The sequence below is a fragment of the Astatotilapia calliptera genome, chromosome 3, assembly GCF_964374335.1.
Source record: "Astatotilapia calliptera chromosome 3, fAstCal68.1, whole genome shotgun sequence".
Taxonomy (NCBI): Eukaryota; Metazoa; Chordata; class Actinopteri; order Cichliformes; family Cichlidae; genus Astatotilapia; species Astatotilapia calliptera.
The window spans coordinates 64,343,232-64,415,320 of NC_137424.1; the positions used below are offsets into that span (position 1 = coordinate 64,343,232).

The 72,089-nt window shown below is 38.7% G+C and overlaps 3 protein-coding genes and 1 long non-coding RNA gene across 5 annotated transcripts; 3 read left to right on the forward strand and 1 right to left on the reverse strand.

The window, feature by feature from the left end:
- Window positions 1-3,305: 3,305 nt before the first annotated feature.
- Window positions 3,306-37,704, reverse strand: LOC113019446 (uncharacterized). 2 transcript variants are annotated; one of them, XM_026163176.2, is made up of 20 exons: window positions 37,350-37,704; window positions 36,655-36,755; window positions 35,030-35,099; window positions 34,818-34,948; window positions 34,644-34,732; window positions 34,461-34,560; window positions 34,117-34,160; window positions 33,037-33,114; window positions 30,419-30,615; window positions 26,396-26,460; window positions 26,141-26,247; window positions 25,941-26,043; window positions 24,669-24,768; window positions 20,712-20,751; window positions 20,508-20,559; window positions 19,246-19,357; window positions 14,767-14,850; window positions 14,109-14,226; window positions 9,589-9,679; window positions 3,306-7,307 (listed from the first exon to the last, which is right to left on the reverse strand). In XM_026163176.2, the coding sequence occupies exons 1-20, from the start codon at window positions 37,600-37,602 to the stop codon at window positions 7,233-7,235; spliced, it is 2,010 nt and encodes a 669-aa protein (XP_026018961.2). In that variant the 5' UTR covers window positions 37,603-37,704; the 3' UTR covers window positions 3,306-7,232. The 2 variants fall into 2 exon arrangements, with proteins under 2 accessions (XP_026018961.2, XP_026018960.2); XM_026163175.2 differs by lacking the exon at window positions 3,306-7,307 and adding an exon at window positions 7,324-9,481.
- LOC145422441 (uncharacterized) lies at window positions 36,437-37,897 on the forward strand. The gene is made up of 2 exons (XR_013903728.1): window positions 36,437-37,088; window positions 37,302-37,897. It is a non-coding gene; the product is annotated as an uncharacterized LOC145422441 (long non-coding RNA).
- A 2,333-nt stretch (window positions 37,898-40,230) lies between these two features.
- Window positions 40,231-45,914, forward strand: LOC145421017 (RING finger protein 175-like). The gene is made up of 3 exons (XM_080290730.1): window positions 40,231-40,379; window positions 41,722-41,829; window positions 45,794-45,914. Exons 1-3 carry the CDS (start codon window positions 40,243-40,245, stop codon window positions 45,912-45,914), a joined length of 366 nt encoding a protein of 121 aa, XP_080146856.1. The 5' UTR covers window positions 40,231-40,242.
- Window positions 45,915-61,918: 16,004 nt separating this feature from the next.
- On the forward strand, window positions 61,919-65,365 carry LOC145426095 (serine protease FAM111A-like). Its single transcript, XM_080299637.1, has one exon. It carries the CDS (start codon window positions 62,634-62,636, stop codon window positions 64,293-64,295), a length of 1,662 nt encoding a protein of 553 aa, XP_080155763.1. The 5' UTR covers window positions 61,919-62,633; the 3' UTR covers window positions 64,296-65,365.
- Window positions 65,366-72,089: the final 6,724 nt, after the last annotated feature.

A 72,089-nucleotide genomic window follows, 5' to 3' on the forward strand; every position in this document is an offset into this window, starting at 1 on the left:
GTTTTTGAAGAAAACTGTTTTTTGAGGCTAATTTGAATGTAATTTAATGTGTCTGTAGGGATGGACTAGATTTTTGCATACTAATCTAATTATGGGGCAATCCTTTTGTGGAGTCGTACTCTGGGAGGTCACAGCTCCAAAATAAGACGTGAGAAAAGTGGGAAAGCAAAGTGAGAAAAGCCCAATAGACACAAAGAGGGAAGAAAAATGACCGATGGGGAGTAATTCATCTCCTTTTATCAATCTTGACAGCACAACAGAGCGACTTTTACCCTACTGAAACAATACGACTAGTTAGAGCACTGCAGGACATGCCATTAATTAAAAGAAGAGAAAGCTATCCAACTATAACGTCAATACGCTTTATAAATGAAAGGTTATTCATCTAGTTTGAGTTTTAGACTAGCTCAGAATTGATAAATTAAGAAATTGTGGAGGCAAAGTATTATTAGCATTCGTATGTGAGAAGCCTTGCGATATAAAAACCATCAAAAAATGACAGTGCAGTCTAGTACCTTTTTAGTGTTAGCTTAAAAACTAAAGCTAAGCTAAAACTTATACAACTATAAAATAATCAAGCCTCAAAGCCAGTGATAACCAAATAGGATATGTATCATGAATAAAGTTTAAGTTCATATTTAAAGAGTATAAGCAAAATAAAAAGCTTGAGCTGTGCTTAGAGTATCACACAAATATTGGTCTCAGAAAAAAAAGATTTGCTAACCTAGCTTCCTACTTTAATAAAAATTTGTCTTTATTTCTCCTTCTTTATCCCACATAAATTAAGTATCACGTATAATAACAGACATATTTTATACATATTCACCACATACAGATAGAAATCGAGCAGATTCACCAACTAAAGTTAGGAATCATCTTCACTGTTATGTAGCATTACGATGTTTACCAGTTAGCTACATTTTGATTACTTTAAATGTTTATGTAGCTTATTTAACTGTTATAGTGTATTCAGGTGGCTCAGAATAATCTTTTTAGCTAAAATAATTCACAAATTTACTACGTTTTTTTGAAGTGCCTTAACCTAACCAAGTAGTTTTTATAATATAAACATGAGGCCTTGATTATACTGTACAGGACATGGACAGTTAGAGACGCAGTAGCCCTTCTTGTCAATTTATGTTGTAAATTTATGTTGCATGTAGCACCTTGGTCCTGGAGGAACGTTGTTTCGCTTCACTGTGTACTAACTGTATATAGTTGAAGTGACAATAAAGCCAACTTGACTTGACTTAAGGGCAGGTTTGCCTCAAGTATGCCTCCTGGGGCACATGGGCAGCTGACACATTGTAATATGAAGTCTGCATGGTCACAGAAAATTGGCAGTCCTGCTTGTGTCCTTCTTGGGCCCAAGCAGACACTAGTGGACTTGTAGATTCAAAGTATAATCAAGGCTTAAACAGGTTTTTAAAAAATAAAAATAAAAACACTAATAACATTAGTGTTTTTATGTTACCATACTAGGACCTCAGTTTATGCTCACATAACCACAGACTGAAATGAAAGTAAAAGCGAGGTGGAAATTAACTAACTTGAAAACACAAAGGTCTCATAATGCATTTCTTTTTCTCCCGGTTCTCACCAGCCACCACAGTCCCAAGCTAGCGTGTCAGAGCATGATGCTAAAGGACATCGCACACATAACTGGGAGACACAGGAGAAATTTGATGAAGCTGCATTATAAAACGTGTTGGGATAAACACACATAGTTTTTGCAGCACCACCAAACTTCTTTTATGCTCCAGTAGCTACCTGGTGGTCTGGTGAGCAGATTTCAACAAGAACTTGTTTGTGAGAAACATCTCCCATCCTCCCAGACAGATTTGGAGGCCCTCAATGTGTTGCTATACCTCGCTGTGCATCAGTCCGAGCAGGACAAAAGCATTGGCGCCGTGACAAACGATTCAACAAACTGGTGACCTGCTGCTTTCACATTGATTAATGCACACACACACTTGTTCCCATGCTGTCTGCATGTTCTGAATGTTAATCACCATCCTTCATCCTCTGTTTGTCAGTCTGATGTTCACCGTACTCTGTAGAACTGGAAAGGAATTTAAAAGACTTCCAAAATCCAACAAAATTGTTCTCTGATGTTCCACAAGGCTCCATTTCTGGACCTCTGCTTCTTCTTTCAAAGGAATACAAGTATTTTTTTCTAGACTGAAGTAGTTAGGCACTGTATGGGTACATATCACCAAATATGAATTGTATTTATCAAAAACTATTTACCAATGTTCCCTTGCTTATCATTAAAATTTTAATGTTTATTTTTGATTGCAAGTCTTTACTTATGGTCTATTCTCTTTGTTATGCTAACTGTTATTATTACACATATGTATGTTTATATACATACATACATGCATATATGTATGTGTGTGTTCTTTAAATGGTAAATGGCCTGTATTTATATAGCGCTTTACTAGTCCCTAAGGACCCCAAAGCGCTTTACATATCCAGTCATCCACCCATTCACGCACACATTCACACACTGGTGATGGCAAGCTACATTGTAGCCACAGCCACCCTGGGGCGCACTTTAATTGTAGAGAAGAAATCTGCTGTTCTTTAACAAAACGTAAAACTCAAATTACAGGAAAAATAAACAGCAAAACAGAAAAATTAAGTAAAATTAACTTAAAAAAGCTTTTTTTTTTTAACTTTTATTAGTAACTCTGAGTATAAATGAAGGGAACAGTTAATGTAGCTTTCATATAAATTCTTATAATCCTATCCACTTTTACTGAAACATGTTTATTTGCTTATAATCTTTTGTCACTTTAAAAAAAATGCTTTGTTAAACTATCTGAGGCTGAAAAAGTTAATTGGCTATTTACTTGGAGCATTTAATTGCATTTTTATTGTGCTCTCTTTTATAGTGTGGTAAAGTATTCTGTTGTTATTGTGCTGCTACTTTATCGGCACACGTTCTTTGGCGGTTTCACTCCCTGCTGGTCTGGTTTTATTTTCATTCATCGCCACAGCAGAACAGTAAAGTCTCAGAAACATACGGTACCCAATAGCTTAAATTAAACCAAATTTGGGGGTCGTTTGTTTTTTGCCTGCATCTTAAACTGTATGACATATGCATAATATACTCTACATGCAAAATGACTGGAATCTGCTCTGGAGTCCTAGAACGCCTGCTTTTAGGAACGAAGAAACACATGTTAGAGATTTCTGTCTTGTTGCTGTTGACACCTTTTGCTGCTCAGCTTCCTGTCACAAAGACAAGCTTGTTAACAAAAAGGGCACACACACAAACAGCGCAAACTGTAAGCAGAAGGTTTGATAATAAAAATATCTTTAATCTCTTTAGTATCTACAAAAATCACTTTCTATACAGAATATTTTAAATAGAAAGCAGAAAGCCAAAGAGTTAAACGTCTTCATCAAAAAATAGTAAATAAGTCTTAACATATTACTTATAATCTTAATTTTCAGCCTATTTCAGACCTTTAATTACAAGAGTTTCGTCATTTCAAAGTACTGGTAAGTTTCAAGTAAATAATTCTAAAATGGACAAAAAACAACAATGTGCCCTTTAAGTTGGATATTTAATGAAAAAGTTACGTGATTTTGATAAAATCTATGTAGTTGTACAACAGCACACATGGTTCCTCAGTAAGGCTTCATGATACCAGTTTGACTAAAGTGCATTGATTACGAATAAGGCAATGCTGGCAATTCGTACCAGTAAGAGAGAAAGCAAGAAAAAAAAATCAGTGGTGAGAGGCAGTGGTTCAAATATAATAACACAGAGAAAAGCTGTTAATAAGAAAAAAGCTACCATCAGAGTTTATGTTAAAAAGCTAATGCATTAAACAAAAACATCAAATCACAAAGATCACCCACTAACTTCAAACTGATTTTTTTCCAGACTTTAAAAAGTCGGCGGCTGCTTCTGTTTCTTTTGGTTGATGTAAACCTGCTGAAATAAAAAAAAAAGGCCTCTGGTGTTCCACAAGGCTCAATTATTGGATGTATGTGTTTGGACTGGCACTCTAAAACAACTGGATAGCTAAATATGAAATATGGCACAGATAACAGCAGGGAGCTTTTCTGTCCAGAGACCGTTGTTATTTAATATTGTTATTTATTACATTTTGGTTTTCTTAAGTCATGCTACAATCCCTTGATTAGCAAAGAAATGTCAAATATGTGGGGGAAAAGACTTCATAATTAAACTTAAAGATGTTTCTGTAGATAACCAAATTAAACCTTGAAGCAAAAATGTAGCACTTATTTTACAGGACACCATCACAGAACCTTCCTTTTTGATAAATGAACAAGCAGTGATATAGTTAAATTATTAAAATAATCTCGACTCAAAACAGTCTTGGTTAGGATGGCCCGTACCACTACTGAAAACGACCAGGTGAAGTCAGGAGGTTGAACAGGCTTTGCATCAGTCGCTCCAGGTATGACTCAAAACTAGCTGAGGAAGTCTATATTGACATAAAAGCGTGCAAATTGAGTAAACATGCCAGAAAATGAGCATCGATTGTTTGGAAATCTTTTCTGTACACGCTCATAAATCTTAGAGTCCATGTGTTTTGGGGAGGTGGTGTTGTTCTACAATGATGAAGGGTTTCTCCACACGATTACGACAAATGTTTCATGGGAAGAAATGTGGAGGGCAGATGTGAATCTAGAGTTTTGCTCCCTTCATCATTGAGATGTGAGCACATTTCCAGATTTACATGCAAAGTGGCGACACTTGCGGCTTGTAACTTCTTTTGGTTTGGGGGTTTTATGGGAAGCGCCATTTCAAGCTCTGACTTTGACACGATGCTCAGTCGTCCCTTAAATTCGAAAGACCAGCCGATTGATTTGAACTTTTCCCGTGTGACTTTGGCACAATTTATCCTCGTGCTGCTCTGCTCTCAATTCATGTCTGGAAGGATTTGTCTTGCTGTCATTTCTTATGGTTTTATTGTGCACCAAGCTCTTTGAATGCCCATTTACAGGACAACTGTTTATTTATTGTTTTAGGCAGGCTCTCTAATGTGGCTCCTTCTCTGTGTTTGCGATCATTCGGTCATGAACATACTTTGATCTGTTTTACATTTCTGACTGTAAACTCAAACTCTCAAAGTTTGAGTCAAAGTTTGGGGAAAAAACAGAAGTCACTTAACAAAGAAATTTGAGTATGAAGATTTTGTGGAAAGGGGGATATGATTCAGAGGTGGAGGATTTTATGAGATTCGAGCCTCGACGGAAGCTGCTGAGTGACTCCGACTCCAAATTCAGTCTGTTTGCAATTATGACTAAACCGGCTGGAAGGCAGAGAGTCAGTTTGGTTGAAGGAGACGTGCATTCCTGCGGGGCGGCGAACATCGGAGGAGCCGGGTCACGCCAAGGTGAACGAGACGGGGAGAACCAGGCGTCGTGCCCGTCGAGTGTCTCCTCTGATAGCTCACAGAAAACACTTTGTTTACCCCGTGAGGGAAACCCAAACCAGCTCTCCTTGTTCCCTGGGAGGTCAGAGGTCAGGGCAAGTCAAGATTATGAGGCTGATGCGAACAATCGGCCTCCAAACATTTTCCTGTATTGCCAACATCTGTGGCTCTGGGGTGAGGAAACTCTATTGATTCATTCAATCAGTCACTGAGTTCAAATCAAATCCAATACAGCGTGATGACGCTTTCACAACTTTTAACCCAATTGCATGAAAGTAAAATGCAAGAAAAAAAAAGTAGTTTGGAGAGTTGTTGGCAGTTTGGCTGCCTTTCAGGTGATTCCACTCTGTTTTGCTAGGTTTCCTCTTTGAACTTGAGATTCAAAATTAGTGCTGTCAGCGTTAATCGCAGCAAATCTCCGTTAGCGAGTTAGCGCGGATCACCCCGTGCATGGGGCTGCACAGCGGCAACGCATTAGCGCGGTTAGCTCATTAACGCGTTAGCAAATTGTAGATCTAATGCTCTCGATTTAACAGGTCAGTATTATCAGTCATTACGACTCAAAAATGTAGTTCCTCTAATGTCCACTAGAGGCTGGCTCCAAAAATAAGTCAGTAACTGAAACCCTGGTTTAGTTAATAGCAACTGAGCAGGGGTGACTTTTTTTTATTAAATTAAATAAATATTTAAATGAGCTGTGTTGACTCCGGACTGTGTTGACTGTATATGGCTGCTGTGCAGTTAAATGTCCATATCGGCTAACAAGTCTGTGGTCTAGTTGTGGTGAATAAAATTTGAATATTTCATTAGCCTTTTAGCATTAATTAGCAGGTTGTGTTCTCTGTACAGCCTACGGATGAAGAGTGCTCGGTAAACTTGCTTGTGATAACGCTTCACTACAAATATGGAACACCAAAAAAAACAACATGGCAGTCTTTAAATGTTAGCATTTAGTAACTGTTAGCTACCAGTTAATCTGCGTGAGGCGTAAACACTTTTTCAAGACACGAGGGAAAAATGTCCATGTCCTTGAATTTGAATTTCAGCATTATTCATTCTGACTGCAAAGGGTTACACTCATCAGCAATGATAACTTGGATTTCAGAGGATTAAGGCCCCCGTGTAAACTTGTTTGTCTTAAATTTTATCGAGGTGTATCCAGCTGAGTCCAGCTGTTTTTATGTGGATGCTCCTTTAGATGATCTAAATCTGTGGCAGATCTTGGGTTGCCGAGTCTTAGAGTCTTAGTCTACATGCCCCGCTCAGCCATATCGGAGGTACCTGAATATTTTGTGGTTTAAAGTTTGCGCATGTATATAAAATACAGATCCTGATTGTTTTTTATGATAAGAAAGACTTTTACATTTCATGGTTTTTGAGTCATTCACATTCACACATTGCCTCAGATTTCAAAGTGTGAGAAAAACATGCTGGAAGTTGATTAGTGGACTATTTAAAAAAAAATATAGAGGTCTTGAAGAGTACTTGGTATATGAAACTACAACTCTCACAGCAATCATTTTATATCCCCAGACTTGGAACTGTAACATTTTTAGGCCAATTGGAGACGGCTGAGCAGACGGCCCATGATGATTTGAGTTGTGGTGACCCACATGTTGTAAACATCGTGAAGCTCTAATCTAATTTATGTATAAAATGATCTTGTGCTCTTCAGGTTTCAGATGTGGACGTGATCTGGATCTATAAATGCTCCCTTTGTGTTTCTCTTGAGGTAAAAAGTCTCACTTTTCGCAAACTCTCTTTTACATCTCCGTTTGCCTCCAGCTCTTTTTCTCTCCCTCTGTTCGACTCTCAGTCCACCAGAGACTTGAGGTCAGGCAGTCCTCTCAGCTTCAAGTCCAGCAGCATCTGACCGTAGGCTTTGCCCTGAGGAGAGACAGGAAATGTGAAAGTGTGCATGCTTCCACCTTGGAGTCGTTGAGCTTTACGGCTGTGCGAGGTGTTAAAAGAGTTTCTTTGATGTGCAGCAGAGAGAAAAAGAAACTTTACCAATGCCTCTGATAAACAATGAGGGGGAAAGAAAAAGCAGAAACAAGGGAGGAGAAAAGCTTTGATGATAAAGGACACGACCTTAAGTATGACGAGAGGTTTTCCCACCTTTTAGAGGGCCTGGAGCTGCTCTGCTGTCTCTACCTTACACCAGGGTTGTCAGACTCATCTTAAGCCATCGTTTACACGTACATTTTGATTTTAAGTGAGCCGGACCAGTGAAAATACGCTTTCTGTCATAACTGCATATTTAATCCCTGAGATATCCCAATATTAAAAAAGAGCCGGAATTTCAACCGCATGCATCAACCGATTTCTATATGATGAAGAAACACTGCTGTAGAAAAGAAATCTGTGTTCTAGAAGACATTAAAGTGTTAAAAGTGCAAGGTTTGGTTTTTAATTGATTGGGTTTACATCAGTGGGCGATGGAGGTCTTTGAACACAGTGATCAGAGCTTGGTGGAGACACGAAGTCACACAGAGTGTTGTTGTTAATTTGATATAAAGTCAGAAGATATTGCAGTAAATTTACTGGGTCTGTGTCATGATAGCAGCAGAAATATGTTGTCATACACAGTCATTTCAAACACTGGATCTGTTTTCCATCTTCTATTCTGAATAAACACGAGTTTATGACATTAGTAAATCATTGCATTCTGTTTTGAATTTACATTTTACACAGACTCAACCTTCTCTTTTGCCATAGACATACTCTTATAATTGTGAATGCTCATATTATATACTTGCAAATGGTCCCCAACCCCCGGGCCACGAACTGGCACTGGTCCATGAGTCGTTTGGTGCCAGGCCGTGAGAGGTGAAGCTCGGGCTGAAATGTATGGTTTTCAGGGTTTTTAATCATTTTTAATCATTAACTCGGTTTCCCGTGTTGTAGTTGTGTGTCTTATTTTGAAAGAAATATTTATGCGTTACCATAGTGACCAGAGAGAATTGAAGGGCAGAGGGGAGGATGTTGCAGGAACTTAAATATTGGTTTTTGATCACAATTTCATGTACCCACCATGAGAACGTCCCTGTACTGACTCGGGATATGTGCGCCTGATCGGCCCTAAAATCCTCTGGGTGCTGATTGGTTAAATTCAGAGGAGGCTACCCTTCCCCGAGCTTGGTTCTGTTGGTGGTCATTTCCTTTTAAAAGGGGGTTCCTTCTCCCCACTGCTATCAAGTGTTGCTCAAAGAGGATCTCCTGATTGACGAGGTTCTCTCTAATCAATGAATCTTGTGGACTGCTGCTGCGAAACAATATAATATGAATGATATTTAAAACACTGATCAAAAATAGGAGCTAGAAATGGATCAGTGGGGTGGTGCAGATATTTTGAGGGGAATATTACATCTCTGATGAAGTGCAGAGACAAAGAGAGAGCTAAAGCAGGATGAAGAAGGAAAAGCATTTGTTTTTAAAGTTTGATACTGCAGTTGAAACACAAACAGCAGACTAAAGGAACACCTCAGGCCATGGATTTGCTCTTGTATATTTACATTACACCATAGTTTGGAGATGTTCTTATATGAATGAGGGGCAGCCAATCCAAACTGAGTTGGCCTAAAGAGGGAGGAGCATAAAATGGATTCAGACAGAGGATGAACTGAAGGGTTCAAAACAATCCTTGTCTCTCACCCTGGACATGTGAGTCATACAAACATACCCTGAGATTGAGCTTTTTAATAATTGGTGTAAATCTCATGAGTGTGTTTTTATTTTTATTTTGTTAGTAATAAAAAAACAATACAGGTTCCTTCACAGCCAACTGAATGACGATGCAGAAGAAAAGAGATTTCATGTTGTTCTGGTGAAGAAACGTGAGAACTGCGATGGTTTTCAGGTGCATACAGACTGAAATTAAGCTGTAGACCCACTTTGAACCAGCTGCCCCCTTCCTCGCCCATTACATGAGATCTGGAGAGACTGAACTTTCTCATTAAACTTTTACAGGCAGTGAATGGCTGAAGAGGGAGAGGAGAGGTGGTGGAAGGTGGGGATATTTCTTTCTTTAAACCAACTGCTTCAGGGGTTCGGCCGAGGATCTGATTCAGGTTAAAGTAGAAGGTTTAATGTCATTAAGTGCCCTCACAGATCCAGGAAGGGTCTGTATGTATAGATGTGTGTGTGTGTGTGTGTGGCCATGTGATACCTGGGGGTCACTGCGCAGAGAGGCCACTCCTCCACCTCCCAGTGAGCTCTGCAGGACAAAGTTAAGGCCGTGGATTCCTGGCAGAGTGTATCTGTGAATGACAAGGAAGAAAAAACTAAAAAAACCACACTCATAACCATGGTAACCAACACTTTAAAACCACACACACGGTCAACCATATGTCTTAAAAACACACACACACACACACACACACACACACACACACACACCATGTGCTGGTTTGGCAGTTTATTGCACACGTTAATGTACCAAGCGGGCTTTTGATGTGTGAGCAGTTAAACGTGTGGTTTACTAGTAAAGTGTGTGTGTGTGCGTGCCTCTGTCTGTAAGCAGTTAACTGTGTGTGTGCATGTGTGTGTGAGTGTGTGTGTGTGCATGGCCTCCCACTGGGTTGACGAGTGCCGGAGGTGCACTAATGAAGCGTCTGCGGCGGCAGGGAGGCGTTTCAGGGTGCGAGAGGAGACGCAGGTCAGCGAGCTTTATGGCCTCCATCTCTTCATTACGTTAATCGCTAACACACCGCGCGCTGAGTCACCGCTCAAACATGTCCGCCGTGGCCCTATACATGCTCAGGTACAGCCACGCCCACTAAGCTAGTGCTGCTCGTCTCGTCAAGGAAATTCAACAACCTCCAGCCAATCCAATGATAATAATTACAAAATATACAATAAATATAATAAATACCAAAAACCTGCAGTTCCTCTAACTGTCACTCTGGGCTCGCTCCTAAATTGAGTCAATCCATAGAGCCATATTAAAAATGTCCAGATTTTAACACGGGAGTAGTGAATCAGGTTCATAACATCAGAGGTCAAATGGTGGCAACCGCAGCGTTAGCTTGATACCTTAGTTTAACTTCTGGTGAATAGCACCCTCTCTGGCCACAAGTGGTAATGACAGTAGATCAGAATAGCTACTTTCAGCTGTTCCTTTATTAACGACTTAATAGAAGAGCCAGAGTAGGCGTATCCACATGTTTGAGCTGGCAGATGTTTATTTGAGGCAGGATTTTGTTTTATTTGAGGTTTGAGGTTAACCCCAGGTTTTTTTTTTCTACAAAGGTGGTGTTGCTTCTTACTGGATTACATCACCATGGCAACTTATGCTGCTAATTGAATGGGCTAACAAACAATTTTACAATAACTTTGCTGTTCTGTAAGTATTATTATATAAATTGGGACACCTATTTGTGCTTGTGGAGGTTGCAGGTAGACTGAGCATACATTAGAATTAGGGCTGTGCAATATGACCAAAATCTTATATCCCGATATAAGAATTCTATCGTCCGATAACGATATAAATCACAAAAATTTTACATTTTCTGAAAATTCTGTGAATCTCGGGCAGCTCGACCTGCGTGAAGTGTTTCCAGCTGCGCATAGTGTACCTGGAGTCGAGTGTTTTAACCGATGCATGAAACTATACATTTTTAGACATAAGTTGTAACGGCCGCCGTTTTCATTGTCAGTATTTATTACACGGCGTGCTGCGGGGAAAAGCCTGTTCTAACGTTTGAGTCTAAGCACCTGGCGGCTCTTTTTTACTTCTCATCCGTAAATAATCTGCATCTTTCACGTGATTCAGTTTAGTTTGGAAAGTCTCAACAGGATCTTGAGCTTTATTGTGAAAGGTTTATGTGGAAAATAAACAAGTGGACGTGCGATGGTTTTACCGTCGTTGTTGCTAACGACAACGCATAAAAAACAGGCGCTTGTCTGTCTGTAGTGTGGTTATATTAAATATAAGAGAAAGAGAGAACTTCAAGAAATTAATAGAGCCACTACAGTGACCATCAGTGCCTTCAAATTGCATAAACTTTATTAATATAACAGCTCTTTTTTTCAGCCATACGGCACCTTTAACACTAAACTACTGTACAGAGCTTTTCCTCCAAGGTCTTCAAGGTCAACTTCATGATTTATTGGAGGAAAAGTGACAAAAAAAAGATTGTCTATATCTCATCACATTTGACCTCTAACCTCTCTTTGAAGGTCAATAGGTTGATCTGAAGGTTAGAGTGATAATAATGTTATATAAAGCTATTTAGATCTATGTTCCTTACTGTCATTGTAGGCATATAAAGAATGTGTAATAAAGAATAAACATGTGGATTCTAAATATCATGTCACTTTTGACCTCCGACCTCTTTTTCAAGGTCAAATAAGTTCAAACTTTTACATCTTTTATCTTTAAAACTATGCTAAATATCTACGTTGTTTTTTTTTCCAAAATTGACAACCTTTAGGAAATGATGCTGGTATTGGGCATTGTAAATTTCACATCACAGTTTGCATCCAAATATGACATCACATTTGACCTCTGACCTCATTTTTACATTTCACATCTGCCTTTTTTTCAAGTTGACCCCAAAAACAGCTGTCATTCATTACCTACTGTTTAGAAAGTTGAATATATACAACGTATATCGATATACTACAAAATCTATATTTGAATTCATGATTTCAGGTTTTTACCCTGGTAAATAGATACATGTCTTCCTGCTTATTTGAGCTGCTTGCGTTTAACTTGACTTTTATCTGCTTTAACAAAGGAATTTCTCAGCTTTGGGGTAAACAGAGTGTATCTTATCTTACACAAATTGTGTCTGCTACTAATCTAACAGGCAGCGGATAAACTGTTTATAATCTTGCAGAAAACTCGTCTCTTTGTGAGGAGTAAATAAAAACACTGAACCTTGAGATTCTTCTGTTTGGAGACAACCTGGTCATCCACCGCCTCCGGCTATCAAACACCAAAGCCCTGGTTTCTATTACGTCTCCTCTGCTGTGTCATTACAGGGTGATTACCTCGAGGAGGAGGGCTCTGACAGTGAGCTGTGTTCATGGTGTTGTATCTCAGTTTTAGTGGAAGTCATGCTCCTGGTTTCCATCAGTATGTTGTGGGCTTTTTTTCATGACTACAGCATGAGGGTTTCGGCCACAGCCATCCTTCAGTGTCTTCAGCACTCTGTTAAATCTTTGTCAGTGTGGTATTTGTGGGGTTTGAAAACGGAGCCGAAGGCCTGGTGATGATGTTTTAAGTAGGATTTTAGGTTTCCTCTTGTTATCCCGGCAGACACAACACAATGAACAGCTGTGGAGCATTACCAAATCAAAAAGCAACTGATCGGAAAGGCACAAAGCACTTTAGCTCATTTACCTAGCAACTGTTTTCATTTTCAACAAATCAGTACATTGTTAAATCTCCTTTTGTTTTGTTATTTTAAATCCTACACATTTAAAAGACTGACTTCCCTTAAAATGGAAAGGGAAAAACTCCCTTTTAACAGGATGAATCAGGCTCAGGGCCATCTGTCGCAAAATATTGCGGAAGAGAGTCAGAGATTAATAATAACTAATAATTAAAAGCAGAGAGGTGTATATACACATAGTGAGTGAGAAAGGTGACTGGAAAGGAAAAACTCAATGCATCATGGGAATCCCCCGGCAGCCTACGTCTATTGCAACATAACTAAGGGAGGATTCAGGGTCACCTGGTCCAGCCCTAACTATATGCTTTAGCAAAAAGGAAAGTTTTAAGCTTAATCTTAAAAGTAGAGATAGTGTCTGTCTCCCGAATCCAAACTGGAAGCTGGTTCCACAGAAGAGGGCCCTGAAAACTGAAGGCTCTCCCTCCCATTCTACTTTTAAATACTCTAGGAACAACAAGTAGGCCTGCAGAGCGAGAGCGAAGTGCTCTAATAGGGTGATATGGTACTACAAGGTCATTAAGATAAGATGGGACCTGATCATTCAAGAGATCATCCACCACTGTAGTCTTTTACTGACGTCCAGGTCTTTTTGCGTTGCTGAGTTTACCGGTGCTTTCTTTCTTTCTCAGGATTGACCAAACTGTAGATTTGCCACTCCTAATATTGTAGCAACTTCTCTGATGTTTTTTTTTCCTGTTTTTGCAAATTAATTATGACTTGTTTCACCTGCATGGGCAGCTCCTTTAAACATTTGTTGTCTGTTCACAGCAAAATCTTCCAAATGCAAGCATCACACCTCAAATCAACTCCAGGCCTTTAATCTTCTTAATGGATAATGACATAACGAAGGAATTACCCACAGCTACCCATGAAATAGCCTTCGAGCCAACTGTCCACTGACTTTTGATCCCTTTAAAAAGAGGGTGGTTAAGGAGCTGAAACTTCTAAACTCTTCATCATCTGTAAATGTGGACACCCTCAAATGAATTGGAATATGTTTCAGTAAACAGGTAAAAAACCCACAAAACTTGTGTCAGTATCCAAATATAAATTGAATTAACTGTAGACCATATACTATGATGTATATTTTATCATTGTTACCTCTTGAACAAAAGCTGAACATCTGCATCTTGATATTTTAGTTATATTTACATGTTGGAAACTGTATTCTAGTCTACTGACTGATTTAAAATAGTGGTGCACAGAGGCAAAAGTAAAATAAGGACCTGAGTGTATCTTTATTCCTCTGTGACTCTCACAACAAACAGCCTTTTCCCCTCCTGCTCACCGTGTGACGGCATTCTTCACTCCTGGCTTGATGAGGTGGGAGAAGTATTCCTCCACTACAGAAGAAGTCAGGTGTTTCTTTAGATAGGGGAAGTAGAGTGGATGGCGAGCTACGACTCCTACAGAGACAGAGATGCACAGATGTGGCGATTTTAATTTCTCTGGGATTAAAACAATCACTCGTGTTTTGCTCATTAAAATACAAAATCAAAAACAGGGCTTTACTATACTATGCCTGAATATTTTTCCAAACAAAGAGTGCTTAGAGCAGTAAACTGTAAACGGTTACTGTAAACCTTCGTCTTTATAATTGGCCTCCTTTTCGTCTTTCCTTTGAACACTGAACGACGTCACTGACCCTTTGAAGATATTTGAGTCTTGTTAAGGATTTTCTAAAGAACTCTCTAAACAACAAATGGGCTCACTTGGAAGATTTTAATGAAGCACGAATAACATCTCCAACAATAACCTGCTGAACCTTCAAGGACTTCTCAATCAGACTCCAAACTGACACACACAGAGATTCCTGGCCTCTCATTGGCTGTAATTTTGAGACAGTCAGATTTGTGTGGTGAACTGGAGGTTAGACAGGATTTAATTTAGTTTGAATCAGTGTTGTATATTTCTGAATATCATTCCTGAGGTTTATTTGTTCTCACCAATGTTAGCAGAGTCTCCTTTGTCGCCGCTCCTCGCGTACGCCAGCTCATCCAGTCTGTAGCTGTGTGGTCCACTGGGCAGGTCTGGGCAAAGAACAAAAAAAACAAAAATGCCTTCAAATTTCTTTCCTTGGCTTCTGATAAAACGCAGAAACCAGCTCAACGTCAGCATTTCAACTGAGGACTAAGCCTTCAAGTGACAATTAAAGAGCCTCAAGGGCTCCTCGACAAACCCTTGGACCTGTTAAAAGAGCTAACCTTTTCATGGACCTTTCAAATACCTGCAAAGACCTTTGATATGTTTTAATGACCTTAAATCCATTGTTGCATATATTTATGTTGAATGGTATTGTTATATGTAGTTTTTGTAATTGTTTAAACTGGAACAGCAGTTCTCCAGGTTTTCCCAAGGTTTTTCAAAGTTTTGGACTTTGGTTTGCTTTGGCTGCTTTTTTATTCACTTTCAGTACGGTCTTTGTATGTTTATCAGCCTGTTGCAAAAAACAAAACAAACCTAATTCGTTCCAGTTTATTTCGTTGATTCTATGAAAAACACCAACAATAACACGGGTTATAGACATGAAATAGTATTCTTGCACCAGCAAGGTGACTTCCAAGTGCTATTCACTGAAAACCTAGCATTTCTTGCTTTTGCTTTGCATTTGTAAAAAAAAGTCAAGGAAGCTGGACAAAGAAAATTGTCCAGTATGGACAAAAGAAGAAGTGACAGACCTAAAAAACTAAATACCGCAGATAAACAGTATCAGAGAGTCATATCCTTTGAAAACAGTCCATTAAAGATCTGACACAGGACCTGACAGTCATCTGGACCATCAGTTGATCAATCTACTGTTAACTGAAGGCCCAGTTAACAGTAGATTGCCCAAATGGTCTCAGTGGAAGTGTGGCAGCCATTTTTAATGAAAAAAGTCTGAGGTGTGCTAGATTACGCTAGAACTGGACTGAAAATCAGTTGCAACAGGTCCTATGACGTGATGAATCCAAATTTGAAATGTTTGATTCAAATCACTGTCAGTATGTACAGATGAGATCAAGAGAGAGGTTCAACAGTCTGTTGTACCTTTGTACAAGTGGAAAACACTGTGCAGGTAACAGATTGTAATGGTTTAGGGCTGCAGTTCAGTTGGAGATCTTGTTAAAATTGATGGAACTATGAACGCAGAAATGTGCCACCAGATTCTGATTCACCGTGCAGTACAAGCTGGAAAGCGTCTAATTGGTTACAACTTCATTTTTCAGTGTAACAATGATCCCAAACACACTGTCAATGGAGTAAAAGCACACCCTGGATAGAAAAACACACAGTAAAACATAATCAGTCATGGATTGTCAAGACCACAACATTATTGAAACAGTGTGACCCAGTCTAATGAATGAAAGGTGGCCAACATCCAAGAGTTTTGAACCTTCTTCAAGAAGGTTGGAGGATTATTCCTGAAGACAACTTAAAGAAATGACAAGAAAGCTTGGCTAAGAGAGCTCAGGCTGTGTTGAAGAATAAATTTGGTCATACCAAATATTGACTTTCAAGCTCATTAGAATTGTACAAACTCAGTTCTTGAACCTTGCTATGAACAGCTCCCACACTATTGAAGAACTTGTAAGTCCGTCTTAAGGACAGCTTTAAACCTCTAAACTCTCATTAATCATCCTAGTGCCTACATCTACAATATTACTACAACCACTCTGTAACTGACAGAAACCAACAACTCTGACTCTGCTTTAGCTGTCCATGTTGCCACCAATGATTTAAAAAAAAAAAAAGGACTCTCAAAGATGAGTGTCGGGAACTTGTGGATAGTCTGCAGGACACTGGAAAGAATTATGTCTGCTGTTTTAAAGATCTGATGTTCAGCCAGACAAACTGTACCTGTAACACTCAAAACACTCACTCTGTTAATTATGACCACGTACCTAAAATCACATTAAACCCATGAAATATGATTTTGTCCAATCTTTAATTTGTGTTTGCTAAAGTGACTTTGAAGTATTTCTTTCTGCCCACATGTTCTAATCAGTAATTAATAATAGGCAGATAAATTGCAACTAAACTCAGTCAGTGACTGATTTCTAAATGGAACCATATGAATAAATATTAAAACCAGAAACTGTCTTCTGGCTCTTCACTTGTTTTGGTCTTTGTAACTGGAGACTCTTCTCAGTCAGGAATTTATAAGAGTGTGTTTTTGTAAATAACGTTTCTCGGCTTCAGTTTGTATCTTGTCACAGCTTCGCACGAGTGTCCTAAATTCTGCTGTGATTGCTGTCCAGGGCCATGTGAAGGAAGCTCTGGTTGAAAGGGTGAAAGGATAAAAAGTGGCACAGCTTGTACTTCTTAGGAATCCCAGATTCAGACAGCCTCACAAACACAGAGCAGCAATCCTGCATAGCTGAACTGTTTCTCACAACCTCATGACTGATCTGAAAGTCTATTAACTTTTGCAGTTTGAGGTTTTTTAACGAGATTTTTTTAAATACTTAAATCTTGATTGTGTTAAGTGGGCTTTGGTTTGTTGGTGTGGAGTGGTTTGTGAATCCAATGTTGAAGCATTTTGAATGTTCATTGCTTTGGCCAACACAGGGTGACTCCTCTGGTTCCAAACAGAAGTGCAATGGTACAGAAATCTATGAGGGAAATACTGTACTCACCTGATCTGTGACCTCTGTGAGCACCTAATGACTTTAAGGCAGTGGTCCCCAACCTCCGGGCCTCGGACCGGTACCGGTCCGTGAGTCGTTTGGTAACGGGCCACGAGAGTTGAGGCTCAGGCGTGAAATGTATGGTTTTCAGGGTTTTTATCGGTTTTCAGCGTTATTTTGTTATCGTTTTTATCGTTAACTTGGTTTTCCTGGCTTTTTTCACGTGTGTTATGAATAAATCTTCTTTTTTTCGGTACCGGTACTAGTTTTATTTTGTTGTATTTATCCGCGACACCTTAAAGGCTGGTCCGTGAAAATATTGTCGGGCACAAACCGGTCCGTGGCGCAAAAAAAACCCCTGCATTTCCATGAAATGACGTCACTTCCAGTTTCAGGCAGGTAATGGCGGACATGCGACTGTTCGCGCTGACGTCTATTCCAACGTAGGAAGTGTTAGGAGACCTGAGCAACTCAGCACTTCCTTTGGCAGATCCGGATCTCATTATTTAAGTCTGGTTAAGTGAATAACAAAGAAGATCAATCTTCTAAGTCCTCATCACTAGAATGGTGTGCATATGGAGACAAAACATTATGAAGCTCTGATTAATCAAGGTGGCATTTCAGTGGTAGCCATTCATTGCTGATGGCAGGTTAGGCTGATGATTTAGTTTGAACTGTATCTTGAAATATTGACTAAATAGAAGTTGTGGCTTAGACAACCAAGTGGCTCACCTGGCTAATTTCGTACCAAAATAATCCTTATTCAAAAGATCTGTTATGTTTTGTTGCTATTTTGTTGTTATTTGGATGCCCCCCCAAAAAATCTTAGCCATTATTTACATATACAGAAAATATAATGCAGGGTGTTGTTAACAGAGATATATGCCAATTCTAACTTGGTGATTGGCATATAAACATCTGGAAGTTGTTTGGACTCGTTCAAGGTCCAGAATATTCTAGTCATGATGCTTGGAGTTACACTTCTAAACAAACCATGGATCCTCCTCAAGGACTGGTTGAGCCCTCAAGGATCCCACTAACCTCAATAGCCCATTCATCCTCGCCGCATTGGTTGCTTCATGCGTCAATGTGACAGCATCACACAGCCGCTTTCTTTTGTCCATTTGTAATCTTTTGCAGAACTTATGTGGAAATCTCCCTCTGTGAGTTTTGTGCTAACTGAGAAGGCCTGTACAGGTGGACTTGCTCACATAGTCTGGCTTCAGGCTGGTCTAATTTGAAAAAGCTGTGACGAAGGTGGCAAACATGCCAGGTTGGAAACCGTTCGTGAGGGTGAGAAAGGTGAGCATAAATGAGCCTTGGGAGTCTTAAGGCTGAATTTTCTCAGAAACAGAAACAAATGTGGAAAAAGTCTAAACACACTCACTGGTAAACTGGCCGATCAAGGCAGTAAAAATCTTACTCAAATTCGACATAAGATGACCTCAAAAAGTACCCTGAAGGACCTCTAAGTTCTTTCTTCTTGAACTTTTACATGTAAAAGTTCTCAAACTATCACTACAACCTCTTAAAGATAACCAAGAACTCTAAACATTCAACCATACTTTAATAATAAAGTAAATTAACCACTAAAAACAACAGGAAAGCCTGCTCTCTGATTGGCTGACAAGTGAATCAGATATTGTAGTTTTTACAATACCTGATTCACTTGTTTGTGTACACCAGAGCTCACAATGTGTGATCACAACGTGTGGTTATCAGGTAATTATAACAAATGCTGCTTCAGTAACCGGTATAAGTAACCAAAAACTGGTATTAATCTCTCTGGTGCTGTAATTAAAGTGCATGTTTGTTTACCTGCATCAGGTACATCCTCTACTGAAGTAGGAGGGGCTTCATCCTGCACAGGTGTGTCTGGTTCCTCCTCTGACAGAGACTCCACCAGCTCTCCACCGATGTGAATGTCCACCTACCAGGACATCAAAACTTACAGATGTAACGACTCTATAGACCCAATCTTTTTTAATATATTGTGACTTTATTAAAAAACATTTATTATGTATTTAAATATTAGTAAAACCAGTTACAGTATTACCTTTTATCTTTATATAACTGTACTTGACATAATATCAATATATACAGTTTTAAAGGTATTTATCTTTATAGTCACTTTATATAAAGGTTTTGTAATGTTAAAGCTTTATAACACATCCAGTTTACAGCTTTTGTGAAACAGCTTCATATACATTAACTTTAGTATGTGTTAGGGCTGTGCGATAGGACCAAAGTCTCATATCCCGATATAAGATATCTATCGTCCGATAACGATATAAATCACAAAAATGTAACACTTTCTGTAAATTCTGTGAATCTCGGGCAGCTGCATTAAGTGTTTCCAGCTGCGCGTCATGTAGCTGGAGTCGAGTGTTTTAACCGATGCATGAAACTATACATTTTTAGACATAAGTTGTAAAGGCCGCCGTTTTCTTTGTGAGTATTTATTACACGGCGTGCTGCGGGGAAAAGCCTGTTCTAACGTTTGAGTCTAAGGTTTATTTTTTAGCACCTGGCGGCTCTTTTTTAATTCTCATCCGTAAACACTCTGCATCTTTCACGTGATTCAGTTTATTTTGAAAAGTCTCAACAGGATCTTGAGCTTTATTGTGAAAGGTTTATGTGGAACAAGCGGACACGCGGTGGTTTTACCATCGTTGTTGCTAACAACAACGCATAAAAACAGGTGCTTGTCTGTCTGTAGTGTGGTTATATTAAATATAAGAGAAAGAGAGAACTTTACAAAATTAATATAGCCACTACAGTCACCATCAAAACGATGAAAAAATATTGCTGTAAACAGTTTATTTTGCGACACCACGAAAGAAACGATAGCGTAAAATGAAACGATAGATGTTTTTATATCGTCATCCGATATATATCGTTATATCGAACAGCCCTAGGATATGCATCTTTTATATAAAGTCTTTACATTCTTCATTTTTTATATTCGACAGACTAAACCTGAACATTATTTCCAGATAATGAGGCTTCTCTTTTAGCTTTGAGTCATCAAGTTACTCCTTAAAATAACATCATCCTTTTATTTTTATGATCACACTCACCTTCAGCTGAGATTTGGGATGCAAGAAGAAAAATGGCTTTAGGACAGGAGACCTGGAAGCCACAAAAATGGAATAAACAACAGGAAACCTCACGTGACAAGAGATGGTGTATGGGGACGGTGTATTTTCTCCACATGTAGGTAAAAAAGAAAAAGAAAAAAGAAAATAAAAAGCAGAAATTGGAAAAACATTTTTTAAACTCACACTCTGGGTCGTCCGCCCACAATGCCGGTGAGTCCGGGAGCTATGAATGTGAAAAAATGAGAGAAAAAGAAATGAAAAGCTGACAGTTTTAAGGAAAGTTGTAGCAGGTGCAGCGCCTCCTTCCTGTCCTAATTCGAGTTCAGCAACACTGACAGTGTGAATCATCAGCTTCCCGGGAGTCACACAGAGTTCACACTGAACTGGACCTGCCACCATAAACAAAAACATCTTCTGCTTCATGAGGTCACGACCTCCTTATCTGCAGGCGGGAGACTCCCGCTTCACAGTGGAAGGCACATCCGTATATGTGCCTTCCATCACAGCACAGAGCTCAGCTGTGTGAGTCCAGCTAATGTAATAACACACGCATTACAACATTAAACAAGCACATGAAGCATGACGGTTTAAGGGAATGTGGTTCACATGCTCAGAATATTAACGATTCAGATTCAGCACACTTACATAATTTTCCCTGAAAGCTGAAAACTGTGCTGAGACTGCTGTTCAGTGGTTGGTTGTTATTATTGATAAGTGGATGTACTCTGACATACCTACATAATTCATTTGTTCAATTTATTTCTGTTTAACAGCCTGTTTCTCACCTCAGGTTTTTGCTCCATGTGTTTTCTTAGGATCATTTATCATTTCAAATATTTTTCAGATAAACCCTTCTGACCGTGCCAACGTGAAATCCTGGACTTTCCTCTGATTTATGGGTGGATTTATGCTTTTCTTTGACTCAGTTTTGGACTGTTTTTAACTTTCTTTTCATAAAATGAGAATTCAATACCTGGTGTATTTCCTACTCATTGTGACTAATTTGTCATATGTCATATGTAATGTCATATGAACCCTCGCCTTCAAAATAAATTGCTTTGCTGAAGTAACCAACATTATTTAAAAGGTTTTATTTCAAAGCTGCATAGTTACCATTTCCAGTTTATGTCACACCTTCCCAAGTACTGTTCCTGCTTAGCGAGTAGGTGGTGAGTGTTTGCTCAAATGAAAATATGAACAACCGCAGCAATTTCCTGCAGAGCAAAGCAATCACAAGTGAAGCACCTTCTTTGCACCTGCCAGCAAACTCCATTAACCAACTGGTCTGTGTATCAGTTTTACTGGACAACAGTCTGTTGGTTGTCATAGTTTTCAACAAGTCTCACACACATACACGTCTCATGAGCGATCACACTCCACTATTCTTCAGCAAACCTCTCAAGCTTGATGGCCTTCTGACCGACAGATTTTCAGTGAGATTGAAGACAGGGCTCTGTGGAGGTCAGTCAGAAACGTCCAGTTTGGTCTTCTGGAGTTAAGCCATTTACCAGGAGAAGCAAATGTTTTGGGTCACTGGCGTGTTAGAAGACAGATCAACAACCCACACTTTCAAAATCTTCACATATACTTTTATCTTCGTGGTTCCTTCCAGCTTGACACAATGAAGCATCCTTACGACATAATACTTGTGTCACTGCGCTTCACTGTACTTTGGGTTGCACGCCTCTTCCTTCTTTCTCAAAACATAAGGAGCACCAGGTTAGTCTCATATGACCAGTTTATGCTCTTCCAGCAAGCCTAATGTTTCTCCAGGTTGTCTTTTTTTCTTCTCACTGGCCATTCCTGTGCTGAGTTCAAGTGACTGTCATCTTTACTACAGTTGCAGACGTGGTTCTGTGTTCTGGGGTCTTTAGACAGTTTTCAGTTTTCTTTTCAGTCTTTCAAATCTTTTGCTTCCAACCTCTGCTAAGCTTGTTATGAGCGGTGTAGCTCTCACGCCAGTTCTTGAACACGTTGTACATCCATCTCCTGCTTTATGAGCATCAACAATTCTTTTGGTCAAGTCTGCATTCATTTCTTTTATTTTAGGTTTTACTAATGTTTTCAACCCTCAGTTTTAACTAGAGATGGCACGATACCACTTTTTTATGTCCGATACCGATATCATAAATTTGGATATCTGCTGATATCGATATGAATCCGATAGTTCATCTTGTAATCAACAAAACTGTTTTCTTTTATATCTTTCTGCATTTTGTATAAGTTCATACTCAAGTTTAAAAAACAAAACAAAACACTAAAGCTATTTTGTTATACCTATATGCAAAAAATACACTGCACCCAAAATATTTCATAGTTCAGCAACACTGATCTATGTAATAAACCTAAACCTACACCATCCTCCCTATTCTGGTATTTTAAAAAGTACTTAGTGGAAATATTAAACAACCTAACTAACAGGGTGCCCAACTCCAGCAAAAATAATAGGGAACCACCCCTCACGCTCCACCTCATGATGCTTAATCGACGTAATCAACCTTAATTTAATGCAGTGTAAAAAAAAAATGCACAGAAATCAATTATTTTTCAAGAAATATTAAATAGATTCAACATCTTTCTTCAACAGAATTGCAGACTGCACAGATGGTACCTTCCCAAAGGAAAAAGTACTATAGCTTACTAGGGTATATTAGACTTAACAGTTACTATATACAGTAATGGACTTCTATACATTTTACATCAGATAAGAACTTTGGGTGTAAGATTCAGATAATTATTTATTAAAAGCTCGACATTTTAAATGAGAATAAGAAAGAAAAGTATGTCTTTGTGCCCCCTTTTCCCTGTTCATGCCCTATCGGCCCCCCTGGCTAAACTTTGCTAGATGCGCCCCTGCACAGTTACAGCGTCAGCTACGTAGAAAAAGATCCTGGAGTAGAAAGTAATATTAAATAAATTCTAACAACAGCTTATCAAGCTTAAACGTGCTGCTGTTGTTCAGCCGCTGGTTTCCTCTTTCTGGCACAAAGTGGGCCAAAAACAAAGAAGAGAGATGGAGTCGCGACAGAAAAGCCGATCAGCTGATCATTAAGCAGTTTCATGACTGAAGTAGCAGCAAGAAGAGGCAGTCGCTCCATATATTGGTTGTTAAGCTTAACGCAGGAATGCTTTACAAACATTCAGAGATGAACTTACGCACTTGCTTTACTTCTCTCTGGGATAACTTTCTCGGAGATGAAATGCTGGTTTGGTAGCGATGCTCCAAATACACACAGCCGCTCTATCACGTGATGCACACTGCTCCGACGTGCTACGGTTATGAGCTGAGTTATGCCATGGTGCAAGTTTTGTGAGGTGCTTTTGTGATACTTAATGGATCGGATTAAAATTTTTATTTCGCTCCGATATCCGAGCCAGTAATTTAGTTCAGTATCGGACCGATACCGATACGTAATATCGGATTGGTCCATCTCTAGTTTTAACTTTATTTAAAAAGCTCTGAGTCTGGCAAAGTCTTGCACAGCAGTGGCAACAAAAAGTTTGTTTTTTCAGAGCCTTAAAACATAGAAACTGTTTATGCTTTCTAAAGAAAAACAGCATATTTAAAAATGTTATATTGAAAACACTTCTGAGATTTTCAATAGCTGCATCAGTGGCATCAATTTTAAGCTCCTACATCACATGGTTCTCGAGTTATCGCATCAGGCCTTTACAGCTGAGGGGTAGGATGCATATGGGAGAACTTTGATGAAAGATAATCATGTTGTCCTTATGTAAGCAGCTGCTGCTACATGCTCAGATCAATTAACATAAGTTTCTAACGATACGATCTCTATATTTTCTATAGTAAGACGTAATAAGGTCAGTAAGACAAGCAAAGAAGTGTATCCCAGTTTTCTCAGGCCGCACTAACAGCAAGAAAGAATACGGACTGTGTTTGAATTTGTAATTAAATATTTTACTAACAGTGGTAATCTTATCCATCAAACAAGCCTCCAGTGTGGATGCATTATTCACTACTGTATAGACAACTCTGTTCTCCTTCTAATAACCATGAAAAGACACTTATATAAGCAGCTGCTACCACATCCAGATGTCCTCAGATCTCATCGTAAAGGTCTTTGCGTACTATGAACAAGTTTAGAGAGTTTAAAGAGGAGATAACGGGGTTAGTCGTACCCATGCCGGTCCCCGCAGGAGCCACTTCTCTGGAGAAAAGCTCCAGAGCTTTCTTCTGTTTGTGGTGGACGGCCAACCAGATCACAGCCTCCCGGGAGTCCTGGAAAAAGACAAGAAACGTAAATTTAATGATCACTGGAGATAGTCTAAGAGGTGAAAGTGGTGAAAGGAGTCAAAATAAGAGGCATGAAACAGGCTTTACTGCGACCCTTCACCTACTTGTGGTAAAGGAGATGTGAAGGTTGGATGTAGAACAGCGGGATTGTGTCAAGTTGAAGCGGGTGATAGAAGGGGGCATTTAGAGACTTGAAACAAGCTTAACTGCAACCCTTAACCCTTAGGAAGGGAAAGGATGCAGAGAAACAAAAGAAGGAAAACTAAGATGAAGGAAATCCATTGATCAGTAAACACTAAAAAAAAAAAATGAGGGGGGTTGTACCAAAAGAAACAGAGAAGGCGTCCAGCAGCTTGTTCAGCTTCTGTTCTTATGTGAGATCTTAACGGAGGCACGCAGGTCTGCCGAGGCTCCTGGATCTGAGCCCACACTGAGCCATGTACACTACAACTCTGAGGGGTTTCTGTTCTCATGTCTGCCATGACGTTTTTTCCTCCAGCAACTCCAGTTTCTACTGCTTTGTATAAAATACAAGGTTCCTGTTTCCTGCAGAGAATCTTCATCTTATTATTCAATTTTATGAAAAAATAAAAGTCAGCTGACAGGGCAGAGCTTTGAATATAAAGCAAGGACACAGCCACACTAAGTGTTTTTATATTCTATGTAATTTTTTTCCTGTTACGTCTTATTAAGTCTATGTTTTATTTATCTAAAACAGTGGTCCCCAACGCCCGCGCCCGGTCTGTGAGTCGTTTGGTACCAGGCCGCGAGAGTTCAGGCTCGGGTGTGAAATTTATGGTTTTCCGGGTTTTTATCAGTTTTTATTGTTATTTTTTATCGTTTCTATCGTTAACTCAGTTTCCCTGAGTCTTTTCCTGTATTTTATGAATTAATCTTCTTTTTTTGGTACCAGTACTGGTTTTATTTTGTTGTATTTATTGGCGACATCTTAAAGGCTGGGTCGTGAAAATATTGTAGAAGGTAAACTGGTCCGGGGCGCATAAAAGGTTTGGGACGGCTGATCTAAGATATTATCATTTCATTTTTTAAATATTTTTTAAAAAATGTGTCAAGTTAACATGAGAGTGATGGAGACTGACCTGCTGTTGGAGCCTCAAGTGGACATTAGAGGAACTGCAGCTTTTTTAGTCTGTTACCTTATAGCGAGCATTGGCACCGTATGTGTCTTCAGCTCCGAGGACCTGGATGTTAACCGAGCTGAAATCTTCCAGTCCCAACTGTTTAAACATCTTCTTTGTCCTAACCACACACACACACACACACACACACACACACAGCAGTTAATGTTTAAATCCACACAGTTCAGAGTACACGGAGCTGTGATTCTTGTTCCCACCGTTTGATGATGCTCTCTGCCGTTCTTCTGGCCTTCTTCGCTGCTCTCGGCCCGGTGACCGGACACACGGCGGTCGCCCTGAACCCGTCCATGTAAGTCGCACAAACCTGTAAGGAGGATGGTGAAGGTGACAGGACCCAAACTCTAAATTACAGTAAAATATTATTTAAAAAGTTGACCTGTGTGGCACTCGATATTCCACATTATCGACATATTATATCAAAATAAGAATCAAATACAGTTTGTTTTTTTTACCTTGTAGTCATGTGACGGGGCGAAGCCCTGCGCCCCAGTTACTCTGACAGCTCCCCCCTCATCACCTGAAAACACAAACAAAAACAACTTCACAACATCAAAATGTCATGTGTTAATAAAACAATGTAATGTAATTACTTTAATGGTATTGGAATGGTTGATTGGAAAATTGGAAAAATTGAAGAATTATTTAATTTTTACATTTCTAAGAAAAACATACATTTACAAACATTTCTTAATTAAAAATTCTTTTTGTTTTGTTTCTTGCTTTTATCATTTTAATTTATTGTATTTTTGTTTAACATATTTATTGCATATTTTTTATTTTATTGCATTATATTGAAATTTTATCAATCTTTTAATTTCATGTCGTTTAATTTTAGTTTAATTTTTATTTATTTTTTATTAATCTCATTTAAAAATCTATAATTGTTTATAAAAAACTTTGTAGATTATTAAATTAAACGTAGTTTAATTTTAAATTTTTACATTCTTTCTATTCTAGTTTCTTACTATTATTTCCCATATTTTTAAAAAACATTTTAGAATTTCTCTCAGCATAGTCTTAAGATCACGGAGGAGAATTCAGGAGAAAAGCATTTACTCTAGGAGAGCTGGAGAGTGCCATAGAAGGCCCTTAACCCTTTCAGAGAACTGGTATCTGCTGCTTTCTGCTTTGAGGAACAGAGCAACAAAAGGACTTCCAGAAGGACACTGGTGTGAATGTCTCTGACCAAACAACCAGAAACAAACTTCATGAGTGTTGCCTGAGAACCTGACATCCTTTAGTTTGCCTGATACTCAGTGTCCAACAAGGTTGGCATTTGCCATAGAATACCAGAATTGTCAGGTCCATCAATGGCCTCCTGTGCTTTCCACAGAGAGCAGGTTCACCCTGAGCACATGTGACAGAAGAGAGAGGCTCTGGAGAAATCATGGAGGCCGCTATGCTGCCTGTAACATCATTCAGGATGACAGGTTTGGTGGTGGGTCATTGATGGCCTGCATGGAGACACACAGACACCTACAGGCTAGGCAACGGCACCCTGAGTGCCATTAGCTATCAGGCTTAAATCCCCGGACCCACTGTCAGACCCTACACTGGCACACTGGTGCACTGAGCCTTGGGTTCCTCCAGGTGCATGACAATGCCCAGTCTCATGTGGTGAGGGTGTGCAGGCAGTTCCTGAAGGACGAAGGAACTGCCTGCACAGGGGGGCCATCAAACTACTGAATACCATTTTGAGTTGTTGCAATGAAAAACAACTCTGGCAAAATGGGCTAAGCTGCCACATTATCTTACTTTGATTTCCAAGGTGCCCTTAAATTCAGCCCCCTGTAGTTTGATCATTTTCATCAAATTGTTGATGTGGCATCTCTTCTTTCCTGACACATTTCCCAGTATAGATGTTGTATAGACTCTCGGTGAGAGTTGATGTGTTTTCAAGGGTTTCCTTTAATGTTTTCCAGTTACTTCGTAGTTTTTTCATGCTTGACCTTTAAGCTGCTTTGTGTTTTAATAAATAGTTCATTGACCTCGCTGAACTTAAATATACAGACAGGAGGGAGACGCTTCTGCCTCTCATCCCCCATCTTTCAACGCCATCTTTCACCTCCTCATATCTCCCTCTGTACACTGAAAACATCACGCAGCACTTTGTTCACCCCTGTTTGAACCGGACTGCAGACTTACCACCGGTCCACTCTCCTGACTCCTTCATGTTAGAAAATAAACAGCCGATGAGGGCAGCGGGTCTTCGAGTGGTCAAACGGCTCTCGGGAGTTCAGCCGGAGCTCAATTAGACTGAAATATTTACATTTTTAGCAACAGTGAGAGCCAAAAGTTCATTTCCCCCTCTGAAGTGGGACACTGTACAGGAGCCGATCCACTTACTGCTACCACACATCTGAACCAAGTATGCATTACAGCAGACTTTTCTCTCAGTTCAGGAATCCCATTCATTGGATTTTACAGACATATATAGAATAATTACAGGGAAAAAGAAAGCAGTTTGATAAAATTGGAAACTATAAATTTGATTTCCATTAAATGAAGAAAAAAAATATTGAATGAGCTCATATTTATAGATTTTAGTGCTCCCTTTACCGTTTATTTGTTCCAGCGACTGTAAATAAAGTTTCCATGATGCAAATAGTAAGCACAACATTGCATCCACCTAGTTAACCTTACTGACCTCATCTGACACTTGGCATGTCACCACTTCCTCCAAGTGATAAAACAGAAAAACAAAAAAAATAGACAACAACAGGTTTTCTGTACTTAAACTTTACTTTTAGCAAAATGTGCATTGACACGGAAAACTACAACCAGAGTAACCAGATGGAGTACTCACAACCTCAGCTCAAGCTCTCCTTGTTAATTCGTTTAAAAGCAAAAAAAGTTTCTTAATTAAGTTTCTTAATCATGGTCAAAATGTTATACACCTCTCATTAACTATGGTCTCCAGCTTGGCTGTGAGCACCTACATTTTTCTAGTCATTTTAAAGCCTCAGATATTGAAGAAATGGGGAAACAAGCAGTTTGTTGGCGATAGGTCAATATTTTTTCAAATAACATCCCTCACTTTTTGTATTTTGCTAGGGAAATGGGAAAAAGATGCAGCAATTTATCACGACGTGCAAATACACCTGGAATATGTGCACAATTATAACAAACTTGAAAGTCAATATTTAGAATGACTTGATTCGTCAGCACAACCTGAAATGTCTTAGACAAGCTTTCTTGTAAATTCCTTAATTATAAGATTGGAATAGTCTCCAGGCTTGTTGAAGACCATTCAGAGCTCTTTTTCTGTTGGCTGCCTTTTCTTCAGTTCTCTGTCAAGATGATCCCACACCACTTTAATAATGGTGATGTCCGGGCTCTCTGGAGGCCAACCTATGACTGATAGTGCCCTAATACGGGAAACTTAAGATACTAAAGGGCCAGACCCATCTCTCAGGCCTGTCTTTTTTTAAACTCATTATTTTTAGATACAGTTTATCTGTTTTGTCTTCCACTTCTCCAGCTTCCTCAGTGTTTAAGGACAAAATACACACCAAGCTGAGATGTGCCAAGATTAGACTAGGTAAAAAAAATAAAAAAGATTGAAAAATCATTTTTTCTTTTTCTTTATATAACCACATCTATAAGGACCAGGTTCAGTCTCAGCAAGTTGGATGGAGAACTACTGCTCACAAACACTGACGTAAAAGCATACAAGGAAAGAAAACTCTCACTGAATTGCTTTAATACTGAAGAAGATGTAAAAACATGGAAATTTCCAGGCAAATTCTGAACTGTATTTTTTTCCCCCTTAATCTCAGTTGGATTTATGGATGTTTATCTGTGCTGGTATCCACAGAATGTGTCTATGAGATCAGTTATGACTAGGAGAAAAAAGTAGTATGTCAAACAGTCCATGTTTTGGGTGTTTTTATGCATAAAAACAATAAAAATATAAGTTATTTGTTCACACCTAAACTTTCCCTGTCTCCTACATCCCAAAACTGAGTTATGTTGAGTTATGTTTTTGAAATATTCAAGATTTTCTTCAAACGTATACAGTGTACATGATTCTAGTTAGTTTTTCAAGCAGAGGAGTAGGAGTGTAAAAGAAATCCCCCAAATTTGGGCACATCAGTGTTTTCTCTCAAATAAAATCAAAATGGAAAAAATTTAATTACTCAAATCGGGCAAAGCGGAGGTTTTTATCAGAGAAGCAGAGTTCAGTGGGAGTTCAGGCAATGGTTCTGGAGTTCACCCGAAGGTTAGACACTGTAGCACAGCTCGAGATGGGTTCACTCTGGGTTGATTGATATTAAGGAGAATAATTTGCTAATGATGAGCTGACGAACAGTTTATTGGAGGTTCAGCGGAGGGTGTTGGGTTCAATCAAGGGTCGAGTCAAAGCTCCAGATGGGTTTGTTTGAGGAGTTCTTGAGGGTTATGAAAACAGTCAAAAGTTCAGCTGCCGGTCATGTCCTCAACAGTATGTGTGAGGTTGTGTTTGTGTGCAGTACCTGGTACCTCCTGGATCACCACCTGGCTGAAGTCGCAGATGACGTCTGGCAGCAGGTATCGCCGTGGGTCTCCGATCTCGTATACCAGTTGCTCGGCGACAGTGCCGAAGGAAACGAGGCCACCGGTTTTGGGCGGTTTGGAGAGAACGAAGGAGCCGTCGCTGGAACATTCGACCACCGGGAAACCCATGTTGTCCCTGAGACCCAAATCAAAGGCCAGGCTTTGACTTTCTACTGAAATTGTTTCCGTTTTTAGATTTTCACTTTGTTGTTGCTCTGAATGACAACAGTATGGAAGGTCTTCAGTGTAGAAAAGACATTTTAGGAACTCCTTAAGGTTTCACGCCTCGTCTTGATGTGAAGGTTTTTAAGCATTTGTTTAATACTATAAAGCAACTGGGTTTTTTTTAAAGTTTAGATACTTTACAGTTTCTAAACAACAATAACTTAAATTCCTAAGGCAAAGGTTGAAAGAAGGTTTGGCAACCTGCTTTAGTACTTACTAACAGCCTCTTTGGCAGACATCACGGCCTTAATGTTGTTGAATTTTCATGTGTTATTCATCCAGTATGTTCCTACCTCCTTGAGATTTTTGGGGTCTATCTCACTGTGCTTATTTGAGAGATCTGATTTCCGTGTCCTTGAACATTAGCAACCATGGAAATAAACCATGGAAAAACCTCCTGAGGTAGTCCGCTGTGGATTTGGAGGGTTTTCCAGCTTCTGATTTATGACACACTGATGTCTGCTTCAAGGATCTGCTGACCTTTAATTCAATGCATTCTTGCCTGTAATGGTGAAATATTTCTTTTGCCGCTGGCTGCGACACAAGCCCAAAGCATGATGGGTTTAAACGGTTGAAGAGGATTTTCTCTTCATGAAACTATGTGCACATCACTGCTAATTGTGGCTTAAAAGTTCTGTTTTACCTTCAATCAGTTTAATTCTATTTATATAGAATAACAGTTCCCACAGGAGCTTTATATGTTAGGGTAAAGACCCCACAATAATGCAGAGAAAAACCCAACAATCCAATGACCCCCTACGAGCAAACACTTGGAGACAGCAGGAAGGAAAAACTCCCTTCCATAGTGAGGATAATTTGACTTTAATGATTTATACAGACAGAACAGTTAAGAGTCATTTTACCCTTAAGCTCTTCCGCTGACATTGCACAAATTTAGTCTGTGATCAATGTTGGAGTCTAAAAGGAGCTCAAGGCTACTAACTGTTAAGATTAACAACCTGCAGCCCTGACAAGCTAATAAAAAATTAAGCTGCTTTTTTTTAACTGTAAGCTGAAAACAACAAACTAACTTAATTTAAATGTCAGAAAACTATTTGATCTTTAACTTCATAGCTTTTGAATATCTACCCATTTCCAATTGTTCACATTAAGTGAGAGAGTGGACGAGTGACCAGTGAAGGTTCATTACAAACTGAGAAGCAGAAAGGCCTAACTCAGGGGTGTCAAACATAGGGCCCCGGGACCAGAATCGGCCCCGCAAAGACTCAGATCTGGTCCACCACACGACTATAAAATATATGAAGGAGGGCATACTTTTTGGGGGTTTTAACTGTATTTTTAACCCTGGCTTTTTTTTATGCAAATTTGCATTATAATATTTCTTTTTGTTTTTTCTGCAGTATATAAAATTGATGAATCTCAAAAATAAAATTATAAAGACACTCAAAATAAATTTTCTGTTGTTGGAAACTTTTTTGTGCAACTTTTTTGTATTTAGACTTTTGAGGGATAAACCTCTTAAATTTCTCTAACTAGCAATATATGTAAAAAAAAACAAAAAAACAAAAACAATTTTCAATTTTATTGTGGTTTATTGCACTTTTTTGCAATTTATGTAGTTATTATGGACTTAATGCAGACATATTATTAAAATTTGGGCTATAATGGTTGTATTGATGTATAGCAAGTTGAAATGCTGCCAAAAATGTCAGTACAGCATGTAAAAATATGAAGATAAGCTCTGGCAGACTTGGTTCTATGGTAGGTCTTAAAGGGTTAAAGGTTTCACAGGGTATTCTGCTGATCACATCAGTGCAGTGGATAAACAAAAGAAATATTCCTGCTTTTCACTGTCTACAATAGAAGCCCATGAATTAACAAAATCTTTATTTTTTTATAACTGCAGACCATGTGAGCAGTGAGCTACCAGAATTTTTGGTGTAATTTATAATGTAGAAAAACTGCTGAAATTCATATTAACATATTAAATGTGTAGTTAAATGTCTCTGACAGAGAGTGAAGTTTCACACGACCTAAGATCACTTAAGATCAAAGTGGGCTGTATATGTATATGTGTATCTCTACTTCCAAGCTGTTTAGGTAATATCATGCTGAAAGTTATCAAAGAGTGGTCAAAGTCAAGCCAGCAAAAAACTTTGTTGGAGTCTACGACTGAAACTGGATCTATTCTGAAACTGTTCTCAAAACTTTCATTCACAGTTTGTACTCAGCCTGAAAAGTAAAAACTTACCGTTTACTCATTTAAACCTTTTAAAGTGAAGAAAATAATTCAAACATTGACTCTCTGACCCCGTGAGCTGTATTCACAGATCTGGTTTGAAAAGTGTGTTGAAAACCATAAAATTCTTACCAATCGGGAACTTTATGCCAGTCTGTGAAGATGCCTCCTGTGCTCTGAGCGCCGCACTCGATCAGGTGACCCGCGAGACTGGAACACAGAAAACAACGACTATAAACCAAAATGATCTGAAGTTCAGAGACGGTTTAAACAGTATTTTCATCGCAAGCAAATATCATAAAAAACAATTTCAAGAATCATTTCTTTATCTTCGAACGTTTGTTCAGAATAGAAAATTTAATCACCAAATTTAAGTTTTATTCAGTTATATCGTGATTGTTTTTGTTGTCAACCTTATTTAGCTTTGTTCTAATTTGTGTTGTGTTTGTAACCTATATTATTAAATATTCAAATATTTCAGAGTTATTTTTGTTTTAATGCATTAAATTGTAATTGAATTTATTTATAGGTTTTTGAAACATTATTTTACATTTTTGTAGTTTTTTCAGTATTTTTTGGAACAAGTATAACTTTCTTCTTGCTTTTAAATATTTAAATATTTAAATATTTTACGGCCTTTTAAAACATCATTTATCTTTTTCACTTTTTAAAAAATTATTTGATTTTCATTTTTTAAAAATAGTTTGGACTTCCTCAAATGTTATTGTTATATTTTATATTAATTAATAATAGTAAAATATAATTGTATTAACTGCATCATAAAAAAATTATAACATTATTTAAATTGTATTTATTTGCAAAAGCTTAATTGTAATTTATTCAGCTTCACTGTTTGTGGCTTTTAACAGTTTGGAGTCTTAATTTAAATTTTAGTTTTATTGCAACTTTTTGGTATTTTATTTGTTAACTTTAATCTTAATTCAAGGTTTTAACTACAGTTTTTGACTCACACCTAACATAGTGTCACAAATACCGCTGTCTGTGCGTGTGTGTCCATGCGTGTCTGTGTGTGTGTGTGTGTGTGCGTGTCTGTGTGTGTGTGTGCGTGTCTGTGTGTGTGCGTGTCTGTGTCTGTGCGTGTCTGTGTGTGTGTGTGTGCGTGTGTGTGTCTGTGTGTGTGCGTGTCTGTGTGTGTGTGTGCGTGTCTGTGTGTGTGTGTGCGTGTCTGTGTGTGTGTGTGCGTGCGTGTACCTTCCGGCTGCCAGCAGGTCGTAGTCGTTTCTCTCCCATCCAAACTGCAGCAGATAAGAAACACACACAGACATCACGTCTCTGGCGGCGACTCAAGCAAACACACGAACAGATTGTTGGTAGAAGGTAAATAAATAAGTGTGTTTGAATCAAGTCTGCCTCAAGTGGCCACTAACAGAACTGCATCTGTTTGCACGCCTGCTCGTTCCTGATCCTCGCTGTGGCTCTCATGGTGTCCAAAAGGGAAAGAAAAAACAAAAACGTGCAGCAGGATGACAAAGTGTGATCCCTTCTTGGAGAAATGCTGGAAGAATTTCAATAAATGTTAGAAATTAAAAACCTACAGCGTGCATGAGCGGCCCCAGGGCCACGGCGCTGTCCACACAGCGTCCCGTCACCACGATGTCCGCTCCGAGATCAAGGCAGCGGCGGATAGGGACGGCCCTGGAAATGGAGACATGGCAGAGGCTTTCAGCAGCTGTTTGGGCTGCAGCTGAAATCTGTAACACGAAGCAGGGCGTCCGTACCCGAGGTAGGCATTCATGCTGTGCAGGGTTTTAGGCAGCTGCTGTCTGCCACTGCCGTCCGGCATCTTTACGTCAGGCAGGCTGCTCCTCTGAGAGAAGAGAAGAAGAAAGGAGAGGATTAAACGTCTAATCAATCACACTAAATAGGGAGTGATGATGTCAGAGGCGCATTACATGAGGCATGAGGTCATCACCGGTCACCACGGCGACCTTGAGTTCAAGGCCGGCCTTCTTGGTTACTTCCTGTATGGCTTCAGCGCAGGCCAGAGGGTTCACGCCACCCGCATTACTGACCACGCGGATACCTGATGAGAGAGGAGGTTGCCGTTGATCACGAGATCACCTGTTGCTATGGAAACACACTTCCCGCTATGCTGTTTACTCACCTTTCCTGTGGATGTCATTGATGAAGGGAGCCAGAGCAACCTGGACAAAGTCTGGAGCGTAACCGAGGTTCTGCAAGAGCAAGAGTCAGATGTTAATGCAGAGGTGAGGAGAGAGGTGAAGCAGCGCTGCTCCCTGCTGGCACAGAGCTGCAACAGCAGGCAGAAAACCCTCCTTACAAACCCCATTTCTCCTCTTAGAGCTGGGGTGTGCAACTCCAGGCTTCGAGGGCCGGTGTCCTGCAGGTTTTAGATATCACCCTGGGTCAACACACCTGAATCAATTGACTGGTTCATTACCAGGCCTCTGGAGACCGCTTGAAGGATTACAGCTACTGTAGTGTACTGTGTGTGAATGTGTGTGTGAATGTGTGTGTGAATGGGTGGATGACTGGATATGTAAAGCGCTTTGGGGTCCTTAGGGACTAGTAAAGCACTATATAAATACAGACAATTTACCATTTATTTACCATTTAGTCAGAAGCCTTGCAGAATAAACTCCGCCTCACATCCCAAAGTCAAACAAACACTGTTTGACTTTTTAACTGAGAGTTAAAAACTGTCTAAATTCTTTCATCTTTAATAAAATGATCAGTGTTGCTGCTCTACCAAGTGTAACAATCAAGTTTAACATCCAGGCATCAATGAAAACAAAATGTATTAAACGTAAGGAAGTTAGAAGTTAAAAGGAAGTTAGCTCGCTAGTTTCCACCTAAGCATGACATATCATGTTCTGACCTAGAGATTTCTGAAAAACGTACAGCTCTGTCATCACTTCCAACATTAAATAAGACAGAAAACTAAACAGCAGTGACGTTTGTAGGGTTACTGAAGTTGGACTGGCTGGTAAATAATGATGTGCTACGTGATCACTAGCGACACAGCTATGTTAGCATAATATAAACAGTGAGGCTGGAGGATGAATGCTAACTTTTTTCCACTCAATAAAAGCCAACGTGAGGGTTCCCGATGGTTAGTGAGAAATGCAATCGCATGGCAGGATGCTGTAAACGGACCAAACTTCAGTCCGGAGAACAACTGAGATAATCCATCCACAATACAGCAGTATCTTTATTTAGATACACAGAAAATGACGGAAAGTCATTAATATACTGCAACAACATGAGAATAGAGCAGCTGCCAGAGAATTCAACATTAATGAATCACTGGTACAGAAGCAAGAAGAATGAGCTGAGTAAAGTTTGACTTTTCTGACTGTTTTGTTTCCCTTAATGTGCCTTATGTATGAAAACAGACCCGCTCATCGACAGTGCATCTTATAATCCAGTGCGCCTTATGGTCCGAAAAATACGGTAAGTTGATCATTTTACAATAAATCTGCAAACCACACACGTTTTGTTTGGACTCCATAGACAACTTACCGATTGTGAGTCAGTGGCTATTTTCAATGTGAACTTTTACAAAAATTAAATGTAGAATTTTTAAGCTACAAAAAACTAAATAAAAAATCTTCCCTGAAGTTTTTAACACAAGCAGCTGCATGAATATTTTAGCACTGTGTGTATATGTTTGTAAAGATGTTCATTTAAATTCTTCTGTTATTTGTTTTTATATTTCTGCATCTCTGCAGGTGGTAAAAACTTGGTTGTGGAAATGCAGGAACTCACTGGCATTTTGGTTTTGGCAGCGGTGAGCAGAGACATGGTGATCTCACTGAGGTAGTCAAACACCAGAAAGTCCAGCTTCCCGCTGTGGATCAGCTGAGGCACTGAAAGCACAGGAGAAGAGGCTCAGCAGCAAAGCACGAATACTTCGATGACAGAATGAGTGAAACAGCTCACTCTGAGGCTCCTCTTAAACCCTCCGAAACCAGCTGACGTTTCTGTTTTTTAATACAAACGTCACAGATTCAATTTCCTGCAGTGGTGATTTTTTAAATACACAGCAGTTTAAGGTAGGAATGTCTTTATTTAGGTAAAAGAAACCCCCCAAATCATCTCCCTGCCCCTTAATATGCACCTGTGCTGCTCCTACGTCAAGTAACGATTTAAAACAGCACCGGGAAGGATGACAACAATACCCCGTCAGCCTTTTACGACTGGTAATAAAAAGTATAAAGGTTTAGTATAAACGTGCATACTCTGTGCAGCAATTTGGTGAGGGAAAATGTTAAATGTGCTTAATTATTACATTTTACTTACTTACTTGACAACAAACGAAAGCCAAATAAAGACATCCATCACCATCTACGTAAAACCAAAAACTGCAACAATAATAACAATAAAAGCAATAACGTTTTACCCTTTTTTTTTAGCTACATCTACACGGCGTTATCGTGATGGATGGTGACGTGATGGCCTACCTGAGGTGGCCGTGTCCCCCCAGAACCCGGAGGCACAGCCGATCCGGACCGGCTCCCTGCGGCTGTAGCCCGCGTAGCCCCGGGTTCTGGGTCTGTTTCGGTGCTCCGGGCTGGATGACAGCGCAGCTGAGGAGCGCAGGCGCAAAAAGTTTCCGCTAACACTGAAACCGAGGCTCCCTTTTGCGCCTCTGCCACAAGAGAGCCGCCTGAAGGGCGCAGGCGCAGCTCGGAGTAACTGCAGAAAGTTGGACATCGTGAAAAAAATTATTTATGGAGCTAAAGTGCGAGAAAACTGAGAAATCCACCCAGACAAGTTCAAGGTGCACCGGTACAACTATGAAAACAGTCCGACGGGAAACGCGTCACAATTTTTCCGCTCATTCCGGATGATTTCCTGTTTATTTTGGATGCAAGAAAAGAAACAGCTTTACTGTGGTTCGGAAAGGAAAACACAACTCTTTTTAATTTGTAATTTTTATTATATTTAATTAATTAAACAAATGTAACAAGTAAGTAAATAAAAGAAAACTTAAATTCACAATAGTACACAATAACGAACCTCTGTGAAAGAGACTATAATACACACACACACACACACACACACACACACACACACACACACACACACACGCGATGCAACATCATATCATTACAATACTGATTGATTTATTGAAGTGCTACTGGGTTGCAGATTTGTTATTTTTATGTACAGCAAGTTGGCAGTGTAATTCCAGTACACATAGTGCACATAGTTAGTTTTCCTGGAATGTGTGTATTTAAATTCAGCATGCACACAAACACACAACACCCATTAAAGTTCAGAGCAGAATTTTATAGTTTCCTTTAACATCCCTGAAGTATTAGGATCAGAATCAGTGTTTTACTCCTCTGAAGTCTCTTATGGAAAGTTGGCAGGTATTCCCCCATATTGTATGTTTTCGGTGTATTTATTGGCTCTGTGTAGATTACACATGGTGCTAATTATCAGCAACTAAAGCTAATTACCCAGTCCATGTAGAGACCTTGGTGCTGTAGTGATATGTAGTGATGTGCGGATCAATCCTGAAATTTCGATTCCTCCGATACCAGTCATTTATGTTCTAGAATCGATTCTCACATTAAAATATCGATATTTTAGTAATTTAGGGTAAATTTGTAGTTTATCATTAACAGGAACACAGTGGAAAGAAACTGTAACATTCGGATTGTCTACATTCAAAGGAATGACTTCCTCTTCCGCCTTTCATAGTCATGTGCGAAATACGGCTGTCTGTCTCGCAGCCCCTTGGCATGCGCACTCACAACAATGGCTGAGCGTAATTGGAGTCATGTGTCAATTTTGTTGTCCGGCTGGAAAATCGGGAGAAATTCGGGAGAATGGTGGCTCCGGGAGATTTTCGGGAGGGGCACTGAAATTCGGGATTCTCCTGGAAAAATCGGGAGGGTTGGCATGTATGGTTGTGGCAACATCACTAACCTTGTCAAACACCTCAGAGTAAATCATATCACAGAATATGACGAGCGTATGTTGAGCTGAACTGAAGAGGAGGAGAGGGACAGATGCTGCTAGGGCGAGACAGACGTTTCTCACAGTCCTTTAGTGCTGCAGGCAGGCAAGGTGTTCAAATAGCACAACCTCAGTTTTTTTTATTTCTATATTATGAACCCTGCATTATTAAGTGATAGGAACAAGTAATCTGATGTCCTGTAATCATTATGATGCTATAATTTGAGATACAATAAATAAAATAAGTTTTTGTACAAAGTATCGGTATCGGATCAGTATCGTCGATGCCACCCTGAATATTACTTGGTATCGGATTGGAAAGGAAATCAGTGGTATCGCACATCACTAGTTTGTAGCTCCTCTTTATCTCAGCCAGGATGTTGTGTTGCATGCCAGTGTTGTGCCAAAAACTGATTTCCAATGTTTCCGTGTATTTTTTATGTGTAATATCTTTACGTATGTTGGTAAATAGACTTTGGTGGACAGGGTTTACAAAGGGGTTATAAAAAATTATCTGTTTTTTCAAGTATCTTTACAACTCTGTCTTATTGTACTTACATTATAACCAATCCGGTCCTTTATCCCCACTTAACATATTTTTACAGAATTATTGTAATATTTGCTGCCATTTCTGCTGTCCTCCTTGCCAACTTACTCTTACAAAAGACATTTTTAATGTTAATGAGATTTTTTAACGGCATAAATAAAGGTTATATAAAAGTCGCTGCAAAAAACTGATTGCGCCTTCTACCTTGTTACACGAATGTTGTTTGTGGCTCAAGATGACTTTATGTCATCCATGAGGGATGCATTTGACATATGTTTCACATATTATAGCCCAACAACTTACTTATAGCAGTTTAAATACGAGCAATCACTTTTTGGCAAATACCGGAAATCAGTTTTTGGCAGACAATCGCTTTTTGGCACAACACCGGTCTGCGCCTTTGTTCTTAGTGCCAGCAGCTCCGCTCTCGAATAGATGAAGGAGCTGGTTCCAGAAGTTTTAAAAAGTGCATTATCCATCTCGTATCGCTATATCTAAGAGGTAGAAGTAGAGTAACTAGTGGAAGGTGAAATAAAGTTTGAAAGCCTAGTCTAAAAAAAAGTTAAAAGTTAAGAAAAGGGGCGGTGTTGCAGAGCTACTTGGAAAGGCTGCCGTCACTCCAGCTCCACCTTACATCACAGATATTAAATAAACAGTCTTATTGATTAAAAAACACACTATATCGGATTCATATCAGTATCGGCAGATATCCAAATTTCTGATATCGGTATCGGACATAAAAAAGTGGTATCGTGCCATCATCAGTATGTAGCAGGCTTAAGAGTCTGATACTGAATACGGACTGTCTCTGTCCTCAACAGCTGGTGATTCTGGTCCAGATGTGGGTGGTTCCTCTTTACTTCACCATCAAACTGTACTGGTGGCGTTTTCTGTCCATTCGGGGGATGTTCTCCGTCATCACTAGCTACGTCATCTTCACAGCCACCCGCAAGCCGCCGTCCTGCAGGACGCCGAGGTAAGGGGAACGATCCTGCTGGCTCTTAAAACCACTGTGTTGATGGAGATGAAGGCAAACTAAAGACTGACTTTCTTTTACTGAAATAAAAAGACTGAAGATTTCAGAATAGATTATCTGAGTTATGGCAACCTACATACAATTACACCCTGTTTTATCCTTTTGATAGTCATTATACAGTTTGCAAAGAGCGACCCATCACAGTTGTTGACATCTGTGTCATTATGCTTTATTGATCGGGCATAACAATAGTATAAATGAAGCTTTAGGATTAAGGTTTTTCTGTATGTTTGTATACTTGTGAGCCTTTTTTGGCCTTCCTAAAGTTTATATAATGGGATGAAAGTGATAAAACCAACAGAAAACTACAAAAGAGAATAAAAAAAAAAAGCAAAACCAAATCCCACAAAATACTTTTAAATCAATTTTTTAAGATATTCAATGATTTGTGCACGAGATACAATTTATTTCTGAACTTTAGCTCCTAATTTCAAAACCCTTTCATTCAAAGCAGATGTGTCCAGTGACATTGTATCATGTTGAGTGATAACTAACAGGACTAATATGGGAGGTTTTCCTAACACCAAGATGAGCAAGACATGCAAATGCTTTGATGCTGTACACTCAAGATAAGTACACCCACAGTCAGTTATTCAGCTAATGGAGACAACCAATTCAATCTAATGGAAATAAATATCCCAATAAAATAGTGATAACAAGCAAACTGGTAATTAAATGAGTACATGAGTGAAGGGAAAAATGAATACTTTAAATAAATAATTAATAAATGAGCCTTTAAATAAGGAAGCAAATAAAGCAGTACTAGTAAGTGTGTATGTAAGTATAGTGCTTAAATATGTAATTAAATAGGTATGTAAAAAAAGTGAGGAAAAAGCAGGTAAGTGAATAAATAAGTGCTTAAACAACTTCCCAAACAGTTGAACATTGATAAACATACAGGGCCTTAAATAAGTATGTCAATATTTATTAATTTAAATGAGCCCATTAATAAATAAAGAAGCTCTTAAAATTAGGTAAAAAAATTATGTGTGAAGTCAACAAAAAGTACTTAAATAAGTGTGTAATTACCTGAATAATTTTTCATTATACATGTATTTAACTAAACTTTTAAATGTGTACAAAGTAAGGAAAGAAGATCATTTACAGCTAATCGCAATGTATGAACAGTTGGAGGCAGTTTCAAAATGTAAGTAGGAGCAAAGTGATCGATGTAAAGCTTAAAAAGTAATTAATAATTAACAAAATCTGATTGCGTTTACATTCAGCAGGACTCCAGGGCAGGGATGGGAGTGATGTGGTCTTTGTCTCTTTGAATTTCCAGGATGGTCTACAAGTGGTTTCTGCTCATCTACAAGCTGAGTTATGCAGTCGGGGTTCTGGGCTACATGGCCATCATGTTCACCATGTTTGGCTTCAACGTCTTCTTCAGGTGAGTCAGTGCTGACAGCTCAGCTCTTAATGAGCTTGTTTAATCACACAGAGGTGATTCAAAGCTAATTTGGGCTGTTCCCTTATTCACAAGCAGTTACCACAGCAGGTAGATCTGCATATTTCTATTGGCAGATTTTTTTCACCAGATACAGAGCGAGTTTTTCCTTCTGACTGTCGCCAACGCTTGCTAATAGGGGGTCATATGATTGCAGGGCTTTTGTCTCGGTTTTTGTATTCTTGTAGGATCTTTACTATATTAAGTGCCTTGAGGCAACTGTTGTGTGTAATTTGGGGCTATATAAATAAAATTGAATTGAGAGCCTTTCCTGAAAAAACCATGTTACACAATGGAGCCACTGTTCATACAATAGTGGCTGTTAAACACTGAAAGTATTCAAACGAAAAGAAACCTAAGTTATTGGAGTTGTGTACTTTGTAATGAAATTTTATTTTTGAGCTTTCTGTTTCCCACTGAGTTTCACTTCATTAAGTTTCACTTCAGTAAGTTTCATTTCCAGAACGGACTAAACATGTAGAAAGTTACCAGTGCCACTCAACTGTAGCAGTGAACTGTAGAGGGTGCTAAAGCGCTGACTTCTGGTTGAGTTTCCCTGAGTTCTGTTTTATTTGAGATTTCAACTGCCTGGAAGAGTTTAACCCTCTGGGCCCTGTTTCAGGAAGCCGGTTTAGAAAACTCAGAGTGAAAAACGATACGCAGGGTTGAGTAACCCCGAACTGTCCAACTCGGAATATTCGGTTTCAGAAAGGCTGATAACAAGTAGTTCAGTCAACGCGGAGTTGCTTTAACCCCAAGTTAAGCGCGCGCACGAGGATACATAAAGCCCTGATTAGTGGAGCACAGATTAAGCGAGTCACCATGGAGACGGAGGGAAAGAAGGCGCGGTCAATGTATTTTACAGCGTTTGAGGCCGAAATTCTGATGGCAGCATATGCTGATAACATGCAAATTTCGTGGAAAAAAAGTAACACAGCCTCAGCTGCAAAACAAAGGGAGCATGCATGGCAAAACATAGCCGACAGAGTCAATGCGTGAGTGTTAATATAAACATTGATCGAGGGATTTCCACCCATTTAACACGTTATTTTATTATATTTCATTTTATTTTCTATTTCATACATTTTATTTTGTGATGTGAGCGCAGGTGCAACCCAACAGGCCCCAAACGTTCCTGGCAGCAAGTAAAAATGAAATATAAAAATATAGTCCAAACAGGTAAGGTGTAATTGTATTATGAGCCATAGTGCTTGGTCTGTTTGTCCGATGTAAATCAATTGCAGTTAGAGGCTACATTAATTTTCTTTCTGTAAGCACTTATTGAAATTATCTGAGCACATTACAAGTACATATTTGCTTACTCTGTATGCTCAAATGTGACCCGTTATAGCCAACAGAAAAAAAAGCGGAGGCCCGAAAAACAGGTGGGGGTCCTCCACCACCACCACTCACAGAGGCTGAGCAGTTGGCTTCCACATTTGTGATAATGTTGGCAGCATCACATATGATCTTCACAGTGCAGAGAACACAAATTAGCATCCATTACAATAATGAAATAATTTGTTAGTTTGAAATGCTACAGGGAACTATGTACCTGTACATTAATGCTGTGGAAAGACTTCCTGTTCACATAGTCTCCTTCATTTACTGAAGGAGCAATGATTGGAATGTGAGTGCCATCTATACAGCCAATCACGCCTGGGAACCCTGAAAATAAATGTAAAATATAAGTAGTAGTCCAAGTATCACCACATCATGAATTAAGTTTTGTTCATCCTGCTACCTGCAATTTTGTGGCATCCCTCTTTGATAAATCTTGTGGGTCTATGACCGGGGAACACCACAAACGAGTACAGGAGACGTTTCAGTGCAACTGTAACATTCCTGACTGCCCGACAGACGGTAGCTGTTAGGTATTTTAGTACCATGGTAGCATTTACTGGATATTGTTTTATAGTGACATTATACAGGAAAACTCTGTCATTCAATAAGGCCCCTTTGTTTTAGTTATTTTTCTCTTTGACCCAAGAATTGATGTGTGAGAATCACAGGCTGGTACAAGGTTGAAATACCACAGAGATCACTCCCTCAGCTACATTAGTTTCTAAATCTCTTAGGAGACGCCTGTTGAAGGCCAAATGGTTTGTTTCAGAATTCACTAATGAAAGAACTCTTTATTTGGTGCCTTGAAAATATGTCGCTGAGATAATCATAATTGTAGCTGAACTGATAAACTATACAAAGGGTGCTTCTTCACCCAAGGGCAGGAAGACGCTCCCTTATCTTGGTCTGTACTGGTTTAAACTGAGAATCTGCTGACTCATGAATTTCTCCCTCTATATAAACTTTTGTACTTGAGAATAAAGTTGAGTCGATTTGGGAAGACAACCTGAAGCAGTCTCTGTTTTCTTGTTCTCCCAAGCTGCTCCCGAGCTCGTACTAACACGCTGAATGGCATGCTTGAATGTTACTTGAGAATATATTTGACTGTGTTACAGATTAAGGGACAATCTCTGCTGATAGGTGAAGGTACAATCTCTGCTGATAGACGCCCACGCCTCGGAGGAAGCCGATCCACGGATTAGGCCCTGGAAGCCGTTTCCTTCAGTAGCCTTGGAAACGTGCTCAGCGTCACCAATATTATACAGAAAGCTCCCGTTTGCAAAAAACCGAAGTGCAATACAAATAATATGTACAGAACTGAGAGAATGTCCGCGATGTGTCACATGAGCAATATTAGGCCTGAGGATGTTATTCAAATAAACTATAGATTGTGCTGAAAAACGGTAACGTTCACACAGGAAATCATCAGGAAATGATAAAATGTCCAAACGCGCTCTAATCACTCTCTCCCGGCGGAGAGCTCTGCGGAGAATTTGGGCTTCAACATCTACTGGCTCTTCAAGGAAGGGGCACGCCATGTCTGACACTTCCTACAGTCAGGTTTCTGACAAAGAGGCGGAGAAAGTCAGGGTTAGTTGAAGTAAACCTGCTAGGGGGCAGGCTAGCTTCACGGAGTGTGTCGTCATAGTAACTCACTCAGAATTAATCTAAACTCGCTTTGTGAAACTGAAAACCCAGAGTTTTCGTTAACTCAGGGTATACTTACTCAGAGTTTGCACTAAACCGGCTTCCTGAAATAGGGCCCTGCTGGGGTCCAGGGTATATTTGGCCGTTTTTGACTACTTTTGATTTTACTTCTATATTTCACCTTTAAAAACTGTTAATCTGGCCTTGTTTGGTATCATTATTTTCAGCACAACCTCAAATATCTGAAATTTGAATAATTTTTTCATTTTGACATATTATATTAGCACAATTGATCTAAATTCAGACAAAAAATTCAAAATCCGAGTAGAAAAAAGTTCTATTTTTTTCTGTAAAACCCACAAACATCATTTTAATAACTTGAAATGCAAAAAGAAATTGTACATTTCTAAAAATTATGCACAAGTTTTGCAAACAACAAAGTTATCAGGTACTATTTACCTAAAAATGCAGCCAAGGCCTCAGGCGTTTTTTATATAACCATTTAAATCTATTTACAGAACAATCAGGTGTGCTGCATCAAATAAGAAGGCACACAAATTATTTGTGCCAGTCCAAAAAAATAGTTTGTGTTCAGTATAAGACAGAAGAGAACAGCACAGGTCTAAACCCTGCAGGTCTGAAAGCAGGAGGTGCATCAGTCCAGTTTTTCCATGTGGAGACAGCGTTTACACTGGAATCTGCCTTTGACAGCTTTTTTGGAGCAACTGTGACATTCAGCAGTGATTTCTAAGTCATCTCCAAATAACTGAAAAAGCATAAAGTATTAACATTGCCCTTGTAACATTCAACATAATGTGCTTTTACTTATTTGATTTCACTGTTCTTTATCAGTACAGCGCACCCCTGAAATTTGTCTAGAAAACATGATTTTTGTCCTTAATTCCTCAATTTCCAGCTGGGAGAAGACGCATGTCCTTTACCGGCAGCTTCTCGACTGGCTCAGATACTTGGTTGCTTGGCAACCCATCATCATTGGTATCGTTCATGGCATTAATTTCTCCCTGGGCCTCGAGTAAAGCCCAGAGGAACACCACCGTAAGTACGACTGGAGTCAAGTTACACTCAGGACACGTGTGGTAGCAAACTGTCACAGTAGGCGCTACAAGGAACCGATTGCAGCTGCTTTCAAAGTTTTTTGCTTCGTGTTCTCGGACTGAACTCTCGCATGGTTTACTGCAGAGTAAACGGAAAGCGTCAGAGTCTCAACACGACCTCAAGCTTGCTGCCAACCCAAACAGAGTGATTGGAGCACAGAGCCAGTATTTTGACAGATGAATCTAGTTTGGTCTGGAAGTGTTGCTGTCATGCATGCTGTTTCTGTTGAGCTGAAAGATGCTTTACTTTGTTCCGTCTCACAGATTTTCGTGTTTAATTTGCACACTCCCCTTTTTTTGTTTCTTTTTTTTTAATAAAACATTTCTCTTTCTCATTAGACTTTATCTGTATTGGATTGTTGTAGCTCTTTGCACATTGCTTATGATAAGGACAGCTCTGGGTAACATTTAGACACATTGATTAATTGTAACATGACAGTATTTGACAGTGCCAATGCAAATTACTGAAGTACGCTGTGTACTATGTGTAATGTTGATTCTGTTTGTTATGCTGAACTGTGGTAGAAATGAAAGAATACGTCTCTCACAGCATTGATAAAACGCAAAGGTCCGGTGTGACTCTCGGCAGCAAGTTGTTGCACAGTTTTCATAGAATTCATAAGGTGTTGTAATTTATTCTGCCATGTTAATGAAAGTGAAAATAAATCTGCTCTTATGCACTAGCTCTCTGGCATATTTAATCATGTGAATGCCATTCCAAGTTTAAACAGGTCTCATCAGGTGTCAGACTTGTAATAACTGAATCATGTTTATCAAAGTCACAGTTCAGGTTTGATGAAAAATAGTTTTCCCTTGACTGTGCAGCCACAGTTGGATGACATCAATCACTCTGAATTCTCAGCCTGGATTTATGACATGGTCTTCTGGTTGTTTCATGCCTCTATAGTCACAAAGTGCACACTTAAATGTTGAGATTTCTATCATGCTTTCACCTAATGTTACTCTTGTTGTGAGAGGATGTAAGGTTGTGATAAAAATCACCTCAGAGCTTATTGTGTCCTCCAGGTTCTCTTCTAGTGAGGCCCACGGTTTCCAAATTTCAGCTGAAAATCTGAAGAATAGGATCCCTTTCCTGCAGCCATGTCCATATAAATATCTCCAGGACCAGGAAGAATTAGTGTGTGGTCCAGTTATATAATACGAATTGCACTGGCACATTCAAAATATCCTAATTTTTTTTTCTAGATAAACTTTGCCACACACAAACTACTTTTATATTATATATTTGTTTACTTGGAGGGGTGATACTGTTTCCATCAACCACCAGTTCACCTGTAAAACCAACTTAAAAGTTGTTTTCTTGGATTCAGGATTTTTATATTAAAGAAAGATTTTGGTTACTGAAAGAAAACTTTTTTTTTTTCTGTTGTCATGGAAAGGAGTAAGTAAATGCTGGTGGTAGGGCTTGGAGGTTTGAGTGTTTCACTTGCATTTAATAGTCTTTGGTTTGGCCTGTAAACTGAGTTTAGGAGTACATGTGAATAAAAACTATTACTAGATTCAGCACATGGCACCTCGACAGCCCTCAGTTGGATAATGTTCACAGATTGGGTTTCAAATCAGTTTTTAATAAGTAAACATTATCATAAACATTAAAGTAAATTTCCCTACTATTTACTGTAAAGTGTTACCCAGTCCAGTCTAAATTGTTGTTGTGTACACATTGCACTGTTTACATTTAATGTACTCTTTTGTTTTTGAAAATAATTTGAGTGTCTGTTGTTGTAATTTATATGAAGCTGAAGTTGGTAAATGGTTAATTTAATGTAGCAGTAGGTGTCAACTTGTTACGTGTGTGTTTATGAATGAATAGACTTATGAAGCAAAACCTCCATGAACGAGCAGAACAGGGTCATTTAAATGCCCAGTTCCAGTCTGACACATAACCACAGTCACTCCATTCGTTTGGAGGTTAATTCAGAACATTAATGCTTACTAAACAGGAACACAGTTACAAATTTGAGTTATTTAAGAATAACCAGTCGATTCCACATGTAATCACAACGTAGAAACAAAGATATTACCATTGGTTTATATTTGCATAAAGGCATAGATTCTGCTTTTATTCAGCACAAATGTATATAAATACAGGTGCCAGTGCCAGTGAATATAAAGCCTGATGAGATGTAAGGTGCATTAAACTCCAGAACTAAAATGAATCAAGTGACCAAGTGCCAAAGACTGTAGTTTAATGGCTCCACAAACGAGTCAGTCCTCATAGTCTGCCTGCCCACAGATGCTAATCTACAGTGGCCCTGAGTCAAACACACTGCAATTTCAGTTAAATTGCAGTGTGTTTTATTCAACTGAAGTGTTTTTGAGGAGATTATAACGTGATGGAACAGCTGCGGAAGGGACCGGCTAGCAGTAAATAGCTAATGGTGAATATTTATCTACAGTATTATATGAATATGATTAAAAAGCACATTACAAGCATAATTTCCTCCCTCACAACACTGATGAACCCTTTGCTTCTTACATCTCTTTGTGCAGTTCTTTGCATACTTTGGTTTCTGGCACTCCCACAGCTGTTTTGTCACCTTAATGTCTCCCCAAAAAACACTCCTATTTTGTGTTGCCTGTTGATTTGTTTTTGTTTTTTTTTTTTGGTTATTAGTTTTTTTTTTACTTCTATTGTGTTTTGTGTGCTTCCGGAGTATTTTTCTGTTTGCGGGTGCTTTCTTAAGTTGCATTGTGTTTGACCTCTCAGGCTCACCATACTTATCAGATAAAGCCAGTCTATGAGAATGTGTAAGGAACCCGTAGGGACAGGGTCCCACTCTTATGTTTAAAATGGAATTTGTTTCAGTAACAGTGATGACCTGTAAACATTTAACAGTTTGTACATGCGTCAGAAACAAAGCTTTTCTTTGCAAAGTCAAACTGCTCTCTTATCACGACTACTGCTGATGACTTTGTATTAAATAAGTAATAAAAACAACAAAAGGTGGTTAAAATGATGGAAATTTATTTTTTTTATTGGACATGTGGTTTCATAAAGAAAATTCGGTTGCATGTTTGAAATATTAATTATGTCTAAAGGGTCATTCCTGTTGGCATAATTAAGATTTATATAGTTCATTTACTAAATAAATGTGTGTTGGGCAGCTTTTTCATTGTAGTAAATGCTGTTTATTGGTAATGTGCTTAGAAAAATCGGACCGTAGCTCACTCTCACAGTTTCACCTAAGAGCTTTTGAGATTATTTCCATGTTAAGGACTTGGATAAGTGTTTATGAACTTGCACTCATGAGGGCCATTGTCATCAGTGAGCAAGACTAGCTAACGTTAGCTTGGAAATAGAGAAAGTTAAAAAGAGCAGTTAATAATTTGCTTTCTTACCTGTTTACCTTTGCTCACTTATGAGAATTTTCATGATTGCGTTTAAATGAAAATGGAAAACCCTCCTGATTACTCACCTGTGGTGATGCATTTAATATCTTAAAAAACAACCCTTTATTCACATTCTAAAAGTACACATTTTAAAGCTTATAGTAAATGCTTCTCACTTTTAATAACTCCTCTGAGTCATTGCCCATGCCAGATAGCGAACCCCTGGTCGTGTGAAGTCCATATTTCAGTGCCTCATAAATGTCCTTTTTCGAGATAAAGTGGTCTTTTATTGTTGCTATAAAAAGCAAACCTTTGCAATAAACTTGCCCTTTGATCAGTATCTTGATGAATAAGTCTTGTATTTTTGTTGAATACATGTGACTAGAGACTGTGATGAAACCCACCAATGTGCTTCCTTCTGCTATTAATACATTTTTTTCTTTTTTTAGTGTAAAGTTTCATCAGGCTTACTCATCTTGGCACTCTCTAAATTTTAATTACTATAATTTTGTTCATTTTAGTTAATGTACTTTTAATTTGTATCATATTTGCTAAATCTAGCATTTACAATAACATTTGCTTCAAAATGTATTGTAATTTAAAGTCACGAAAAACATGTATCAAATTTAATACAACCAAAGGTCAGCAACCTTTAACACCCAAAGAGCAATTTGGACCCAGTTTCCACGCAAAATGAAAACACTGGGAGCCACAAATACTTTTTGACATCTAAAATGAAGATAATACTGTATATATATATTCGCTTGAGGACTCACACGCAGGACTCAGAGGCACAGTTGGTATTTATTACAGTTCCACCAGGTGTATATACAAATAGTGCAGGGGATAGTGCTATATACAAAGCGGTGACAGGGAAAAGGCTCCGGAGAAATCCAGGTAGGGAAAAGACACTTGCTCCTCTTCTGACTCTCTCCTATCGTGACCAGTCTCTCTCCAAACACTCACATAAAAAACAGGAATCCACTCGGGGAATGCAGGGTCGGGTCCAGGACAGGACAGTACAGAAGGAAACACACGTTAGAGGTTTTGCGCAGGGAAACGAAAGAGAACTTGCTCAGAGTCGGGCTGCACTAACGCGAGTCACACACAACGATCCAGCGATGAGTAGAAGCCACTCCCTGGCTTAAATGCTGGCTGCACTGATGATGCCCAGGTGTTTCCTCTTCAGAGGGGCGTGGGCCGAGGGCGTGAACCCACCATAAGTTCCGCCCTGGCGAGAGAGAGAGCAAGAGAGAGAGAGAACGCTACTAGTCAGCGGCCTGCTGATCCCCTGGCTGTGACAGTATATTGGTTTTTACTTTTATGCTTTGTGTGAACAACTAAGGTGTGTTGCTTATGAAATCCATGAAGTGCTACAGAGAAAATGACATTTTATTTATGTAATTAACACATTTTGAACTCTTAAAGAAATATAACAAAAGGAAAGACACCCAGCTGAACTAAAATGATCCAGCAAACAAAAACTGTTGTGAGCCGCCACCCTTATATCGCCTTTGGGATTTTGGAGCCTTGACCTGACTTTTAAAAAATAATTGGAAAAAAAGCACAATGCTGCTAAAAAATAGATATTTGCAAAATTCTGCCTAAATATTTTACCTGGTTAATGTGTGTGGCGGGGCGTGATCTGCAACGCCGCTGCAGGTGAGAAGGACGCACCTTAGTGGCACCCGCAATCACGCTGCCTTAACGTCTGTGCTCTCTATGCTGTTGTGTTGGTGTGTGTCGGGCTGTGAGCTGGAAAGCTACAGCCGGCTGTATGCGTACAGCAACCGTGTGTGAAAAGTAGTCAATAAAGAGATGCTGAAAAGCATGTTCATGCAAACATCGTCGGGTCTGCCGTGATATGTTTACAATGGGACTTCTGCTCCTGAACCTCTGCGCACAGCGTCTGCAGACCGCTGCTGTACGAAGTCACTTTCATCTTTATGCAGGACTGTAAGCTGTCATCTGTGAGGTGTGAGCGCCGTGTTTGTTTTTAACATAGTTCACGGTGGAGAACAGCTGCTGACATAATGTGGATCCGAAGATCCATAATAATAATGGTTGAAAGTCTCGATAAATGCACGGCGTTTCGGCGGGTACACCGGCTTCCACGAGTGTGACGCTTATTTTGAGCGATGAAAAAAATAATCAAATATAATTTTATTTTTATATTTCAATATCACAATAATCTTCCAATTTAGAACCACAAGTTAAAAAAGAACTAAAATTGATTGGTCACGTTTTGGTGTCAGACTGAGCGGAGGTCTTTCTGAGCTCCAGCCGCCACTGAGCATATCCTGCTTTATTATCGATACGTTCTGTACAACCTTGAGGGATAAAAACTTTAAACAAGAGTCTGTTAAAATGCCTCCTACAAGAGCTGCAAAATCTGCATCTAACAAATCTCCTGAAGAATCAGAAGCGAAAGAGGGTATGTCGACGAGCATAGCTACCACTCCAAGTACACCTGTGGACACCGACGCGCTCGCTGCAGAAATATCAAAGACAGTCGTGGACAAAATATCTACTACGATGGAGAATAAATTCGACGAGCTCTCATTATCACTAAAAAGTATATCGGCACAACTGGAATTAAATTCTCAACGGATCTCTGACACGGAGAATCGCATTTCAACTGCAGAAGACTCGCTGTCAGGTATGGAAACTAGACTGGCTGATATGGAGACTAAAGTGAATACTCTTATGGAAAAATGTCTAGACTTGGAGGGCCGGAGCCGAAGAGACAACATTGTAATTCTGAACTTAAAGGAAGGCACTGAAGGTCGTGAACCGGTGAAATTCCTCGAAGGCTGGTTACCGACTTTGTTGAGTATTCAAACTAAACAGGGGAAAATCAAAATCGACAGAGCCCATCGGTCCATTGGATTATCAAGACCTAATCACCCTCGTGCAATGATTATTAAGATGCATAATCCGGTAGACAAGATTAGGATCCTCACTGCAGCTAAAGATAATGACCCCCTGACTTATGATGGACAGATCATTCATATTCGACAAGATTTGGCAACAGGAGTAAAAGAGATGCGACGTGCATTTAACGGAGTGTGCCAAAAACGTATCCAGAAAAACATGCGCTTTTATATGCGCTATCCTGCTACACTTAACTTTTCTCACGGAGGAAACAAGTACTCCTTCCGTAAATCTGAAGATGCTCTTGCTTTTTTGAACAGTTTGAGTTAATTTGAACACTGACAGTAATTGATTGAATATGATTAACTCTATTACGGCACTTAAATATTACACATACTCTTAATTTAAGGATAGCCAGTCCATGTTAAGGTATATTGTAACTGGAAGTTGCACACTTATTAAGGAATGATTTAACTGTCCCGTCCCTTCTTATTTGTTTTTTCTTACAAACTTTATAAAGTAAAACATGTTTAACTCAGATATATAAATGAGGTTCTCTCGGTGGCATGCGGGAGTTTGGAGTGAAAGTTTTGTTTCTTTTTCTTTTTTTTCTTCTTTTTTTTCCTTGCCTCTCTGTCAGTGACTTTTGCTCGGTTTCATGAGACCAAGTTTTCTTTTTTGATGGATCGTAGGATCGTTTTTTTTTGGGGGGGGGGGGGGGCGGGGAGGGATTTTAGGGGTTGTTTTTTTCCCTTTTTTTATTTTATTTTATTTTTATCATTAATATGTGTGGTTATTGTTTCTGTTGTTTATTTATTTATTTATTTATTTATTTTTTCATGTTTGTGTCTATATAATGTATCTAAAATTACCCGCATCCCCTTCTATGGAAACATGTTTCCTTAATTGCAGTAGCGCACTCCAAAAGGTTTCCCACACACGCTACATTCTTATATCTGGTTCCTTATTTAGAGAATCTGTTTCTATAGGATGTGTTTATGGTCCAAATTCAGAAGATGTCTCTTTTTTTCCCAATCTCTTAACCCATGTTTCAGCCATAGCTTCCCCATATTTGGTGTTGGGAGGTGATTTTAATTGTGTTCTTGATCCTAGGGTTGATAAATCTCCACCAGGGAGTGAATTGTCGCCAAGAAGCATTAGATTGAAAGAGTTCTGTTCTGATCTAGAAATTTTTGATTCCTGGTGAGTAGCTCACCCCACAGATAGGGACTTCACTTTTTTTTCTTGCCCCCACCAGAGTTTTTCAAGAATAGATTTGTTCCTGTCATCCAGGACGGTGTTGGATAGGATGGAAGAGTGCTCAATAAGGTCTTGTCCATTATCTGATCATTCAGTAGTAAGTATAAATATTCACCCACCTTATTTTGAGCCAAATTCCCGCCGATGGAGGATGAATCCTCATTTATTGAGTAACTATTTATTGAGTATATCACTAAAGAGTGGAATGTTTTTATGACCACTAATAAAACGGAAGATGTAAGCCCATCTTTATTGTGGGAAACTGCTAAAGCCTATCTCAGGGGTAGCATTATCTCATACACTATAGCGCAGAAAAAGGCGTCAATGAAAGAACAACTCAATTTAGAGCACATAATACAAAAACTAGAAGTGCAGTTTAAAATCTCCAGGTCCAAAACTATACTTAAGAAGTTAGAAGCAGCCCGCTCAGCTTTAAATCAATTACTGACTAAAAGAGCAAAGGCAGCAATTTTCTTTGCTAAGCATAAATTATATGAATCTGGGAATAAACCTGGCCGTCTCTTAGCAAAAATAGCAAAAGGCAGGACAGATTCAAACGTTATACAATCACTGTTTGATAATAAACATGTTAAGCATTATAAAACAATGGATATTAATCAAATTATGAAGCAGTTTTATATACACTTATACTCATCAGAGTGTAGTAATACAGATGGGAAGATGCGGGAATTTCTAGAGAAGGTGCCTGTTGTATCGTTATCAGAAAGTCACAGGAAAGAGTTAAATAACCCTGTGACAGAGGAGGAAGTGCGACTTGCTATTAACTCCCTTAAAGGAGGAAAAGCACCAGGGCCTGATGGTTTCTGCCCAGAGTTTTATAAAAAACTAAGTCACCTTCTTGCAGGACCATTGACTGATATGTTTTTAGACTCTTTTAAGAATGAACAGTTGCCCCCAACACTCAGACAGGCTAATATTTTGTTAATTCTAAAGAAAAATAAATCTCCAGATAGGTGTGAATCATACAGACCGATCAGTCTCATTAATGTCGATGCTAAATTACTCTCCAAGCTATTAGTAAGGAGGCTTGAGGGCATTCTCCCACTGCTCATAAACCCTGATCAAACAGGCTTTATCCAAAATCGTTTCTCATCTACAAATATTAGACGACTATTAAATATTATACAATACTCGAATCAGACAAATCATAAAGCCTATGTTATATCTTTAGATGCCGAAAAGGCATTTGACAGAATCGAGTGGACATATCTATTTAGTGTATTAGAGAGATTTGGCTTAGGCGAGGGTTTTATTGCATGGATTAAAACTATCTACAAACTTCCAGAAGCTTGTGTCATAACTAATGGTATACAATCATCAGCGTTTCCATTGCAAAGAGGTACGAGGCAAGGCTGTCCCCTGTCCCCTCTCCTCTTTGCATTAGCACTTGAACCTCTAGCTGAGGCTATTCGCCAGCACCAAGATGTGCATGGTATAACAGTAGGTGGAACAAATCATAAGATAGCATTGTACGCTGACGATATTCTGCTGTTCTTATCAAAACCAGAACAATCAATACCAGCTATTATGTCTACCATACATGAGTTCAGCTCATTCTCTGGTTACAGAATTAATTTTGGGAAATCAGAAGTTATGCCACTGGGTGATCAGATTAACTCTTTGCCAGATTTCTCTAATCCCTTTCAATGGTCCCCCAGCGGCTTTACATACCTTGGGCTAAACATTCCACCAGTTCTTAAAGATTTATGGAAACTGAACTTATCACCAGTTATAATAAAAATCAAAAAAAGATTTAGATGGCAAAAACTGCCGCTTTCTCTTATGGGGCGTGTGAACTTAATCAAAATGAGTATTCTCCCGCGTTTATTATATCCCCTACAAATGCTACCTTTATTGATCACTCAGAAAGTTTCTTGTGATATAGAAAAAGCCTTTTCAAAATTTATCTGGCGTGGCAAGAAACCTACATTAAGGATTGGAACTCTACAACTGCCTATGGATAGGGGAGGCTTAGGCCTACCAAATTTAATTTTTTATAATTGGGCATGTCATAGCTGTGTCTTATGGGAGTGGCTACATGCTTATCTAAATTCTCACTCTCACCTAGACTCTTGGTCCACTTTACCTTATTCCCTTTGGAGCTTAGCTGTCTGTGACAAAAAACAATATTAAAAATGGGGATTAAGAATAACCCAATCATTTATAATACAATAAGGGTCTGGGGGGAAATGCGTAAAAGGTTGGGTAGAGAAGATTGCACTTCGTTCTTGACTCCTTTAGTGAGAAACAACGATTTTGTTCCAGGAATGTCTTGTAGCATGTTTGATAAGTGGCACAAAAAGGGATTAAGGGTAATTGGCGATTTGTATCAAAACAACACACTGATGAACTTTGAGCAATTGCAGTCAAATTTTAATATTCCTAGAGACCATTTTTTTGGCTTTCTCCAGGTTCGTAACTTCGTTCATTCTAGAATTCCACAGTCTTCAGAAATAGTTATATATGATGATATTGAGACATTTCTTATTAAGCGAAAAGACAGAACTCATTTTATCTCAGCTTTTTACTCTCTCCTATATACTCTTAGTAGCAACACACTGAGCGCTATTTATAAATGGGAGAGAGATCTTAATAATCAATACACCGAAGAGGAGTGGAAAGGAGCCATTAACATGAGTAGTTCCACTTTTACTTGTAACCGCTTGCGGGAAACCCAATACAAAATCATACATCGCCTTTATATAGCTCCTAATGTCTTGCATAAGATTGCACCTCATATTTCCCATCTTTGTAGTGTGGAGCAGGGAAATTATTTTACTGCTATTGTTAAATAATAAATATAATCTGGAGTTTATATTGCATTCAGGGGTTGAACAGTGTGTGTCTTTCAGAAAGGCTAAAAGTAACAGGACAGGAAACAGGCTTGCAGAGAGTTTGCAGAAGCAGGAAGTTATTTTGAGCAGCAGGCTAAGACGAGGCTTTAACAATGTAACAGATAGCTTTAAGAAGGCCTTAAGATGTTATGCATACAGTTATTATGTTGACCTTGTATTTCAGGTGCAGTTATGACTATTTTATACACAATGCATATCTGTGCTTATTAAAGAGTTGGAGCTCGGTCAATTAATTGGGGGTTGGAAGCTTTGTTCGGCGCGATGTCCGGACAATCTATTGTGCAAGTGACTTGGAGCCATAGAAGGAATTGCAATACATGCTTACAAAACACTTATATATCAGGTCATTTCATATTAAGGTTTAAGTAGAGGTTCTTGGTTAAAACATTTATTTAGTAGAAAACATACATATAGTCTCAGTGAGCCTCTGGTCTGGTAAAAGGTCAGAAGTGCAACAGGTGAATTGAGAAAGAGCATGTGGGGTCAACACACACACACACATGAGTTAGATTTATTTAGAGGAGAAATTAGTCATGTCTCGGCAAGAAAGAGGAACAATTCACTTTAAGACAAGAACGGAAAGTACCAGCCATGAAAATAGAAGATGATCTTCTGGGTTAAAAGTCATTGTGGTGTTGATCTGATCTATGTATAAAATGTATCTGTGACGCATGAAGGGGCGTCAGTAAATCAAACCCTGATGCTATAAAATATCTGTTTATGCTTTGATTAAGTCGGAGATCACTTGCTGTCGGCGTACAGAGTGTTCTTCCCACACGTGTGTAGTCATTAAAATCATTGTTTGACCAAGACCTTCTGGACCATGGGTGGTTTGTACTCTCCCTCCTCAATTTTGAACCTTAACAGTAGTAAATGTCAAAAAGAAACTGGCACTTTTTTTCATTACTTTTGGGAATGTAAATTAATCAAAAGATTTTGGAGCTTCATATCTCAAGAACTAAGTAATATTTTTAACAACCTGATTCAAAGGGACCCCGGGTATTTTCTTCTTGGCCTACCCTCAAAAGAAGTAACATTGAATCACTTGCAGCGCAAATTATGTGACAAACTATTGCTGGTAGCTAGGAAATGTATTCTGATTAATTGGGTTAAGGATAAACCTCCCTCTGTGACGTTGTGGTACAGAGAATTATTTAAAGTTATTCCTCACGAAAGAACTGCTGCTATTTTAGGAGGAAATGAGGGTCTCTTTCTCAAAGTTTGGTCCCCTTTGCTTTCTTATTTGCCAAATGATTTGTCCCAACTGTTGAGGGGGGGGGTGGTTGCGATTAAGATGTTCTCAGTTAAATAGGAAGTAAGCGTAAAGGACACCTCATTCTTGGAGTTTATCTTTTTCTCTTTCTATATCTGTGGCTAATTGAGTGAAAATATGTTTTTGTGTGTGTGTGTGTGTGTGTATGTGTAAATTTTTTTTTAATTCTCTTTCTTTCTTTCTTTTCTTTTCTGTTTGGTTGTTATTTTTTATGCTATTCTTGATAACGAATAAAAATTGTATATCCAAAAAAAAAAAAAAAAAAATAAGAACTAAAATAAATAAAATACACTTCAGCTACATACTTATAATTTATTTTCCCAAACCACGCTGAGCCGCACTATAAGGACTAAATAAGGACTATGCGGCTCCGGAGCCGCAGGTTGCGGACCCCTGCACTAGGCTTTAAAGGGTTAAAGCACATCCAAGAGAAAGATATAATCCACAGAGTGCCAGGTTCTCTCTCAGGACACTGCAGCCAATCAAACAGCCTGTAAATGAAGGAAAACACCATACTGATTCATTTATTCGTCTTACAGAGGGTTATACATTATAAAATCATATAATATCTCCCTCTCTTTCTTCACCCCTGTCAGCACACACAACTCTAGACCAGTGTTTCTAAGAGCCACAGACATGTGCAAAGCTTAAATTACTTTTTTGATTCATGACATGTGCCAATAGTAAGAAGTAGAAATTAATTTTGTGATTCATTTAACTCAACTGTGGGTTTATTCCCACACCCATCCAGCTTTTAACACACAAAGTAAAAACGCCCCCAAAAGACCTCTTCACATGTGATTGGTTAATAGGTTACCATGAGATCAAGTCTCTCTTGGTCACAGGTTCCTCCCGCTCAGTATCATTCAGTTGCTTTCTGCTTCCTTCCAGAAGTCAGCGGATCTCTCCAGCGCAGCAGTAGTTTGGTGAGTAAAAAAACGATCGTCTGTAGATGTGTAGCTGCCGTTGTGCCTTTCTACCAGACACAAACTCACTCAGAGAGTTAGTGTTACTATTTTGGTCATCTAATTTCCTCTGTTATAAAGTCAGATAAACTACATCTGATATAACCAGTTATTATAGTTTTTTGTTGTTGTTATTTTTTAAGGATTATTACCTTTAAGAAAAAACTGTCAAGTTTACAAGTTTCAGATGAAGTCTCCTCTTCAAGCAGTCCTTTAGGTTTGAGAGGAGGGACTATAGCAGTCTGTTTGCTCACTGTGTGCCTTTGGAGTGTGAACCAGGAAGTCAATAAAATGTCTGTGAAATGAAACTCCAACTTAACACATGCATTACATACATAAAGAAAAATGTAACATCTTGGCTAATAATTCTGCTGGTTTATACTTCTTAATTTATGATCTTAACATTCTGGTTGAGTTCATTTTTATGTGTATCTTTTTATAGTACATTCCTGGAAGCAGCAGAGTGTGCACGCAGCCACGAGGAGATAACTAACTCTCAGGTGAACCCTTATGAATCTTTAGGTTTTTAATGTTTTTGATATCTGAGGTCTGGTATAACAACACCGCCTACTATGACCTCAGTAATACCTTAGCGCTTAGCAAATCTCTTTTAAGCAAATATCTATTCTAGTTTTGTCATTATAAGCACATACAGATGGCTGTTAAACCCCTGGCATCCAAAACTCTGGGAAGTTTCACATTTTCCAGGAGCCGCACAAAAAAACTGTACCAAATAATTCCATATGTAATTATTATTTTTAGGATTCATTATTATTAATAATAATTAATCATTAGTTAATTGATACAGTTACAAAATATAACAAAAGAGCTCTAATAAATACAAATAAATCTAATTATAAATATTCCAGTATATTTAACAAAATTAAATGTATATAGTCGACACTGAGGGAGCCGCTTCCAATTAAGCAGATGAAATAAAAAATACTTTGAGAAGTTGGTTCTTTTCTTCACAAGTTGTTGCTGAAAAGAACGCCTCCACAGGCTGTTTGAGTAAATTATACACCACCAGCTCCCCCGAGTGTCCATTTCATCACACAACAAGCAACATATAGGAGAAAGATCGTACATGAATTTTGAACTTGTCTTTGGGTTTGAAAATTAAATTTTATTTAGAATTGTTTACAAATAACAATTTCGCTGTGGTGCTTGTAGAATTTTAATCTTCTGGCAGTTTTGAGTTTAAAATGATCAGATTTTCATACACACTGCCTCAGTGTCTTAAACAATGTTTTAATACATACTGTAGTGGAAAGACAATGGGATTTTTTTCCTCTCTTTCATAAAAACTGAAAATTTTATAATTTCTTAAAGCATATTTGGATATATGTGATTTTTTTTCCGTTTTGTTTGATATTCATCTCATTTATTATGTTTTTGCTGTAGTTTTTTTGACACTTCACAAGTAAACGGGACCCTATTCTAGAAAATATGTTAAACAAAGTCTGCATATTAAAAAAAAAGGAGAAAAGACAAAAAAACCCAACCTAATATTAAAGCCAGAAATCACACACATACACACACAGAGACAAAAAACCCCACCATAATTATTGTTTTTATTATTGTCTTTATTGCCAGAATACGCAGTTCTTCCTTTGAGTGACTAATGCACATTTATTATTCAAGTTTTAGCATTTATTCAGTGTAAGTTATGACTTGCGGAACATGCTGACCGTTATAGATCGCTACAATATTCGGCATAACAAGTTGGTTCTAATATCAAAATGTATCTCATTGTTACACTGCTGGGGAAGCGAAATTTGGAAATGTGGGAGGAACAACTCTGTTAAAACCATTCACCACAACAACTTAAAGTTATGTTTTTTACTTTAAGAAAACTTAAAGAAAAGTTACTTCAGTAAAAATTTTTTCTTTTTGTTTTTGTTAATGATTAATAGAAAGTTGAAGAATTCACATGTCTTTAAAAAATAGTGTCTGGAAGGCAAAATGAGCTAGCAGAATTTACATCCTTGATTTTTAAAATGACTAAAATGGCTAGATATGTCACCAGGGACCCAGTGGGTAGTAAGAAGTTAATAAAACTACCTATACTATCAGCAGATGACTCTTGGCCTGCATTTATAAGAATGAACTGTTTTCCATCTTATGCATATGAATGCACTGATGCTGGATTTAGTGATGAGATTACAAACAACAAAAGTGGGATAAAGCCACACTCTTACAAACAGTATGGAGATGATAACTTGGCATCAATCTATAAAACAAAATCCATATACGTTCCTAAAAGGGGTAAAGGGTTTGTTAGGAAGGGGCTTATTGAGTGTGAGTATAGAGAGGAGGAATTCCTACCATGACTCATAACTTCTCATTCATGTATTCTGCATTGTGCATCATATTGAAGCTATCCATATCTATCCTTGTAACACAATGATTTCTTTTCAGAATAAATCTGAAATCTGTGAACATGGCTCAGAAAAACATCAAAGTTGAAGTAAGTAGCCTATGTATTCTGTTGTCAGCGGCTAAATTGCATCACAATTTTTTGATCTGAGAGTAGTTTCTAATTGTTTTTGTTACATTTTCCAGTGGGACAAGTTGTAGTCACTTAAGCTCTTTACTTTCTGAAAATCCAGTGCAAATGCTAAAATGAAAAAGTGAAATTAGAAATTGCAGTAATGATGGCAAAGATTCCAAACAGTGAGGCCGGCAACTCACTTATGTGCCCTCTCTTCATGATGTAGCAATGTAAAATAAAAGGGTTTACATAGCTAGCTGGGTTTTTTAGCATGTCATAATGCAGTTTATGGCCATATCACCCTGAGCACACACAATCATGTTTGATCTCGGACGCCAAGCAGGGTCAAGCCTGGTTAGTACTTGTATCGGAGCATCTAATTATGCAGGTCATGCAGAGTGAACAGGAGTGAATGTACTTAAATTGTGCATTAAAATGTTTCACACACAAAATCTGGGATTTATCCATCATTTCTTGCTTCAATTTGTCCCTTTTACATGTTCCTGTTTTTAAAACAGACAGTTGTTTTTATGTCTGGTGAACAAAATGTGCCCCTCCACCCAGTAATATTAAAGAGTCTACACTGAGTCTATATTGGAAGCCATTACATTTCTCTATCAAATGAAAAACTTTAAACACCTTGCGCTCTTCTGTAAGAGAAAACACATTAAATACTCTGGCTAATAGTCCTGTAATGCTTTGTCATTCATTACCTTGATATTTGTCATTTGCATTGACCCAGTTCATTTTTTTGTGCATCTTTCTTCATCAGGCCAGCCCTGCGAGCAGAAGCGTGAAAACAGAGCCAGAGGAAGCTACAGCCTGTCAGGTGAGCTTCTGGACCGTTTCATGTGAAGAACAACCACATCCGACAAAGGTTCCTGCCTGAGCCCACGTGCAGAACTATTTTTTTTTACATCTTGGTTTGTTTTTTTTTAGTTTCTTTAATGAAGTCATGCAAAATTTTATTTTCATACTATGAAACACTTGATGGACTGTAGCCGCAGTGATGGTCTTGGAGCAATACTGACCTTTAAGGTCACTCTTTAAGGTGACTGATAAATATTTAGGATAGGTCAAATGCCGAGTCAGCGTATGAAGACACGGTACCTTCCCTGTTATCTTAAATGTGTAGAACTGGGATCTGTTGATGTCTTCTGTCAACAGACAAGACATTATGCCATAAACAGTGAATTGAGTTTCATTAATATTCAAATTATTTTGAATAAGCATAATTTTTTTCCATCTGTTTTTCTGTTGTTTTGTGAAACTTCATAGACTCCTATACCCAGTCCAGTTAAAAAAAAAAAAAAAAAACAAGAAGAATAATGGCTTTTAAAATGTTGTTTATGAACAAAATTCATTACATTTTGTTTTTGGTACATTAGCAGCCTCTAACGTCCATTTCTCCACTCTGATTTCCTGCAGGAACCACATAAACATCAGTTCAGAGTGAAATTCAGTCCGAATGACACATACACCATTAGCTGTGTTGTACCCCGCACAGTGCTGGAGGCCATAAAATCTTCAAATAAGTATAAGAAGATGGTTAAGGGTGCAGATGTAAATGTTATCATTCAGATGGGTACAGGAGACGACGAATCAATTGTTCCAACACATTTCCCATGTTCTTGTGTTGGGGATCATGAGGTTCTGACCATTTCATGTAAATCAGAAAAGGTGGAAGTGGCTCAGGTCCAGGATTCCAACGTAGTATATCCAAGAGATGCCTATTCTGTCTTTTACATTGATACAAAGGGAGGACTAAATGCCAAAAAAAAAAAACTTTTTAAAAGTGGCACTTTAAAACAGTTCAAGTATCTCTGTGTTTACGGAGAGAAGGAGATAACTGTGGAGGAGGCTCTGAAAAGAGATGGCCGCTTCACTGATGACCTGGGCTACTTTGAGCTGGTCAACATCAATGACAAATGTAAGACTGAGTGCACAGACAAAATTGATAATCTGGATAAAAAGAAGTTTAAGATATGTCTTCCACGAGGAGCAAATATGGAAACAAAGGATGTAAAACAAGTAGCCATCCCCAGCCAACAGAAACCTCCACATGTATCAAATAATCCACAACGCACAAGAGAAACAAGATCAGTCTTAACTCTTGCACAGCAGAAGGAAATCAGTATAACAACAGCAGCAAAAGAAACAGGCTGCAGCATTGACTCTAAGGAGGTTTATAAGCTACTGCGTAAGCAGTTTCCACGTCTGAAAAAATGGATGGAAAGTAGATTCCCTGAAAATTCTTTCCAGAAAACACTGAGGAAGGAAAACTTTGGAAAGATCCAACAGTCTTTTAGTGAAATTCACCAAGTCAGGTTGCTGCTTGAACTGAGCGAGTCAGTTTGTCTCTTAGAGGTACCCATAAATGATTCCTCCATAAAGCAGGGCACAGGCTTTGTGCTATTTGACAACTTTGTCTTGACAAATGCCCACTTATTCAAATACTGGGTTGATTCAAAATTACCTAATTGGCATGAACGTGTAAACATTACTGCTGTCTTTAACTTTGAAAAACAAGACTCTGACAAGAACAAGATTAATGCCAAGGTGTTTGTTGGCAACGATAAGTTAGATTATGCCATACTTGAGCTCAAACCAAACAAACTTGAGGTTCCACAAGGGCTCCTCAAGAGATTTGGACCTGTACCTTTAGATGGTGCAGCCTGTGTTGTTGGACACCCAGGAGAAGGAGTGAAAAAAATGGATCCTACGTGTATCATTGAGAAAGACAGACGAGAGGAGGCTGTTAATAAAAATTTAGAGGACATCAAGGAATACTTCATCACTCTTTATGCAATCAATCAGGCGATCAAAAATGACCCTTGTGAAAATATCTATGTGACCTACAACTCTTTCATGTATCACGGCTCTTCTGGTTCCCCAGTATTTGATGCATATGGACAAGTGTTTGGTTTGCACACTGGTGGATTTTTCTATGGATTTCCAAAGACTGAACAGAGTGTGATTGAGTTTTCCTTTCCACTGCTCACTATATTTGAACACTTCGTGGATAATGTGAAGAAAGAGGGGAATAAGAATCTGTTCGAAAGAGTTGAGGAGGAGGCAAAGGGAAATCCACACCTAGAAAACATTATTGCGTCTGTTGTGGGGTCAAAGCAAGACAGACCTGAGGAGCTGTTGCAGTGTGTTCAGGGTAATACAGCAGATTCTGAGGAGGGAATGGAGTTGATTTGAACTCTTATTTTTAATTCTGTTTAGCTTTTAGTATCAGTTATTATTATTATTATTATTACTATTACATAGGTGGTGAGTACTCTGTTAGACATCTAAAGTCTTGATAACCTTTTGTTTTCATGCCTATTTTTTTTTTTTTTTATGAATTTTACTTTCTTATAATAATCTTAAGACAGAATCAATAAATGTACCTTTGTCATCATAGCAAATTGAAATGGTAAGCTTTTTGCTTTTATGACCCTTTAAGATTATTTGAGTGGCTGTGAGCATGTTGGTTTTTTAAAAAAAATTTTTATTGCTCAGCTACTGTAATGAAAAACGTTTTTTCTGCTTTTTTGGCCTTACTGTAGATGTTTAAGATGCTGTAATCCTTAATGCTTGTAACGTGACTGAATGTATTCAAGTGAAGTTAGACTTTAATATTCTGTTTTGATGTTGGACAATATTCATTATTTGTTACGTTTGCTTTCATTTGGAAATTGAATTGAAATTGAATGTTTTTGTAAAGATTTTGGTTGTTAATAAATGAGAAGTGAAGCAACACAGGGTGTAAAACAGTTCCACTCTCTATCTTAAAATGTTTCCTGTCAATAATTTTGTCAGTTAATTTTTACCTTTTAAACATTTGAAGTTTTCAATTGTTGGGAAAATTCTAGATTATCCTTAAATTTAGATTTATGCATTTAGAATCTCACTGTAGGATTTGGTATAACCTTTGTTTGCTTAGATGAGATGCTTAGGAGTGTGTGTGTGTCAGTATGACTTCGTAAAGAACTGCTTAGATAGGCCTAATGATGTTTTGCTATGTTATCTGCTAACTGTTAGGGTGTGGAAGGACAAAATTCCCAAGATGACTGGTGCCAGGAGCTTCCTGGGAAACGATAGTGGGAGTTGCTCTCTGCCACAGCCTGTGGGAAAGAAACCTGTTGTAACTAAAAGATACAGAGAGTTGTGTGTGGGGAGGAGGTATAAAATAGGAGCTGAAACATCCCAAGGGCAGAGCTGGCATGAATTTGAACTGTGATGTTTGATGTGTGTGCGCAGGCTCTCCTGCGCAATAATAAATGGTTTGATCACAGCTCTTTCCGTGTTGCAGACTTTATTTACAAAATTCCACGAGTGTGGGCACTGAGGAACGACCCCAAAGACGGCTGATCACCCAGAGGAAAAAAGTCAATGCTCAGTCTCACCAAAACTTCAAAAAGGGGGAGTTGTGGGGCAAGTCCTCAGTGACACACCAAGATCATCCTATAGAACTAGGGGAGAATCTGCACGGGTGAGCTGTGTCCAACCTACAGTGGGGCAAAAAAGTATTTGCTGCGGGCCAAATTTGGCCTGCGGGCCAGAGTTTGACACCTATGCTCTAATGGGCCCTCTACTCCCTGGATATTGTAAATAACTACAGTGGGGCAAAAAAGTATTTAGTCAGCCACCGATTGTGCAAGTTCCCCCACTTAAAATGATGACAGAGGTCAGTAATTTGCACCAGAGGTACACTTCAACTGTGAGAGACAGAATGTGAAAAAAAAATCCATGAATCCACATGGTAGGATTTGTAAAGAATTTATTTGTAAATCAGGGTGGAAAATAAGTATTTGGTCAATAACAAAAATACAACTCAATACTTTGTAACATAACCTTTGTTGGCAATAACAGAGGTCAAACGTTTACTATAGGTCTTTACCAGGTTTGCACACACAGTAGCTGGTATTTTGGCCCATTCCTCCATGCAGATCTTCTCGAGAGCAGTGATGTTTTGGGGCTGTCGCCGAGCAACACGGACTTTCAACTCCCACCACAGATTTTCTATGGGGTTGAGGTCTGGAGACAGGCTAGGCCACTCCAGGACTTTCAAATGCTTCTTACGGAGCCACTCCTTTGTTGCCCGGGCGGTGTGTTTTGGATCATTGTCATGTTGGAAGACCCAGCCTCGTTTCATCTTCAAAGTTCTCACTGATGGAAGGAGGTTTTGGCTCAAAATCTCACGATACATGGCCCCATTCATTCTGTCCTTAACACGGATCAGTCGTCCTGTCCCCTTGGCAGAAAAACAGCCCCATAGCATGATGTTTCCACCCCCATGCTTCACAGTAGGTATGGTGTTCTTGGGATGCAACTCAGTATTCTTCTTCCTCCAAACACGACGAGTTGAGTTTATACCAAAAAGTTCTACTTTGGTTTCATCTGACCACATGACATTCTCCCAATCCTCTGCTGTATCATCCATGTGCTCTCTGGCAAACTTCAGACGGGCCTGGACATGCACTGGCTTCAGCAGCGGAACACGTCTGGCACTGCGGGATTTGATTCCCTGCCGTTGTAGTGTGTTACTGATGGTGACCTTTGTTACTTTGGTCCCAGCTCTCTGCAGGTCATTCACCAGGTCCCCCCGTGTGGTTCTGGGATCTTTGCTCACCGTTCTCATGATCATTTTGACCCCACGGGATGAGATCTTGCGTGGAGCCCCAGATTGTGGGAGATTATCAGTGGTCTTGTATGTCTTCCATTTTCTGATGATTGCTCCCACAGTTGATTTTTTCACACCAAGCTGCTTGCCTATTGTAGATTCACTCTTCCCAGTCTGGTGCAGGTCTACAATACTTTTCCTGGTGTCCTTCGAAAGCTCTTTGGTCTTGGCCATGGCGGAGTTTGGAGTCTGACTGTTTGAGGCTGTGGACAGGTGTCTTTTATACAGATGATGAGTTCAAACAGGTGCCATTCATACAGGTAACGAGTGGGGGACAGAAAAGCTTCTTACAGAAGACGTTACAGGTCTGTGAGAGCCAGAGATTTTCCTTGTTTGAGGTGACCAAATACTTATTTTCCACCCTGATTTACGAATAAATTCTTTACAAATCCTACCATGTGAATTCATGGATTTTTTTTTCACATTCTGTCTCTCACAGTTGAAGTGTACCTCTGGTGCAAATTACTGACCTCTGTCATCATTTTAAGTGGGGGAACTTGCACAATCGGTGGCTGACTAAATACTTTTTTGCCCCACTGTACTTTTCTTTCTTATTCTCATTTAAAATGTCGAGCTTTTAATAAATAATTATCTGAATCTTACACCCAAAGTTTTAATCTGATGTAAAATGTATAGAAGTCCATTACTGTATATAGTAACTATTAAGTCTAATATATACCCTAGTAAGCTATACTGCTTTTTCCTTTGGGAAGGTACCATCTGTGCAGTCTGCAATTTTGTTGAAGAAAGATGTTGAATCTATTTAATTATTCTTGAAAACTAATTGATTTCTGTGCCTTTTTTTTCACACTGCATCAAATTAAAGTTGATTACGTCGATTAAGCATCATGAGGTAGAGGGTGGGGGGTGGTTCCCTATTTTTTTTTTTTTTGCTGGGAGTTGGCAACCCTATTAGTTAGGTTGCTTAATATTTCAGCTAAGTACTCTTTAAAATACCAGAATATGGAGGATGGAGTAGGTTTAAGTTTATTAGATTGATCAGTTTTGCTGAACTATGAAATATTTTGGGTGCAGTATATTTTTTGCATACAGGTATAACAGAATAGCTTTAGTGTTTGTTTTAAACTTGAGTATGAACTTATACAAAATGCAGCAAGATATAAAAAAAGTTTTATTGATTAAAAAATACACTATATCGGATTCATATCGGTATCAGCAGATATCCAAATTTATGATATCGGTATCAGACATAAAAAAGTGGTATCGTGCCATCTCTAATAAATACACAAACAATACACATATGCTTTCAATTCTCGCTTCTGTCAGGCTGCCCCAGGGCAGCTGTGGCTACTAGTGATGTGCGATACCAATGATTTCCTTTCCGATATAGTAATATTCAGGGTGGTATTGACGATACTGATCCGATACCGATACTTTATACAAAAACGTATTTTTATTTATTGTATCTCAAATTATAGCGTCATAATGATTACAGGACATCAGATTACTTGTTCTTATCACTTAATAATGAAGAGTTCATCATATAGAAATAAATGATGTTTGGTGTTTGACAAGGTTAGTGATGTTGCCACAACCATACATGCCAACCCTCCCGATTTTTCCGGGAGAATCCCGGAGCCACCATTCTCCCGAATTTCCACCTGGACAACAAAATTGAAAAACCATATCGCAGAATTCCTAGCATGGCCCAGCCAATTCCAGTTTCCAACAATGGCGGCAGCTACTTAGTTTTAATATTACTCTTATTTCTCTTTCTGGGTCGCAAAAAAACAAACAACTTTTAACAGATTTTCAGGTGAGAATGTAGCTGTGTAAACTTCAAATATCTGAGCCGACACATCGTTTTCAAACCCCCGCAGGCTTTCACTACTCGGGTTAAACATGATATATAAGTCACTTTGATAACTTAAAAATGTTATTGTTTGTCTTTTTCAGTGTTTTATTTGTTCGTGAGTAAATTGGTTTGGCTGAGATTAAAGTTATTAGATTAGATTAAATTAAATTTAACTTTATTAATACCTCGGGAGGGTTCCTCCGAGGTTTTCACACAGCTGAATAAACATCAAACAGAAAACTAATTAAAGAAAGTGTGAGATGGTCGAAAGTTTACGCCAGCGCCCTGTTATATTTTAGAGAGCAAGGAGCAGACGGCTGAGTTTCACTCCACCGAGGGAGCTCGTGACGTACTACCCGGCTTTCTTTAGACCGCGAAGGGCGGGTCCTCAGGTGGAAGCAGCCTCTGAATTTGGACACCCCCGCTGTTTCCAGTCTGGCTAATAATAACGGTGATATTTAATGTATTTTATCTGATAAATAAACACTGTAAAATGAGACATTTATACAGCCGTATTTCGCACATGACTATGAAAGGCGGAAGAGGAAGTAGTTCCTTTGAATGTAGACAATCCGAATGTTATAGTTTCTTTCCACTGTGTTCCTGTTAATGATAAACTACAAATTTACCCTAAATTACTAAAATATCGATATTTTATTTGTGAGAATCGATTCTAGAACATAAATGATTGGTATCGGAAGAATCGATATTTCAGGATCGATTCGCACATCACTAGTGGCTACAACTGTAGCTTGCCTCCACCAGTGAGTGAATGAATAGTGGAATTGTAAAGCGCTTTGAGGGTCTCGAAAAGTGCTATATAAATGCAATCCATTATTATTATAATTGTGTAATTTAAGTGATCTAGGTAGCTTTGTACATGGTTTAGAATTTGTATTTGTTTTGGAGTTTGTACGTGCCTTGTCTCTGGAGGCCACCGTATATATTTATGTATAAACATATATAAATAAAACCATGTTTTTTTTTTTACATTAGTAATTCCTTTGTGCATATTTTTATATTGTTGTTGATAATAAATTAATTAAAGCAACAAAACAACCTGACGTTGGGAGCCGAAAGAGCTGGTTTTCTAAAAAGAGCCGGAATTCCCATCACTAGTACACACGAAGGACTCTGGACCACGGCCAGTCAGAGGGGTCCCGCCCCTGACTATCTCTGATTGGTCTAGAGCATGATATGGGCATAATGTGTGTCTGTTGTTTTTTTTTTTTTTTTTTTTTGTAGCAAAGGAATTTCCAAACTTTGCAATGATTTTATTGATAGAAATCATGTTGATATAGACATATAGACATAGACATGTGTGTCTGTTGTTGACCACACAGAAACTTTCAGAGTTTTTACTCGGAACACCTGGTCACACCGGTGCGATCTAGGATTTTTTTTAGTCGCATTATTGAAAAATTTGGTTGTATTTGCAACCAAATTGGTCGCACTCTCGAGCCCTGACACATGAGATGAGACACCATCAAAATTAAACAGGGCACCTGGGTGAGGGAATGAAACAACTTTTCACTAAGTTTCAAAGGAGTTCTGGCAAACTATCAGGCAATTCGGGAAGAGGAAGCAGTTTTACCACACTGTATACAGTGAGGATGGAATGCTACTGAACTGGGACACAGTATGGTGGTGGAATAAGAGTTTCCACAAATATTTTTGATGCATTCTGTAGAGGAATAAAAGTCTGGGGACAAATGAGTGACTTGTCCATAACTCCGGCCAAGGTCACTGATGTATTTGTTAATGTAAAAAATATCAGTGCATTATATTGATGCTCATGACTATGTCACTCCAATTTTTACACTTTGCAAAATGCATTCACCAGGGCACTGGACATTTTATTATGTTGGTTGTAGCCATACGGTGGTCTCCACTCTTTAAATGAAATGCAGATTTGAATAATCATTTATTACTATTGTGGCTGTGATGGACATGTTGCCATTTGCGATATCAGGATAAACGTAAACCTCCAAAACAATCCACAAATAGAGTTTAGCTAAGTCGAGAGAATCTGACTGTATTATATATACATGGAAACTAAAGGAAAGCAAACAAAAAACCTGTGACATCCTTGTTTTTGATTTATTTCAATAAGTGTGAAAGATATATATTAAATATATATATTTTTAACCATTCTTCCAGAAGTGCGTTTTTGAGTCAGGCCATTTGGACAATTGCCTTGCGTGCAGTCTCCGCCCAAATCCCAAAGGCGTTCTAACAGGTTGAGGTCAGGACTGTGCCAGTGAAGTTTGTCCACACCAAACTTGCTCATCCATGTCTTTATGGACCGTGCTTTGTGTTTTGTGCACTCATCCACAGTCATGGTGGAACAAGAAGGGGCCAAACTGTTCCCACAAAGATTTGGGCATGTTTTTGTATGCTCAAGTATTAAGAGTTCCCTTCACTGGAGCTAAGGGATGAGCCCAACTCCTGAAAACCCCCAGACTTGTCTATTGGATTGCCAGATAGAAAAGCACAATTTGTCACTCCAGAGAACACACCTCTGGCCATCTACTAGACACCACTTGATCCCGCAGTTTGCATTGCTCTTGATGATGTAATCTTGGATGCACCTGGAACCACTAAATGATAAGATGGCACGTACCACATTTGAATTAGAGCTCATGGTTTTGTGACATGCAAAGAACCCCCAGCTTTAATTAATTGTCACACACACACACACACACACATTTTTCAACATATATTTGGACAGGACACCGGTATATGAGAGTTTGAAGAAACAGGAAACGGACACATCCTCATTTATTAAGAAGAAATAAGTAGACTACAGATAAGGTTTGACTGTTTTAAGGTATTCATAGTGTCTAATATTAATTCTAATATTCTATTTAACCTTTTGTAAAACAGTTACCAAATTTCTGGTGACCCGTGTAGAGCTATGGGTAGCTTTAGATTGGGTCCGGAGTTATTTGGGTGACAGGAAGCAGTTTGTGAAATTAAATGGTGGTTGCTCCTTATGTATGGACATTGCTTGTGGTGTACCCCAAGGGTCAGTATTAGGTCCAAAATTCTTCAACTTGTACATTAACGACATCTGTAAAGTGTCCAAAGTATTAAAAATGGTTCTCTTTGTTGACAATACAAACATTTTTTTGCTCTGGTGATGATCTGCAGAATTTATTGGAGGATATGACTGAATAAATCTGAATAAATCTAAACTTATGTTATTTGGAAATAGTAGTTTAAATACAAATGCTAAGATTCAAATAAATGGTGCCGATATTGAAAGAGTCAGTGAAAATAAATTTCTGGGGGTAATAATAGATGACAAACTTAACTGGAGAGCTCACGTAAGATGTATTCATTCCAAAGTATCACAGAGCATTGCAGTCCTAAACAAGGCAAAACAGGTATTCGACAGAACATCACTTCATATACTACATACTATCATATACTATACTGTTCACTGGTTTCACCATACTTAAGCTATTGTCACGGCTGGCGGGTTGAGCCGTGTGGTGTGGAGGAAAAG

Excerpts from the sequence above, each read along its gene's own strand:
- LOC113019446 (XM_026163175.2), bottom strand. The coding sequence starts at position 37,602 with ATGTCCAACTTTCTGCAGTTACTCCGAGCTGCGCCTGCGCCCTTCAGG. Across the intron at positions 24,769-25,940 it reads GTGCCAATGCTCGCTATAAG|GACTCCCGGGAGGCTGTGAT; the intron begins GTAACAGACTAA and ends GTCTTTTTCCAG. Across the intron at positions 20,560-20,711 it reads GTGGGCGGACGACCCAGAGT|GTCTCCTGTCCTAAAGCCAT; the intron begins GTGAGTTTAAAA and ends TGTGGCTTCCAG.
- LOC145421017 (XM_080290730.1), top strand. The coding sequence starts at position 40,243 with ATGTGGGTGGTTCCTCTTTACTTCACCATCAAACTGTACTGGTGGCGT. Across the intron at positions 40,380-41,721 it reads CCGTCCTGCAGGACGCCGAG|GATGGTCTACAAGTGGTTTC; the intron begins GTAAGGGGAACG and ends TTGAATTTCCAG. Across the intron at positions 41,830-45,793 it reads GGCTTCAACGTCTTCTTCAG|CTGGGAGAAGACGCATGTCC; the intron begins GTGAGTCAGTGC and ends CTCAATTTCCAG.
- LOC145426095 (XM_080299637.1), top strand. The coding sequence starts at position 62,634 with ATGGTTAAGGGTGCAGATGTAAATGTTATCATTCAGATGGGTACAGGA.